The following is a 72,089-nucleotide window of genomic DNA, read 5'->3' on the forward strand; positions in this document are numbered from 1 at the left end:
CCCAGGGACACTGCTGGTGAGGAGACGGAGCAGCTCTCCTGCACTCATGCCCTCCACCAGGGCCAGCTCTACAATGTTACATCGATGTGGAGAGGTGTGAAGCAGCTCTCCCAAGTGCTGCAGCTGGTGGGCTGGTGGAGGTGGGGATCAGGTCTCTCACACTGCTCAGGTGAGGGACAGAGCCAGCTCTGTTTAGCTCTCCGACATGTCCATGACTCCAGGAATCAATCCAGACCAGGGCTGACAGCCTGGACTTCAGTGGAAAGATAGACCATTGACTTGGACATGGGCCCAAACATGGCCTTCAACAAGGACGTCCACATGGCCCTAGTTTGCAGTGCAGGCAACTCATATCAGGCTATTCCCCACTCCCCTGGCATCTCCAGTTCCACCTCTCTTTATAGCTCACAAAGCACTTGAATTCTCTTAGCTGTCAATCTCTACAGCACCTATTTGCACACTTTTTTCTCTCCCCTCACTCTATCACCTACTTGTGTGTTTCCTGCCAGTGATGTCTGCGCTTGGCCCACGGTATTGTCTCAGTGCTTTCTGGCAAATGGTTGCTGAGGGACTAAGCGTGGCCCCTTGATAATATTCTTAACTACATAACACGTTAATGAACTAGTAGCATCATGAATCCAAATATAAGGTTTGTTTTTTTTTCCCAAAGTCACTTCTTTCAAGACAAAATCAAAACAAAATCCAGACTTTGCATTTCTTTCTGGATTTGCCATCCCAAGAAATCTTGGATCTTAATTAGGCTGTCTGGGAAATCATCCCCACATCAGCTTCTTAAACATGTACACACACACACACACATGCATGTATATGCACACACACACACATGCATGTATATGCACACACACACACACACACACACATACACACACACACACACACACACACACACACCCATGAACTCCATGATCACACAAAGGCAAAACCATCATCAAGTCCTGGAACTAATGTTTAGCTAGAAACACTATAATTTTTCCAACATGAGGATCAAAGGTAAGTTCTGCATGATCTGAACTTCCTTTTCAAATTTCAGGTCCCCACTGTTGTGTGACAGGACCTTCCCTGGGTAGATAAAATACACACATCTATTCACACCAGATATGGAGCCTATGACACAAGTCCAATAAGTTTTATTGAGGTAAATAACAAGAATATGGGTGAGGCGCTACTTACAGAAGCAGAAATGACTCAAGGACAGCTACATCACCAAAGCCACTGTAGCCACTCTCTTCCTCAATGTCGCAGTTATAATGACATGTTTTTATGTGGCACAAGATTTTGAGAGAACTAGAAATAATTCTTAGGTGGGAAGAACTTTTAAAATGAACATGATAAAACATTGAAGAAACTGAAGAACACCCTAGCAACAAAAAAACCTCTTACGTTCATGGGTAAGAAGAATTAATACTATGAAAATGACCATATTCCATATTGCTGAAAGAAATCTACAGAGTGACATAAAAACTCTAATGACATTCTTCAAGGAGCTAGGAAAAAAACCCTAGGAATTCATAAGATTCTCCAAATATCTCAAACATCCAAAGTAATTCTCTAAGAAAAAAAATTACAATAGCTGATTTCAATTTTTTACTAGAGAGCAATTGGGGTAGAAGGGGGATGGGACACAGCATAGTCCTGGCACAAAACATAGAAAGCAAAGAAATACAATAGATGACCCAGAAATAAACCCACACAATTATATTAACCAATTTCTGACAAAAATACCAAAATTTACAATGGTGAAAAACACTCTCTTGAAGGAGTAGTGTTAAAACTCCTTAGTAAGACAGCATTTGAGGCACTGCCTACAGGATACCTGATAAAAGAGAAGTGTCAAGTTTAAAAAAATAAATACCCTTTATTGCAGATAGAAGCCACAGAAAGCGATGAGAGGAGTGACAGATGTCAGGCAACTCAGAGAAACAGCAGGGAAAAGCCGTGAAAAGTCAAAGCAAATAGCTCCAGCCACATAGTTCCCTGGCCAGGTGAGGGAAACAGACAGCTCATACTAAAGGACAGCCAGACAGTACTGATGAAAGAGACTGGCGGTCCTCCCCACAGGGCAAGCACACAGGTGTCACAATGACTCACACTTCATTGCAAGTGTTACTGAGATACTGACTTCTCCAGTGACATGAGTGAGCAGTGGAAAGCGGTTCCTATAGATCTGGGTGGGGGCGTGCTATGGCCAGGCACCATACTGAGAGGAAATTTACTGTTCAAAACGTGAGATACCCTTGAAGCAAGGGAACAGAGAAGAGTTTTAAGCCAGGACTCCCAAATTCAACCTGCTGCAGGCCCAGTGTGGGAGACAGCCCAGAGAGATGAGTTGTCGATGACAGGAGAGCCGGACAAGCTATAAAGGACAGGTGGCAGGAGGCTTAACTCAGACAATGAAACACATATGGACTGGCAATGCCACCAGTCTCTGTGAGAAGACCAGTCCCTCGGAACATGGAACCTAAGGTCACTTGATGTATAACCTCTGAAGCCATTAACCTGTCATGAGGCTCATCGCCAGAGTCCAAGAGCTCAGAGGTGCAGTGGACTACTTGGCATGTACATCACCTATTTCTAGCTGAGCGATTAGTGCTTTAGCAGGTATGGAATACACAAAGATAGGCCTGTTCGCTTCTCAGTGCCATGCTTGCTCCCCCTCCCCAACCCAAACCCCTTCGATGCACTTGGCAGACCCTCTCCAGCTGAATATTAGCAACTGGAGATGTCATGGGAGGATGAGTGAATCCACCTGGCGATGAACAGCGGGGCTAAATGTGGCCCAAACCAAAAAACAAAGTGCTCCTTTGTACACAAAGAAAGCTAGGAGAGAAGGAGAGAGTGAAGAAAGCAGGAATCCACAAGCTCAACTCCCTACTCCCCTGCACACACCTGGATGTCTCCAACTTCCAAGGTGCACCAACAGCTTTCCCCCTTGTTTGTTTTACTATTGTTTGCCTTATATTTTCTCTTTTTCCTATGTTTTTGTAATATTTTCACATACCAAAGATGATGCTCCAATGTTATAAAGAGTGTTGGGTAACTGTTCAGGCAGTAAACTGTCTCAGTCATTTTTTTTTTCATCTTGGAAGCTGCTAACCTGTGCTTCTGGTTCACTCAGGTATTTAAGTTTTATTCCTTCTCAAGTCTCTGATGGAGCTGAAGACCAGATTGTTTAGTCTCTCAATTAAGCTTAGTTGGTTATGGGATAAGATATGTTTAGATCAAGATAGATGATTTAAATTAATAGTGGTGAGATATGATAGATATTGATTTTCATTCAGAAATTTAGAGCCAAAAAGATAGGAAAGATGTTTACTTGTTTACTGCAAGTTTGACAAACACAAGTAGCCAAATCACTATGAATGTAACAGTTATATATCTCATGATTGTCTCATGGTTCTTCCTCCTTATGTAGTTTGTTTTAATATAAATGTATATGTCAAAAAAACCCATAATTTTTAAAAACTCCTTTTTTTGTTTTTAGAGCCATTACCACAAAAATAAGTTTTGTGTATGCATCTTTTTTTGAGGCAATCTTTGTTTTTTGAGGTTTATTTCTTTTCCTGTTCTTTCCTTCCTTTTCTGACTCAACTTGTTTTCTATATCTACTATATTTTAGTAGTGTTTTGATCTGATCAGTTTGACAATTGTAACTATGAACAGAGCATTGGTGCTCCCTACTCATAAAACACACACGTATGCACATAAAGAGCCCAATTATTTCTAAAATGAGAACAATTGGTGACATCTATACACATTCTCATCTTTAGATAGGCAATCCAAACTAAAATTCAACAAAGAATTCAGAGATTAAAGTAGACCATAAATCAGATGAGCTTAAAGAACTTTGATAAAACATTTCCTATAATAGCTCTGAAACACACACTCTTGTCTACAGAGCAAGCACTCTAAACAGATTATTTTGTAGGTCTCAGACCAAATCTTAAACATTAAAATACTTGCAATAATGTCTTTATGTTACCAAATTACAGTGTAACAAAACTGGAAATCACTGGAAAGAAATCAGAGGCATTATAAAGGTGCTGAAAGACTGAAGAGGACACACCTGATGGAACAGTGTCTTATTGTCGAAATGAGGGAAACAAATGTTCTAAGAGTCAAATAAAGATTAAAGCACAACTTACCAGAGTCACTGAGATCTAACTGAGGGTGTACTAACAGGAAACTTCACAGGCGACATCTCAAATTACACCTCTACATATGGCTCTACAGTGTACGTTACAAAAACACAATGAAAGGCATCAAGCAGATGGAAATTGTAGGTAAATATCCCGTCATACTTTTCTAGAGAATGCGGTTTAAAAGATTTGAAATGAACCAGCATGCCAAGTATACTTACTCTTTCTTGGTTAAAACCTAAATGAAGAGATAGGCTGCAGACATCTAGCATGATGGGTCCTGCATGAAAACAACGGCTGGTGGGGCCTGGACCTACGATACCCCCTGTGCTGCCACAGTCAAACCGGCCACCCAGAAACTAAAGGAACTGAAAGACAACTGTTGAAGACACCCCTAGCCTGCAATAAAAGGATTGATTTATGGAAAAAATATCGTCAGAAGATCTCAAATAAATAACTTCATGATGCACCTCCAGGTGCAGGAATGGAAATTATACCAGCCTTGGAAATCAATATCAGTCTTCCTCAAACCCAAAATCGAATCACTGATGGCGCAGCTCTACACCACTGTGTGTGAACCTGAGGCCACCCAAGCAGCCTGCTATCCAGAAGCCTAGACAAACATCCTGACTGAGACCCTATTAAGACTAGGAGAGTCATGGAATCAGACTCAGTGCTTGTCAAAGATGGAATAGATAAAGAAAATGTGATTTTGTATGTATTTACATATTATTTTATTTTTAATTAATTAAAATTATTATATAATGTATATTATATAACATATTACACACATATAATGCAATATATATAACATGTATTTTGCAATATAATTCAGCCATTAAGAAAAATTCATTCCTTACGCTGGAAATTGGTGGAACTAGAAATCACCATTCCAAATAATATAAACAATCTTTAAAATAAAAAATATCACATTTTGTCTCATATGGAAAACATTTTTAAAATGACTTGAAAATGAATAGAGGTGATTTAAGAGATAACAAAGAGACAAGCAGGAAGAAGAAGGAGGAAATAAGTGAGGCTTATGTGGATAGAGTTCAATCCAAATATCTTGCACATATGGGTGAAAATGCCATAATGAAACCCATTATTCACATAATTGCTACTAACTACTCAAAATAACCTTAAATTATAGAGTGCCAAAATTTATGTATCCTAAATGAAATAAAGTTTACAGAAATATCAGTAGAGAGAAAAGATGCCATAGTAATAGTAAGAATGCCCTAAACAATACTTTAATAGAGTATGAAAGGCCAACATGATGGCTCAGTTGGTTAAAAGTACTTGTTGCTAAGTCCGAGGACCTACATTAAATCCCAGAGGCTCACAAAGCGGAAGGGAAGAGCCAACTCTTTTGAGTTGTCCACAGGCCTCCACAACTAATTACTTTGGACCTCAAAATTTAAGACCATTCCTCTTTTCAAGCTGGATCATGTTTTAAATTTTACACCCATAAACATGAAAACCACAGAAATTCTGAGGCTGAAAGATGTCACAGTTAGCCCTCATAAACACACTTCTGAGGAATCTGAGATGCTGAGTCCTGTGCAAGTACCTGCTGAGGGCAGGTATCACCACCAGTTTGAGGTCCTCATCTCTATAGCTGGCAAGGCACATTTGTTGATGATGGTAAAGGGGCTGTCCTCCATCCGTTTTCTTCCTCTTCCCAGAAGAATCAGTGAATATGCCATCAACTACTTCTTTAGTTCTCTCTCTCTCTCTCTCTCTCTCTCTCTCTCTCTCTCTCTCTCTCTCTCTCTCTCTCTCTCACGCAAACATACACACACACACACACACACACACACACACACACACACCTCACTCATTTGTTTGGCTTACCAGGGTAAGCCAAATATTATTGGTAATTTTATGAATTTATATTTTTACCCAACCTTCCAAATAAATCTCTGCTTATCCCTGATAGGTTTTGAATTTTTCAGGTAGGGTGATGGTGAGCACCTCTCACTCAGTCCACATCCTATGCAGGACTCTTAGATCTTGCTGCTGCTTCACCTCAAGCTCTCCATCTCTCTAGAAATCACTCAATCCACGGTAACTGTGATCTTCCCTTTTCCACCTGATGCACAGTGATCCATCTCACTTCCCTCAACTCCCATTATGCCTTAGGCAGCTGCTTTATTAAACTCTTAATTATTTGCCCATAATTTCATATCTTAATTTTTGTCTCTTCACCATATGGGAATACACATGTCTTCTCAATTTAATGAACTGCCATACATATTAATTTTAAACAACAGATTGAATAATAAAAAATTGACAAATAATTTGATGAATTTTAGCATGTTTATTCCTTATTACAGAGCATAGACTGTCTCTAAAATGATGCAAGGCCACATTGAAAAAGGCTCGAAAAGTTTTATTTTGTTCATTGTACTTTTTTTTCCATTTTTCTCTCATGATGGAATAAGAAATGGCAACACAATGTCATACATCTTGAGATCCGTACAAGTGTTATAAAAATCATCTTTCAAAGAGGGAGGAGTTTTTCTCTCCATGATATATGCTCTACCCTCCCTCCTGTCACCCTCTTCATTGAATACTCCTACTCTGATTCCCCCTGACTAAATATCTACATATGAAAGAAAGTATGCACGGGGGCCATGCCAATCTTTTCTGTATTTGTGCTGTTGAAGTGATAAGGATGGAGTGGAGAGTGAGGGAATGTGTAACTGATGATGTCTGACCCAACCTGGGAACCACTCCATGGGAGACAAACAACTCCTGACACCATTAACGATACTCTGATATACTTACAGACAGGAGCCTAGCATAACCATCCTCTAAGAAGCCCTACCCAGCAGCTGATCAAATCAGATGCTGAGACTTAAAGTCAAGCACTAATTAGGTGGAGTTCAGGGAGTCCAGCTGAAGAATGGAGGAACTGGAGGATAGAAGGACCTGGAATGGACAAGAAAGTCACAAGAAGACCAACAGAGTCAACTAACCCAGACCTGTTTGGGCTTACACAGACAGAAGCAGCAAACAAAGAGCATGCACGGACTGGACCTAGACCCCCTCCTATACATATGTAACGGATGGGCAGTTTGATATTCCTGTGGGTCCCCTAGTTAGCAGAGCAGGTGCAGTCTATGACATGGAATCTGTTGCCAGCTTTCGACCACTTCTTCCTAACTGGGCTGCCCTGGCCTGGCCTCAGTAAATGAAGAATGAGCTCAGGCCTGATGAGACTTGATGTGCTGGTGTGGGTTGGGGAGGGCTTCCCTTTACTCAAGAGAAGGGGAGGAAGGATGAGGAAGGGAGTGGAAGGGAAGGAACAGGAGGAGAGGAGGGAAGGGTGGGCAATTGGGATGTAAAGTGAAATTATAAATAAAATAAATAAATAAAAAGAAAGAAAGCATGCAATGTTTTGTTCTGGGTCTGATTCCTCTCACTCAGAGTGATCATTTCTATCTTACCGTGTATCTGTAAATTTAATCATTTCATTTTCCTTAATAGCTGAATATATTTTGTGGTCTAAATACCACATTTTCATTATTCATTCATCAGTGGATGGCCATCTAGGCTGTTTCCAATTTTTGTTTATTAGGAATAGAATAGCAATAAACATTGATGAGAAAACTTATTTGTGGCAAGATATAGAGTGTTCTGGATATATACTCAAGATTTCTGTTGTTAGATCTTGAAATAGAGCTACTTTCAGCTTTTTAAAAAATATACTTTATTAATTTATTCATATTACATCTAAATTGTTAGCCCATCCCTTGTATCCTCCCATTCCTCCCTCCCTCCCATTTCCCATTACTCCCCTTCCCTATGACTGTTCCTGAGGGGGATTACCTCCCCCTGTATATATTCATAGGGTATCAAGTCTCTTTTTGGTAGCCTGCTATCCTTCCACTGAGTGCCACCAGGCCTCTGTTTCCAGTGGACATGGTGTAATATGGAGCACCAGAGTTCATGTGAAAGTCAGTCCCCACTCTCCACTCCTGTGAAGAATGATCCTGTCCATTGGCTAGATCTGGGTAGGGGTTCAAAGTTTACTGCATGTATTGTACTTGGCTGGTGCCATAGTTTCAGCAGGACCCCTGGGCCCAGATCCATCCATCATAATGTTCTTCTTGTAGGTTTCTAGGACCTCTGGATCCTTCTATTTCCCCATTCTCCCATGCTTCTCTCACCTAAAGTCCCAATAGGATGTCCTCCCCTCTGTCCCACTTTCCTGGTATGTGAAGACTTTCATGGGACATGCCCCTTGGGCTAGTGTCCAGATATAAATAAGTGTCTATCATTTGACTCTGTTTCTGGGTTAACTCACTCATTATGATCATTTCTAGTTTAAACCATTTGTCCACGAATTTCGGGAATTCCTTGTTTTTGATAGCTGAATATAATTGCAGCTTTTTGAGAAATGTCCACCATTATTTCCGTAGTAGATGTATCAGTTTGCATCCCCACTAGCAAGAAATATGTATCCACTTTCCCCAAATCCATGCCAGCATCTGTTTCATATGTTTTTTTTTTTAACCTTGGGCATTTTGACTGGGATAATATGAAATCTCAAAGCAGTTTTATTTTGCATGCCTCTGACATCTAAGAAAGACTAGTAGAAAACCTGCTATAATTTCTCCACTTAATGAAAGTGGCAATGAAATGACTCCTAAGACATATTGCTATACCTAGAAATCACTGTATCACTCAACCTTCATCAGAGAAGCTTCTTCAGTAGATACTAATTAACATAGATACCCACAATTGGACGATGGGGAGAGATTTGCAGTCCCCTGCCCCAAATAAGATGTTTTTCATACTCCTCCCCTGAAGGCTCATAGATCTACACTGAAGAGAAGACAGCAAGAATGTGAGAGCCTGAGGTAGTGAACAATGCCAAGGAAACAGAATTTCCAGGCACAATAAGACTGATGCACCTATGAACACACAGAGTCTCTGGAAGCACACACACAACCTGTACAAGTTTAAGACAGACAAAAGTCCCAGGGGAAGGGAGGGGAAGTGGATACAAAGTCCCACCCCCACCTCTAGCCAAGAAGCTGTTTACAACTGATACCCGCCGAGAGAGTGAAAAATCAGTTTTCTTCAGTGGAGTGACACTGGTTACATCAATGACATCCCAGGACAGTCTTTATATTCAGGTGTATTTAGTCAACAGAAATCAGTCTCTCTCTGTGTGTGTGTGTGTGTGTGTGTGTGTGTGTGTGTGTGTGTGTGTGTGTGTGCATGCACGGCTGCCTATTGTTTCGTTTTTAGAATGAGAAAGCATATGAAGTTGCATGGATAGCAAAGGGAATCACAGGGGAATTGGGGAATGACAAAGAATACGATCAAACTATATTGTATGAAATTCTCAAATAAGAGTGAGAACAGGTGGAGAGAGAAGAGTCACATATACAGTGAAAAACAAATGGGAGACTAGGGCAGCACGGCTGTTTGTAGTCTTACTTTGGGGGTAAATGACTGTTTGCAACTAGGGTTCCTGAAGCTCAATCTCACAGCCACCAGCCACATGGAGGACGACACGCTCTGTGTGTAAGAAGCTGGACTGCTGTAGATTGGTGAATACCAGCACCTGTTAAACCTCGGTCCCCCGAGAAGTTCCTGTTTCAGTTAAAATTTTAATTTGGTGAAACTTTATTCCTTGTACTAAGTGAAGTTTGTTTCCATATATAAAGCTATCTAGATATTAATCAAGTAAAAGCCATGGACAGCTCAGTTTATTTTTGTTTTATGGAAACTAGGCTTCTTGAATTCCTGACAACTTGAATGCCAGGTTGTTCACTGGTCTCTAATCTTATGAAAGACTGCATGAAGTCCTAATACATTTTAATGTCATTATAATCCATTTTTTATTAAATCAGCTATAAGAATAACTGATCTGTGTCTGACATGACACAGATATTCAAAAATAAAGAGATTCATAAATGTAGTGTGGATCTGAAAATATCTGGCACTTGAATTAATGGAAACGTGGTATATATAGCTGGTCTTTTCTTTTTAACAATAAAATTTTTCTGCATGATGATGCCCTATAAAAACAGTGTGTGTGTGTGTGTGTGCGTGTGTGTGTGTATGTGTGTGTGTTCTCTTCAATCAGATGAGATAAAAACAAGGGGAAAAATGAGGAGAGCAAGTGGGAGAGGGAAAAATTGATGAATATGGGCAGAGGTGATGATAATTTTATAAACCAAATAATATATTTCCAGATAAAGTGCTTCCAGGCAATTTGCAAAGCTAACTAGATATTTTCCTAGTTCCACTGCAGTGTAGCAAAATGTTCCATCAAAATGCCTGCAGCATTTTTAGAATTGTTTTTCCTTTATGCTGAGAACCAAGCACATGAGTGAATTATATTGACTAGGACTTCTTTACATAATGTGAAAACAACACCCAAGCTTTATGAAATGGGTAAATCTATATATAGTTTCTCTGGGACTCAGTTTCCTCATGTAAACAATAATTATCTCATCAAATAATTATGAGAATTAATGAGGAAAATATGTATATAAATGCTTACAATCTCTAAAGTACACAAATTTTTGGTTGTGCTATTACTTTAATTGGCTTTTCATATAACCAAAGAGTTTGTTTCTGACTCACTTATAAAAAGACTACATCCATATGTATACACACCTACACACAGCTGAGCAGAGGACTGCAGACAGGGTCTGCATATAGTACAGAACAGAGCTCCCGAAACTAGCAGAAGCTCCTAGTGTCTCTGTAATGAGGCACCAGTGTCCTCCAGATTTGGGGAGACATGATGTCTGAGTTCACAAAATGAAAGTAACAGAGTACAGTGAGAGGTACAGACAAATGAAAGCTGTGTTCCTCTTAAAGGACTATAAAGTTCCATTTTTAAGGTATTGCGCTGAGAAACACATGGAGTTCTTCCTCCACCAGTGTGTGCGCTGTCGTATGAAGAAAAGATAATGAAAGGCTTAGTACAATAGATGACTAAAATGCAATAGAATTTCAGTAAGGGAGACCTGAGAGGAAGTGGGAACATTCATAAATTCATGAATGAAAGTGCTTCACTCAAGGTTAAGTGAACTCAGGACAGAGAGAAGAGAGAGGCACACGCAGGGTGTGAGGTGAATGAAGTTTGCTGAAAGCTATCCTTTCTTCCCAAAGTGAAAAAGGGTTCAGGGTGAAGATCTAAAATAGTGAACGGACAGATCAGAAGTCTAAGAGAATAGAGCAATATCATTTTGAACCATGAATAGATTGTGTTAGGATTTAGAAGGCCATCATATATCTAGGAGAAATAGATTTTAGTAAGATAATTGTTACAATAACAGTTCAGCTAAATTTAAAAAATATAACCATATTAGTACAGTGGATCCAAAGCAACAAAGCAAAACTAAAAGGCCTCTCCCTTCAGAGCAGTTTATTTCAACTAAAAATCTACCACTAATTACCTTTCAAGTGTTGGTCAAATTTCAAGCTATAGTGAAGTGAGAAAGAAGGACCAGGAAGGTAAAACTTCTAGGCATCCTGTGTTAACTACCACATGCTGTGGGTTATGGCAATCTATACTGATTTGTGCGATTAATCTTTGAACTATGTTTATATGTCTGTAAATATTAGAAAGCTGATAACACATGAGCACATTTCCCACAAGAAGCACAAACAATTTTTTTTTCTAGTGGAAGGTATTTGATTTGGTTTCAAGGATGCATCATATCACATCTGAAATATTAAATGTAGCATTTGTGGTTGTCTAAGGTGTATAGGCTTTCTGTATTCCAGTGTTTTACTGGCTCCCTATTGCTTCCTAACCTTAATAAAATGTATCATATTTGCTGAGTAAAAAGAACAGAAATCCATTTTCTTCACTGTTCAAGAAACAAGAATTTTGAAATGAAGGTATCAGCAGTGTCATGTTCCCCTACAAATCTGGGGATCAAACGCGTCTTTGTTTTTAGCAAAGAATCCATCCTGTATTTCCACCATTGCTTGGCTTCCCTTAGTTTGTAGATACATCACTCCAGTCTATCCTGAAATCAAATTTCTCCATTTTTGTACCATTGTGGGTCTTAATATGGGCTTATAACATGTACACCAACCATCATAACACTTGCCACTTCTCCCCGCAAAACAAAACAAAACAAAACAAAAACATTTAATTAGGAGTTTGCTAATAGCTTTGTAGAATTAGTCCATGATCACCAGTGCAGGAAGTGTGCTAGCAGCCAGACCACTGGAACAATTAGCTCAGAGCTAACCTCTCTACCCACCAATGGAAGGCATGCACGAGAGAGACAGAGAGAAAGAGGCAGAGAGACAGAGAGAGAGACAGAGAGAGGGGGCAAAGGGGACAGACACAGACAGAGAGACAGACAGAGAGGGAGGGAGAGAGGGAGAGAGGCAGAGGGAGAGACAAGACAGACACAGACAGAGACACAGACACAGAGACTGGGCCTAGCATGCTTTATGAAGCCTCAAATTCTACTATTGCCCTACACACACACACCACAACTCCACCAACAAGGGCGGAGTTCTACCAGCGGAGGACCAAACATGGAAATACATGAGCCTATAGAGAACATTCTCATTTACAACATCACAATCCCCTCCCTGGGCCCCACGGGTGTGTATTCATATCTTAATGCAAAATGCAGTCCAACTTCAAAAGTCCCCATAATTCTTCACAGTATCAGTATTGCTTAAAAGTCCAAAAACTCTTCTAAGATTCAAGGAAATTTCTTACTTGTAACTATAAAATCAAAATCAAACCATATACTTCCAATACACAATGGCATCGAATATATATTACCATTCCAAATGGGAGGAAAGGAGGAAAATTTTGAGTGGGCAATGGTGAAGAAAGATTGGACCAAAGCCAAACTGAAACCTAGCAGGGCAAACTCCAAGTCCTGACTTAGATGGCTCTTTGGATCTCCATCCATTTTTCTCTCTTGGGCTGGTTATACACCTATCTTGCATGTCTCCTTGGTAGGTACCCCATGGCTCTGGAATCCCCAACATCTTGGGAACTCTAATTCAGTACAGGAGTCACATTCACAGCTTCACACAATGGCCCCTCCAAGTCTCCATGCAGAGAGCAGGGACTCCTCTGCCACATTCTTGGCCTCCATGGATTTCCTTAACCATGAGGAAGATTCCACAATTCCTTTACTCCAATATATTTGACTTCAAAGCCAAAATGACGTGGCTGAACCTGTCAAGCTCTTCTGCTTGCTTGAACTGCAGGAACCTGTCAAGCTCTCTCTGCAGGAATCACATTTGCATAAGCTTTGATTGACTTATTGATGGCACATCCATCACTGTTCATCTCTGAAACACTGTCCACTATGCATTTGGAAGCTTAGCTCCTGTGTTGTTTTGCCCTGAGGGCATCACTCTCTTTATTCCATTTTCAACCAGGCCTTCACTTAAACTTTTTTCTCTTCAACGAGTGGAGTTGTAGGTTCTCCTTTTCACCTCCAACTGAACATTTTGTATTTCTCTTTGCTTTGCTTGCTCCTTTTCACTGCAGATCTGCATAGGAACTACCCATATGACAAATCAACATGACGTTATCTTGAAATCTCTTCTGCTAATAACATCAATCCAAAATTCTTCAATTTAGCCTCCAGCAGTTTTGGTTTTGGTTTTGGTTTTGGTTTTGGTTTTGGTTTTTTTTTTTTTTTCTTTTTTGACAAGGACATAAAGCAGTCACATTCTTTGCCAAAATATCACAAAAATGGTCTATAATATTCTTCCCCTCTGAAGCCTCTTGGGCTGGGCTGTCACAGGCCATATGGCTCTCCACACTACTGTCTTCCAAGCTCCTACTAGGAGGGCCTCTTAAGCCCTACTTACAGAGTTCAACCACTCTTCTAGTCCAAAGTCCCAAACGTATCTACATTCCTCCCCAAAACAGCATAGTAAGGCCTGGTACAGTAATAGATCAGACCCTAGTGCCAACTTGTGTCATCCCAACTTTCTTTTTTCTTTTTAATTTCTTTTTATTTTCTTTACATCCTGGTCATAGCACCCTTCCTTCTTTCCCCCATTCCTACCCTCTCTCTCTGTTTGCCCCATCCCTCCTCCTCTACTGCCCAGAGAAGGGGAACCTTCCTACTTGCCCATCACAGTGTAAAAAGTTGCAATAAGGCTGAGGACATCCCCCTACCCTCTGACCCAGCTCGGCAGCCCCACCCGGGGAAAGTAACAAAAAAGCAGGCAGCAGAGTTCATGTCAGAGGCAGCCCCCGTTTCCCTCACTAGGGTACTCATATTATGACCGAGCTGCTCACTGGCTACATCTATGCAGAGGGCCCAGGTCCAATCCATGCATGGTCCCTGGCTGGAGCCCCAGTCTCCACAGGCCCCACTGGGCCCTGCTTAGTTGGTTCTGTCGGACCTCCTATGGAGCACATGTCCCCTCTGAGTCCTCCATCCTTTCTCCCACTCTTCCCCCAAGACACCCCACGATCCACCCGATGTTTGGTTGTGGATCTTCACATGTGCTTCTATAAGATGCTGAGTAGAGCCACTCAGGACAGTCATGCTAGGTTCCCATCCTCAAGCACAGCATAGTATCATCAATAGGGCCAGGGACTGGCTGTTTCCTATGGGTGGGTCTCAAGTTGGGCCATGCATCAGCTGGACATTGCTTCAATCTCTGCTGCATCCTTATCATGGCACATCTTGTAAAAGAGGCAATTTCTGGGTTGAAGTTTTTGTGGGTGAATTGATTGTTCTTTTCCTTCCACTAGGAGTCATGTATAGTTAGAGGGTGTCCTCTTTAGTCTCCATGATCACTGCTACTTGGAGTCTAAATATAAATTCTTATGACATAAAACTCAAGTTGCATATTTCCAAATATAATGGCACAGAGGTAAATATTCTTATTCTAAAATAAAAAGAATCTGGAAATATTAAAAGGTGATTAGATCTGAGAAAAAAAAAAACCACAATCAAACAAGACAAACACCAAATCCTGGAGGTAGCTCTCGGTCCAGCATTTGAAGCATATAGCATAATCAACTGGGATCTTAAAGTCTTTGATGGCTCAATTCCTTCATTCCTGCAGCCTGCGGTACAAATAGCTTTTCTCTTAGGTTGGAACCATTCCGTAACAATAGCCTTCCTTAGTAGATGGCTTCATGGTCCTGTCATCTCCAATATTCTGGGGCCCGCAGTGCAAATTAGAGTCTACTTTTACACCTTCATGAAATGGTTTTTCAAGGTAAATTTGCAGGAACTCAAATCTGCCCATACAATGCTGACCTACCCTTAGGCACTATTTGAGACTCCCTTAGTCTTGTGTCTTCCAACCTACTAAATCAGTACCACATGACAATAGTGTCAAGCTCTGTTGCTTTTCTAAGATGTAGCCTCATCCACTTGGTCCGCTCCATATTAGTCTCTATGTGCTTACTCTAGTGAAATACTTTCCTAAGTGGTAGCTTCCTAGAAGCAGAGAATGGCTTCTGCTTTGGGTTTCTGGTTCTAAAAGACCTGAATTGTCAGAGGATATATTCCCCAAGAGGTGGGATTTGCTCTCAGGATACTCTTCCTGTTTTCCCAGTGTCTCACATGAGATTAAAGTTGAACTGAGTCAGAGAACTCAGCCAGTGTCCCCTAGCAAACTGTCAGTATGAAGAGAAATAGCTCCATAAAGGACTTTGTGTAAGTACTATGTGCAGATAAGGAAGGACCTTGTTTTTGTTTTGCTAGCAATAATAAACCCAACTTGTAAGACCAAAGGCAATTAAAGGTCATTTTTCTCCATCTTAGATATATCTAAGACCCAAGGCTATTAGATTCATATCTCTTCATTTTCTGATATATTCAGAAAAGTAGCTAACTCACATACCCAAGTGGGTGAAAGATGGGGTGCATTGACAATAAGAACAACCATATTTGGCAAACCTTATTTCTTTCCCCATGAACATATATTTGAGTCTTGCTATATTAATATAGCCTATCACATCCTCTTCTCAATTCAACTACTACTGACACTTCTCTAAGAAGTTTAATTTCCAATTGTATTTTAAATATTTATCCTTATACCCACAGAAAAGTATAGCTCTCAACCCTCATCAAGGATAGTGAGTAAGGGCTGGAACCTGGGGATAAAAGAAAGCGCCAACTGGACATCTCTCATTCCCAACTGAAGCTTCCAGGGTTATGTCTAATTAAGTTGTTGGCAAAAGGGATTCAATGGGAACCCCTAAACAACAGAGGCTATTTCCAAGGCTATTGGTTTCTCTCGACAAAATGACAGTAAGGCCCTGCTACTGAAGACAACACCTACAAGTCATTGAACACATAGAAGTCAAGATGATACCTAACTAGAGCCTTCACTCCTGTGCCATAACGTTCATGGTACTTAAGGTACCTTGCACACTACCAAAGGAGAAGAGCAAACACCAAGCTGACTACAATATCTTTGATCTACAGTGATGACCAGCCTGCAAAATACACTGGTGTAATAATGGAACAAAGCATTTTATTTGACTTAAGACCTATTACATGAGATGGAACCTATGCCTGACACTACTTGAGTAGGCTGGAACCTGAGCCTGGGTAGTTCAGGGACCTAACAGAAAAACAAATATTACTATTCTGCTCAAGGAACATAGCAATAAAATGACTCCTGATGACATTCTGGTATACTCATAGATCAGTATATTGCTCAGCCAGCATCAGAGAAACTTCCTCCTGAAGCAGATGGGAACAAATACAGAGAGCTCCACAGCCAGACAATGTGAAGAAACTGAGAGACCATTAAATGCTCATCCTTAAATGAGGTGTCTCCATTAAATTCCTCCCTTCAGGACATAGGAGACTACATGTGTAAGAGCCAGGGTGGGTGGAAGACACCAAGGCCTTCTAAACACAACAGGGGGGAAAAAAAGCACATATGAACTCACAGAGACTACCACAGCATGCACAGGGCATGTATGGGTCTGCCCAGATGGAATCTTAGAACCCAGAGGAGAAGTGAACACAAGTCCTCATCCCTAACCTAAAATGTAGCTCCAATTGATGACCACTTGCACATAAAAATTGAGTTTTGTCCAAGGACGTCTCACTGGGAGGCAAACCAATCTTAAGGGTAGGTCCCATGCCTAGCAGAAGATGGCCAATGCAAAATGAACTCAATGCCAGTGTGTTTCTCAGGCCTTTTCTTTCACTCTTTTCCTATTGCTTGCTTGTTTTATCTTATTTCAATTTGTTTGCTTTTGTTTTATCTTCTTTTATTATTATTTCTTTGATGATTATTTGTTTACTAACGAGAGACAGAAATGAATCAGGATGGGAGGGGAGCTGGTAAGGAACTGGGAGGAGTTCAAAGAGGAGAAATCATAATCATTGTATTAATATATTGTATAAAAATCTAGTTTTAATAAAAGAAAAATGAATAAATGGAAAATCTGGACAATGAACTAATATAGGGTTATGTCCTTCCAAGCCCCACAGACTCGAATATAGTATACACCATTGAAATCTATGTTTATGTCTCAGTATAACTACTATACATTGTTTAGAAGAGGGCTTGTGCATTAGGCATGGCTGGACACATCCGTGATCTTGGGAATGGTGAAGCATAGGCAAGGAGGATTAAGATTTTGAAAGGTCTTAGACACCAACCTGGATTTTTTACTTAAACTATGTAATATGATCTTGCTCTTTTTTTTTTTCTTTTGTTTTGGTTTGGTTTGGTTTGGTTTGGTTGGTTTGCTTCCTACATGACAAAGTTCAATTAAGTTCTTAATCAAACCAAATCAAACCCTGTCTCAAAAAACAAATAAACAAACAAACCATCAATGCATATAATGATTATTGTACTATTATTAGTTTATACTGTGGGCCAAAGATGAAACACAAACTCTAATGACTTCAAAACTTTGCCTCAACACTGGATCCATTCATCTTCATCAAACATTAGCCTGATTGCCACCTGCCACTCGGCCCTAAAAGTGAGCCTATGCTAGTTTTGTTCAAGAAAATAAACACTTCCAAACAGTGAAGCTGTCCACTCACTCTTCAATCTTATATTGCCAGTCATTTTCTAAGGCTGCCCACTGACCTGCTTTCTGTAGTCACCATTTACCCCTTTCTACTCAGCTGCGGCTCTTTCCTCTTCCTTTTGCTTCCCATGGTCTCCTTCACTCCCTTTGTTCTCCCTAGGACTGGAAGCTTCTAGCCTCTGTACAATCTGCAACTCCTGCAAACCCAGACCTTAACGGCTTCAGCTTATACCCTATGCCTGCTAACCTAGGCCTAGAATGTTTTCAGCCTCTGAGACTTACTGCTGAATAACCTCATCCTTTCTAGTTCTTTCTGCATTCTGGCTGGGTAGATCAACTCAGCTGTTCTGGCTTAAAACTCCCCTCCAAGCTGGCTGATTTAAACTAGCTTCTCTCAGCCTTTCACTAAATGGTTCTGCTTCAGAACACTGCCTCTGAACTCCACAAACTCAACTGCATGAAGTCAACTGCACTCAACTAAGCTGTACTGCACTGCACCCGCTTGTACAATACTCCCAAACTACTGTACTGTCTCCATGAACTCTCAGCACTGCTCTTAAATTGGCTCTCTTTGCTGTCTGTTCTTGTGAGAGTCGGGTGTATCCTGTCTCTGGCTCATTCTGTCAAATCTTTTTCTGATTAATCACTTTTTCTCTCCTTCAATTAGACACCTTTGCTTGTGATTAAAGGTATGTACTAAATTACAGCTAGAGGATTAAAAGGTGTGTCCTGCCTAGGTTCCAGCCAGAGGGATTAACGTTGTGTACTAAGGGCATGTCTATATTCCACCTGGATCACACAGATCTAAGGTTTCTAGATTAAAATTCCTCTACAGGTTGCCTAAATAGTCCCTGAAAAGTGATAGCCCCAATTAACATACCAACATGCAGAGGGGAATTCTCAAATGACCTCAACCCTAGATGAAGAGCCATTGGCAATAATGATTGCTGAGAGAGAAGCAGTATTCTCCAAGTATCATCTCCTTGACAGATTATCCAGTCCCAAGAAGTCAGCTCTGGACAAACATGAGCAACATTAAATAAAGCCAACAGGTTGTATTTGTGTGTGTGTGTGTGTGTGTGTGTGTGTGTGTGTGTGTGTGTGAGAGAGAGAGAGAGAGAGAGAGAGAGAGAGAGAGAGAGAGAGAGAGAGAGGGAGGGAGGGAATTAAATAATAACATCATGTTTTGAGGGGTAGAAAGGACATGGGAGGAGTTGGAGGGAGAAAAGGAGGGGGAAAAAGATGTAAATATAGTACTTATAAATGAAATTCTCTAAAAGTAAATAAATGAATAAATGTTATGGGGAAAAGAGAGCACTAGAAGTAGCCAATAACGCCTACATGAATTGTCATGTTGTGTTAATACATATTTTTCTCTCTGGAGTGACTTTATCCATGGTGATATCTATACTATACTCATTTTGGGAGGAAAAAAACCTCTCCCATTTAAAATAAAAACAACAAAATCAAATCCAATTCATCTTACTCATATGCTCCTGAGTGTGTGACCATCCACTGGAGCATGTTAATCAACCTGAAGTCACACACTCTCCCTTTCCTGACATCGAACAATTGCCAATAGCCACTCACCTAATAATGGTGGGACTTTATAGCCCCAGCCCACCTCCCATCTCCATGCATGAATTTTCACATTCTTGCGGGATCCCAGGTCTTGTGCGTGCTATCCCAGCTCTTATGAATTATGTGAAGCTGCCCTTCTGTGTTCAGAAAACACTTTTTCTTGTCATCCTCTGCTTCTGGCTCCTATAATCTTTCTGTTCCCTATTCTGTGATGATCTCTGAGCCTCAGAAAGGAAGGGGTGTGATAAAGTTGTCTCATTTTAACCTACAAATTCCCCTAGACCCTATTCTCCAACACAGCACAAATATTAACTCCAAATAAACCAAGTATCTCAACATAAGCCTTGATACCATGAGTCTCATAGAATAGAAAGCAGAGATTATATTTGAGTTTATAGGCCCAAGAAAGAATCCTCTAAAGAGGACCACAGTAGCCCAGGAATTATGAAAAACAGTTGATAAATGAGACCTTGTGAAAATTAGTAGGTTTGTACAGCAAAGGGCACAACAATTGAAATGAAGAAACAGCCTATAGAGTTGGATAAATCATTTATCAACTATGTATTAATAAGGGGGAAAGTATATAGACTACACAAAAAATCTTCTTAAGCAAGAAAGCAAATAATAAAAATTTTAAAGGAACATGAAATTAAACAGAGATTTCTCAAATATTAGCATGTGTAGGGGAAAAGGGGGGATACTTATTCATTGCTAGTGAGAGTGCAAACTGGTTCACCTCCTGTGGAAATCACTGTGGATACTTCTCTAAAACCTAGAGACAGACCTCTCACATAATCCATCTGTATAACTTCTGGTCCTAGACCCAAGGAACTGCCCACCACAGAGATGCTGGCTTATCTATGTTCATTGCTGCACTATTCACAATAGCCAGGAAATGCAACCAGCAAAGGTATGAATGGCAAAGGTGCTATTTTCAATAAACCCTTCAGAATATTCCTGTCTCTCAGCTAAGATAAAGAGGGAAACATAATCTGATATAGGCAATCGTTATCTGCAAAGAACCCAGCACATAGCCAGTCCTCCCTCTGAGATAGCAGACTGCACGTAGCTCTTGACAGTGTCATCTTATTACATATATCCAGTGCAATATGAGATTCACCCCATGCAGTTTGGGGTCATTCTTTTATAGTGCCATATAGGAAGGATAAAAGAAAGAGAAATCAGGGAACATTTCATATGCAATTGGAATTGTTGACGATTGTATAAATCTCTATAATGAACTCTTCACTGTTTATCTGCATAAATACCTAAAAAGCTATCTGCAATTTCTAGCTCAGCTGAAGGAAGACATAAATCTCTGGTTATGGAGAGTAACACCATTTCCCTCAAATGCACATATAGATCAGGATAGATGTTGTACAGACAGCAATCAATTGTAAACAAAGAAGTTTTTCTTTGAGGAAAGATAACTTCAATAGTTTATAAAAACTAGTCTGAACCTTTAAAAACTTTTCATAAATATATTCATCATAGTTTTATTTTAGTTACTTTATTGAAAACCAAGTTGAAAGAGTAAAACAACATGAATTTTCTGTTAAAAGCAATCATGCTAGTTGCAGTGGTACAGGCCCATAATCCCAGGACTCAGGGAGGCAGACGCAGTCAGGTCTCTATGAATTTGAGGCCAGCCTGGTCTACAAATCAAGTCCAGGACAGCCAAGGCTACGCAGAGAAACCCTGTCTCATAAAACTCAAAACCCAAAAACAAAAACAAAAAAAGAAAAAGGAAAAAGAAAGCAATCATAAAAAATGTCAAATTTTAGTAGCTACTAAAAAAGAAAAAAGTCAGAAAGTGTAAGGTATAGCGATCTGTAGAGACACTTTTCTATTTGGAAACTTCTGCTGAGGAGAAAAGAATTCAGAAGGGAAGCAGGGCTCCAAAAGAAACAGATGGCGTCAGAGGAATGTGGTTTTACATAGCCTATTTTGGACCTGAAAGAGAGAGGGAGGGAGGGGGGCTTAATTTTCAATAATCTTCAAGATGAAAGAATTCTGCCCCCCCCCAGAGAAACTCTCAACTCTCAATTGAGATATAAATAAATAAATAAATAAATAAGAAGAAAGAAAGAAAGAAAGAAAGGCAGGAACAAATGGACCCAATTATGTGATGTGTAGAATCTAAATCCTAGACAAAAATAAAAGTGAAATATGAAACATGGTATTAGTTTGGGAACCACTGTGTGTACAAATTAATAAGACATAATGATAAAAAACCCATTTCCTGGAATCCAACCATAGGAATTTAAAATATATCTCCCTCAATTTCTAGTCATGCATTTGCTTTCCCTATCTACAGCCTAGAGATAATAATAGCATTCATTTTATGACTCTTTATGATGATCAAAATAACATACATGCACATACACACAAACAGTAGAATGGAAAGAATTTGACACATGAATAATAGATGGATGTTAATTATGTTTGATCAAGTTAATAAGTATTATTTTTATTTTATTTTTTTATTAATTTATTCTTGTTACATCTCAATGGTTATCCCATCCCTTGTATCCTCCCATTCTTCCCTTCCTCCCATTTTCCCTTTATTCCCCTCCCCTATGACTGTTCCTGAGGGGGATTACCTCCCCTTGTATATGCTCATAGGGTATCAAGTCTCTTCTTGGTAGCCTGCTATCCTTCCTCTGAGTGCCACCAGGTCTCCTTTAAAAGAAAGTAAACATACCTCATAATATAAAACTAAATTATCTATTGTCAGCATAAAATACTAAATGGCCATTCAATTTTTAACTCCTAAGAAAGGATGAACACAACAAGCCAGTTAATTGTCAGTCTTATATCACTCATATACAATGAAAAATCTCAGCCACTTACAAATGTTTCTGGACCGCTGAGGAGGGGGTTGTGATGTTAATGTGAACTGTCAACTTAATAGGATCTGGAGTTAGCTAGCAGAGAGCGTCCATGCACACCTGTGAGAGGATTGTTTAGCTTCTAGGCATGCCTGTGAAAGATCTCACCTAGTTAATTGAGGAGGGAAGACTCAAACACAAAGCATATGACACCATGTCCTGGTTTGGGGCCTTGAACTCTGTAAAAAGAAGAAATCTAACTGAGCACAAGTACTCACTCATAACTCTTCATCACTTTGGTTCATAATGATGGAAACAACATGACCGGAGGCTTCAGTGTCCCGCAGCCTTGACCTCACTGCCTTGGCAGACTAGCCCCTTGAACTGCGAGACCAAATAACCTTTTCTTCCTTAAGTTGCATTTTAAAAAATCATAACAACAGGAAAATAGATCAAGACAAGGATACACCAAAGTGTTTGCAGATACTCATGAGAGTGCATTGTTGCATTGGTGGGTGATATCATTAGGTGAAGAAATTACTTATATATCATTCATCATAAACTCTAGGCAAATACGAACCATAAATCTTCACATGGCTGTGATTGGTTATAAATGATAAAAGAGAAAACTGACTCTTTCGGGAAAGCAGAATTTGGATTTTTTTCAGGGGTCATGACATGTCATAGGAAGACTGAAAGATTCACAGTTTTGAGCTTTCTAGAGTTGATCCTGATGTTATGAACATGTCACCAAATTAAATGTGAGGTCTAAGACAGTCAGCAAGATGGCCGAAGGTTTTCCAGTGGATGTTTCTATTGTCAAGAAGGTGGGAGGTGGGCAACATGCAGGGAGACTAGGCTACTGAGGACAAAGAAGGGTTAAATTTTTTTTTTCAATTTTTTAAGTGAGAGGATAGGGAACACATCTGTTAAGATAGTCTTTATGTTTTTAATGTCTTTTTATTCTGTACTGATCCCTCAAGTATAAGATTATGAACAGAAAAGAAAAGTTTTCTTTGCCCTGGAAAAATTAGAAACTCTTATATATTGTCTAGCCATTTATCTTTAGCTAACTGTATATCATTTAATATTTAGAGAGGCTATTAATGACATTAAACTGAGTAAAAATGATATAGACTTTCCATATAATCTCTCATAATTTGGAGAAAAATATGATCTGTCATCAGTATTAAAATACATGTAAAGTTGCAAGTGGTCACTCCATGCTGTTGCTTTGAGGCATTGCTGATGTACCTGCCTGACTCCTGTGTGCATGTTTAGGCTTTGAAATGAGACCACCTTCTATGTAAGCATTATTTACTGATCAGTTGCAGCAGATGCCAACGTTAGGAACCTCTTACTATCTTGGGAAACATCAGATATTTAGGCCATATGCAGCATTAGTTGAGAACAGCATCTGAGGTAGGTAGGGCCTGGGTGTCTGGACATTTTTAAAGTCCACTAAGAAATTCCAATATCTCGCCAAGTATGAGGACAATTCTCACATATTCCACTCAAACAAAATTTCACAGCTTTGAATTTTGTTCTTCACATAATTGGAACAGATGATCGACAGCTATCACAGTGTCCTATTTCAAAAACAGAAAAATTTTTTACTGAAAATTGATTAAAAAAAGAAAATTGATATACAGATTACTTCTAAGCATTCAAACTCTAGCATTCTCCTAGATAAGATTAATTTAATGCATGTTTCCTACTAGTATTCTTCCTATGTATGTGTAAACACACATATTAAAATAAATGAACCCTGTAGCTGGGGATTAAAAAGGCTATGAGCTACCTGATGTGGACAGTGGGAACTGAACTCACATCCTGTGAAAGAACAGCAAGTGCTCTTAAGCGATGATCCATCAGACTAGCCCATTAGCTCATTGTTTTTTACATTATGAATCTATTGATTCCTTTCTTGTCACTGTGATCAGATAAGAAGTAACTTAAGGGACATGGGGCTTATTTTGGCTCATTAGAATGAGAAGGTTCATCACAGCAGGGAAGACACATAGCAGGAGTGTGACACGTCTGGTCACATTACTGCCAGAAGCAGAAAGCAGAGAGCAGGTGGGGGCAGAGTCAGGCTCTAAAATATAATCCCATCCATCCCTAGTAGCCCACGTCCTCTGGCAAGACCCGCCTCCTCAAGGATTTGTAACTGTTGGAACTAGCATCAGCAGATGGATACTGAATGTTTAAATGCATGAGCCTATGGGAGACATCTCACTTTTGAGCTACAGTAATGGATTTAAATACTGCAATCACAAGGAAAGGTGTACTTCTCTATTACCTGGATGTTATGAAGTCAGTTTGTGGGCATAGCATATGCGGGTTTCATTGCTGGCTTCATCACAAAGCTTGGGAAACTCATTGCGTTTAAGATGGATGAACAATATTACCAAAATCACAAACCTGTGTCAGAGTTCAGTTACAAGTGAGGCCGTAGAATATCACCTTTCCCTACAGACTATTATCATTGTTTTTTTTGTGTGTGTAATTATAAGACAAGGGGAAGGTTTCCCTGTCCACTCTCATTCATAATGAATTAACAACCTAATTACCTCTTGCTTACTCTCCCGTAATGGGGAAGTCATTTTCATTAGCAGTAAGCACTACCTCACCCTCTTCGCACTTGTTGAGAGTCTTGCTGCGAACCCTTGTTACATTTTGTTCTTGAAAATGAACTTGCCACTGAAAACGAACCAAATAACTGCTCCTGATCAATTGTTCTGATCTGTGCTGACAGTGATCGGCCTGTGTGTCCCCCAGGCGCAGCATCTCAGCGGTTACCCTCTGTTCTTTGCAAGTGCAGCAGTAAGAAAGACAAGGTCTAACCCTGCAGCACAGGAGGAGTTTAGGGATGCGCTTCCACCTCCACCTTTTGGGAGGCCACCCACCAAGATCAGAACTCCAGGATCCAGGCCAGCAAGCATCCCTGCCTGTACATAAAGAAAGCTGCTGCTGGTTTGCAGGGAATAGGCTTCCAGCTTTCCATGGCGTTCATGGTACCTCCCCTCTCAGCTTCACACTAACATTTCTATCCTATCCTAACAAGGGCTTTCAATTTACTGGACACTGTATCACACGTATTTGGCAGCTCTCCTCTCCATGTCCCCCCCCCCCCCCCCGCTTTTCTTTTTCCCTAGGACACTCAGTTTAAAGGCTATAGACTTAACTTGACTGGCAGAATATTTTCCATGCATTTTCTTATCTCTCTACTGCAGCATATTTTTTGTTCAAGCCATTTATTTTCTTCATTCGCTATTTCTTTCCAAGCAGGCGGCTCCATTTCACCTCTGAGAGGCATGTCACTCAAAGATGGCTGAGGGCATTTACAAAGAGCATGTAAATTGGGTCTCAAAAACGGGATTTGATGGGCTGTCTCTATTTCCAAAACTGAGAGTAGCAATCAACATTCCAACAGAGAAGCAGCGAGGGTGAAGAGTCACAGAGCTGTGGTCAAGCTCTCGCAGCTGTCCTCACATCCTTGAACAGAAGTAAATGGGCGAGCAGGGAATCCAGGCTTCTATGGAGGGAAATGGGCAGTAAAGGATGACATTAGGACCGAAGACTTCAGCCACCAAAAACTGGTGGCTCCTGCCTCCTGGGTGTATCTACCGAAGGATATCTGATGTGGCAGCCTTTGTCCAGAAGGCCAAGGCTGGGTAGCCTGTGGAAAGCTTTGGCAGAAGCACACGGCTGCTCTTTTGCTGTTGGTCCAGCCAGAGGACTTTCCAAGTGGAAGTGGAGATTCCTATTACATGAAAACTGACCTGTTGGCATTGAGGAAACTTTTTGCACTTCATAAATACAGTGCCCAGGGGTAGACCGCACATTTGGGAAACACATCAGCCTTTACATGGAGCGAAGTATATTAATACGTCCAAGTAATATTAAACACTTCATGCAACGACCAGATTCCTTCATATGATACAGTGAGTGGCTTGAGTGGCTAGTACATTGAGTTGACTCATTCTGTAGTTATCCCCCTCCAAAAATCTATAAAAAACCTACAACTGGCAACTGTTCTTTGGAAATGCGCATTTTGTGCACTGTTTTTAGAAAAGCCTTAGTCCTATTGTCACAAATCAGGCATTCACCACCCCCAATTATAGTAGCCTTCCAAAGGCGTGGTCTGTATAAACAGCCCCGGTCACTGTATTTTCAGGCAAGTATAAGCGATACATACTTACACCAAGACAGAGCTCAGGGTTTTCTATGAGGCCCATAAATTTACTGCATAGGAAACTGGGGGGACTATCCAAGCAATTCGGTGGTTGAAAAATATTCTGAGCCATGTGAACTCGGAACCTTACTTTTCTAAACTCTAAATAACTTAAGAGGAAGCAGCTCCCTTTCAAGAATCTGCAAGGTTGAAATGGTAGAAGTAGACAAACTTTCTAGAATATATGGAGATGCTCAATAGAGCCAGTACATGTAACCCTGGCAACTTAAAGTCCTGTAACGATGATAAATGTGCTATATCACAGTTTGATCAAAGGAATTTAAGTCTATGACTATTTAGCATAACCACTCTAAGATTTTATGAAGCTTTCTGTTTTTAAATTATAATTTACTTACTGTGTGAATACCAATTTGTCAGTTGTCTTCTCACACAGTGTGCTCAGAAATTAGATCCACTGTATGTTTTTTCAAGTCCCAGTGTGAGCTAAGACACATATTTCCAAATGGAAGCGCCATTACAATGGTCATTATATTCCAACGCTTTTATTGCATGCAAGTCAGCAGGGAAAGCAATTTGAAAGCAGCATCAGGTGCCCTGGTTGGAAGCACAGCTGTGATGCTGAGCTCCATGGGGGAATTGCCTCTGGTTTCCAGTGTTCGTAATTACAGTTGAACAGAATTCTTTCTCCTGCACAGGTCATATGGATAATGAGTCTCCGTTAACAGATGCTAATGAAACAATGTCAATCAGCTGACAGTGGTGTGGCGCACAAAGCGGTGCCTGCAGACACAGCGTCTGTACTTCCTCTCCTCTCAATGCTATTGTGTGTTTCCTTCGCCAAATAGTAAATCAAAAAGAGTGCAGAGGCTGTGAGTTACTTTTGTCCTGCGTGAGCAGCAAGATCTCATCTATATCACAGGAAAACCAGGTCAGTGTCCCTTTTCCCTCTGACGAATTCTAAGGGGGACTCCCACCACACAAATCTAAAGTCACTGAGGTACAAAGTGCTTTCCAACTCTCCCGGGTAACCTCAAGACAGATACTTTGCAAATCAAAAGGTGTTTCATCTGAATAAGTTCATTCATCAGTCAGAGTGTAATGGGGAACAGAGCAGAGACTGTTGGAGGTTGGTCTGGTGCTCTACTTAGACAAATGCTAAATTCTGGGCCCTGAGATCTGGTTGCAGTCCAAAGACTTTGCTCCCCAATGTTATCTGATTGGTTAATTTTAAAAAGCTGGGCATCCTGTAGTTGGGCAGAAGAGAGATAGTCAGAGCTTCAGTTCCAGGGCTTAGGGTCTCAGGTATGGGCCAGGGCATGGGGAAGAGCAGAAGAAAGAAAAAGATGGAGATAAACGGCATGGCCTGATGGAGTAGATGCAGCCCAGACAGGACCAATATTGGCAAGTAACTTTGGGGCGTGTGGTTGGGAAGTAGCTAGGCTAGCTTAGAAAATTAATATAAATCATATCTGCCCAGTTATTGAGCTTATAGATTATTAATAAATATAAGAAGTCTCTGTGTCTCTCATTTGGGAGCTAGAATGGTTGTACAGAAAAGCCACCTGTATTAATAAATTATCTACAATAAGAAATGTTGCACCCTCACTAATCAGTTTTAACCCTATTCTTTACTTCTTTTATTCATTCATTTGGTTAGAGGAGGGGATAAGGCGATTTGATGCTTCTTTCTCAGCTTGTAGAGTGTTGCTTTAATCTATGCATTGTTGCTTACAGTACGTGATTTTTCCTTTGGTCTCCCCCTCACATATTAGGTCTGTCACCTCATATCATCCACACTGACCTATTTAATATACATTATCTCAAGCTATCTTGGGAAAATTTGTTTACTGATAAACATCATTGCCCGTAGTTAGGTACTCTAAGGATTAAAATTTATATAAAATAATTACTTGTTTTTTTTTTCTTTCAGCATAGTGTGTTGCAGATCTTGAAGTGATAATATGCATTTCATACCTTCTGACCACTGTTCAGTATTACACGTATAGAATATATATGTCCCATGTTTATTAATTATCATCATGTACTTGATTATTTAACAAGTCGCTTATGATTATAATGCTAGACAGAGGTATGTTGAATCTGATTCCCCTGTGATTAAAGGTTGGGTAGATACTGAAACAGCTGAGTAAAGGACTAGTCTTTACACCAAAGGAAGAAGGAAGAGAAATGCCATTCAATTAGGACAACCCAGCTGAAATGGTGTTAGAGAACAAGATTTTTTCCTCACACTAAGTACAATCAAACCACTCCTTTGTGACTCAGGCATGTCCCTTCTGGCCTTTATCCCACTAATCTTCTCTATAAAGTCAGACCAAGAAGCACACACACACATACACACACACACACACACACACACACACACACACACACAGAGAGAGAGCACAGAAACCTTGTTGACCTCACTGATGATATTTCCACCTTCACTACCTCCAGTTTCCATTTTCCAACCCACCTGTATCCCATGAACCATGTTGCTCTGTCTTCTGCACATAGTTTAAAACATGCACTTTAAATGTGAGGTTTTTAACATGTTCCAACAAGGCTGAGAAACTTTAGGTGTATGATCCACACTCATCTTTTAGACAATTGCACTAAACTGTTTTAGGCCCAACCTCATTATTTCAAATTCAGGCTTTATAGACACTCCCCATAAACAATATTTTCATTGAATTTGCTGCACTGGAAGAAATAGAACATCACGATCAATTGAACAAACCCAGTAAGAATTAGCTGTCAGGGCTTGGGAAATATTAATAGTAAGAAACAATTCCCTGGCCAAGAAAATCGAAGAGCACCACATTGCTTTCCAAAACTCTGATCAGTCTACTCTAATTGGACTGTCGTAAATCCACCGGGGATGTATAGTAATGCCCTATATTTTGCTGTATCCCACATGTTAGACATGTAGTTCATTGTCTTACATTTACAGTAATTCTCTAACTTTTTTTTGAAAATGAACTCAGTTTATTTTGTACTTTCACAAATGGATGTTCCTTTTCTCAGTTTTCAATAATGAGACAATACCTGCGCATAGGCAAGGTTGCAAGAATACAAGTAATCTGGTATAAAAGTAAAATTTAAGACTAAATTGGCTCATATGTAAAATTTATCTGAAATAAAGAGGAAGTATTTTAATTACTGCTTCATATATCCATACTTTATTTTGAATATAGATAATATAGCTGCAAGTTATATAGTGCTACTTAAATGGAATGTCTTCACAACATAAAACCTCTTGTGAATGATTATTATGATGGCTTTATCATTAAATAATATACAGTTTATTATAGCTATCAATTATTAAGTGATAATTTTAAGTGAAACAGTCATTCAATTACATGGATATTTTAAATACGTTTTGCTACATATAAAGAAAGAAAAAGTAAAAAGGCAATGAAAAGAGGACTTATGAAGGTAAGTTTTCTGAAAACTCTTTATGCTTGTTAGTATGTGACATGATCTATCCTAGGCATTAAACATTAGGTACTTATTCTAGTCTTGGGGCTCTAGCTTTTGCCTTCCACAACTTCTAAGCTGGCAGTTTAGTTCCTTTCAATCCATAGTCCCTTCTTTTACTTCATCATTCCATGGTGACATAGGTATAGGTTCGAAGGTGAGCACAATACCACATCACACAGAAACAAGAGTAAAGACAAGTGGTCATTTGTCAGGCCTGTGGATCAGTATACAAAGCACAAAAATGAAGGGTTTTAAAACAGCAAAACCACCTATAGATTGATATCAAAATCCACAATTTTTGGCAGGAATGTCCAAAGAAGGTGTTTTTTTTTTTCAAATAGTAGGACATAAAATCATTGATGAAAAGATTGAATTTTTCTTTCTTACCATTACTAAATGCATTTTAAGTTTAACATTAAAGCCTAATTTTATAGAAAACTAAGAGAGCATCATATGATGTTTCCTAATATATCACCTATCGATATTCCTTTTAAAAAAAAAAATAATACCAACTTGGAAAGCTATCTTTCTTAGACTCTGAGTCCAAATGAGATCCACGTCTTTATTAGCCATTCATGGCTAGTGCTGCTCCCAGTTCTGACAGAGCAAAGAACTAAAACTACTCAGTAGCAAGAAACTCAGAGGCAGGCAGGCAGAGTGTAGAAGAAGATGCTGGGGAGGCTGGCTGACGACAGTATCCTTCTTCAAGGTAGGTTCTAGGAAAGGAGGATTACAGCCACAAAAGACTTGGCGCCATCACAAAATCTGCCTGAGAGTTAAGAAGGAAGGAAGCAGAACAGAGAGACGAAGGAAAACAGCTGTCAAACACCTGACTTCTCACCATCTTCAGCCCACTCAGCTGCAGAACATCCAGCTGTGTCATCTACGGAGCAACCTGTTGGTCTGAAGCCAGACTTTAAAGTGGTTTAATCTTATAATCAAAAGTGGTCTTATGATTTTATATGGCAAATAGGAAGCATCATGTCAAAATCAAACTCTATCCCTAAGGATTGAGTGTAACTCAAGATGATTTAGCATTGAAAATGGGAAACATGTCCCCACTGTGGTACCGTTTTCACGTAGCAGGATGGGTGGACTGGAGAAACCATGGGATGGGGAATTGGTCTAACAGACAGCACAACCAGAAAGCAAAACAACTGACTTCATAAAATAACAGTTAACGATGAAGTCATGAGGGCAGCAAAAGCAGTTAGTCATGACTGGAGGGTGAAAACATGTTGTTCTCTGTGAGGAGTGTGGTTTTCCATGAAGCGAATCTGATTAGGATATAAAGAGGGAGTAAATGTCTTCAAGAAATCTGAGTACTTGGAAGGCGATGTTGGTTTTCTTACAAAGAACAGACACATGAAATGTATGGTTTAGGCAGGAAGGAGGTTGAAATGACTTTATTAGTATTGGCCAACTCTGCAGAGCCGTCGTTTTGAATCAAACACTCCTCATGCCCATGCCATGAAGCACATATAGAAGGTTTTTTTCTAAGCCCAACCTTGAGAGGTGCATGTCAGCTTTTCAGCCCTGGGAACTGATGGGTTCAGCCCGTGAACCCATGCATGATAGGCCAGCATTGTGCTGCAGAGCTACATCTCTCACTGTAAACGGAGACTTTAAACAACAAACTCAAAATTTGACAGTGCCTAGTAGAGAACGGGAGAAAACAGTGTTATGTAAAATGTTATTACATAATTATTTTAAATAACATCTTGTACTGTGAGAGTGAACATGTGGTATCTTCTAACCTAAGAAGGAATAACAATTTAGAGACAAAGTGGTGGAAGCTAATTGAGTTTTTAAAGGGGGGAGGGGCAGAGCGGGTTGCAAAGGAGACACAAAGCAACGGAAAGAAGAGAATAACACTAAGTCCCCAAGAAATCTGGCCCAAGCACAAAACTAGATGAAAAATATTCATTTTGCATAAAACTGGGGCTTGAATTACTGAAGACTAATACAAAAAGAAAAACAAGGAGAAAGGAGGAAAGGCACAAAGGATAGAGATAGGGAAGAATAGAAAAAAGAAGAGAGGAAAAAATTTGTAGTGCCTGGATATAAAACCCAACAAGTACCTGTACTTGAAAACCTTTTAGTGGGGGAGGACAAATTAAATGTGTTTCGCCTCTTTACGGCAATACTCTGTCACCAGTCACCTTGTCACCTTGTCACCCTGTCAACCTGTCACTAAGCAGAGCAGAAGCAGAGTGTTTGAAATCCTCACATTCACCACAATGCCTAATTCAGCAGCCTCTTAGAAGAACATGTAAGTGTGAATAAAAATAGACATTAGAAACCTCCTCCAGTAGGTGGAGCTCTGCAGTCCTCCTTGCAATCCCAAATTCATGCCCCAGGAACGTGAGATTGCATCACACTCTGCTCACTGTAGAACGCTGTGCACGATGAACGCTCGCTCATGCTCTTACTTGACGTTCTTCATTTCTTTCATTTCCACGTCTTTCCTTTCAAACCACTGTGATTCTTTCTGTTTAGATAGCAAACATACCTCATCCATGCATCATATAATACATACTGTCATCAACACATACCCCTGACAGCTACATGGCAGAGAAAAACAGAAAAGAGCTTGCATTACTGTGGGTGCCATTTCAGACTGGTGGCCGAGGACCAACGTCATAGATGGATCATTGAGAGGAGCAGTAGAACTTACAACCAACTAAAAAGTACTCGTTTGCACATTTCCTCAATTGTGTAATTGCATAAGTTACTTTTTAATATAAAGCTTGTACAATCTATGAAATAGTTCATTTAGTAATTCCAGCTTATTACATTGTAAGGTAAGAATTGGGTCAGCGTAATAGACATTTATCATAAGCTGGCCCTAGCTTTCTGTTTCCTCTTCAATACCAGGTGGGCTTCATTTTCTTAGCCTCAGGAGTCTGCAATCCTAGAAATCTACAATGTCCAGAATACACAAATACGCACTGGCTCAAAACTCATATTTTTCATGTAAGACACTGAGGATCAAATAAGTTGAGGAGCTCTCATGTCCTGCTAGTGATCAGGTGAGCCGTGCCCACTGACTAAGCTCTCTGGTATCCATTTTTTTCCCACAAGTAATATTTCACACCCAAATATGTGAACAAAGCATGTAGTATCTACCAAAAAAGAAAGGTAGTTAATGATAAAATTGGAAAATTAGAATGTTTATTCTCCTCTGAAGATAAGGTGTCTCAGTGATGCCCCGCCGCTGTTTTCTCTTCTTTCTGCCGGCCCTCTGCCCTCCTGCCCCTACTCTCCCCAAGTCTAATCTCCATCCTCATTTCTATCCATGCTCCCTCTCCTACCTTCTTCCTTCTCTTCAATCACTTCTGCTGTCTATTCTATTTCCTTTTCTGAGTGAAATTTAAGCAACCTCTTTGGGTCTTCCTTGTAACCCCTCTCTGGGTCTGTGACTTGTAGCATGGTTATCATGTAGTATATGGCTAAAATCTGCTTAGCAGTGAGTATCTACCACGTGTGTCTTTCTGGGTCTAGGTAACCTCACTCAGGATGACATTTTCTAGTCTTTTTTTTTTTAAGGGTTTATTTACTCCATTATTTTCAAGGAGTATAGCTTACTTCCGTTATGTTATATTTAAACCAATATAATTTTATGTATAAAGTTATACTTTTCATACTTTTGTAGTTTTCAAAAATCTGATGGCTACATAAAAAAAATTTCTTAGAAGGGAAGGAAAACTCATGACAGGAATAAATCACCGTTCTTATCCCAAAGTCTGTGGGTGGCAGGAAGGAAAATAAGTAGCTGACAAGCTCACACTCTAGATTGACAGAGCCTCTCTATTAGTTCTTGTTTTGCTGTTGTACCAGAACATCGGCCAAAAAACAACTTAAAGGAGAAAAGGATACTTTGGGCTCAAGATTCAAGAAGACTGTAATCCATTTACTGGGGAAATTATGGCAACTGGAGCAAGAGGCAGCTGGTCCTGTGCTATCCACTGTCAGAAAGTAATGAGTGTGGGTGTACACTCTGTCTGTCTGGATCCTCAGCATACAGAATAGCATTGCCCACATTTAAGGTGGCTCTTCCCACTTAACTCAGTTTTGACAGTCCCTCACAGACATAGGCAGATTAGTTCCTCTGGTAATTCTAAATTTCATCAAGCTGACAAACAAGATATATCAACACACTCCCCCATTGATGGACACAGCTAAGTATTCATAGCAGGAGTCACGGCATGGGAACACCGAGGCCATGGAGGCCCAGAGGGCATCACACATTAGTTACCGATGCAGCAAGTGAGTGCTGTAATCCAGGCTTGCCTTGGTTTAGTCTGACATAGAAAGTTTATTTTACTGGCAACGTTGCACTAGGAAAGATTTGGCTCCATTCAAAACTGCTGACAGCCCCTTCAGATATCAGCAGTGTATCTTCTGTAGTTCATTAGGCAACAGACGCTAATGTAAATGTGGGCAAAAATAAAATTCCAACTCAGACTCTTTGTGAGATGTGCAGCAGTTTTCTCGAGTCATGCAGTGTATTCGCCTTCAATCTGCATTTCCTTCCTATGTTTTAACCTTCACTTCTGAAGTCAAACTTCCAAAATCACAGGGCTTGCAAAAAAAAACAACTGACTGTAAGGATGAATCAGTTCTTCAGAATCTCGAATTAAACAGGAAATAGAATGCTAGGTTAAAATGGAAAATTATACCCATGGGCTGACTGTCACTCAAAAGGCATAATCAGGCTGAGGTTTTCCTCAGTCAACTCTGCCCAACAATATGGACAGAGACATCAAGAAAGAGACCCTGGGACCTCTGTCCCTGCATGTACTTTGCAGCTCATCCATTTGCCAGCTACTCAGGGTCACCGAGGGACATGCTGTTTTTTTTTTCCTACTCTTAACAGTTAGAAAATAACCTCCAATTTATTTTTACTTAATTTAATCTACATGCTAACTATCTAGGAATCCTCATTTTAGTTGATAGGGAATTGCTACTAAAACATAAATAAATTTAGGCTAAAATGTGAATGTAACTCTTTTAAAATATCAAATACATAGCTGGCAAATTTTTTTCTTGCATTTAGTCAATTGGTAATGAAGGCAACTAACAAACAGTAGATAAGGAAAGCCATGTCAAATAGGCCAGAGGAAGAAGAGGCTCTGGAATGTACTAGAAACTCATATGCAAGAAATGTATATAGTACCCACAGAGCCCTTTCGAATTATTCTGTATACATTTTCCCAATTTAATTAAAAACCCAAATTACTCTAGCTTCAGAAAGTAGGATACAAAATGTTTTGTTACATGCCTGAGAACACCTAGCAAATACAAAGAACACAACTTAAAATATACTTAAAGTTACCTAGGCGTTAATAAGAGAAAGAGAACCAAGAGACAGGAAAAGCTGAAGTGGTAGAGCCTGATTGAGGCCCTGTTCTCCCAGAATGGCCTTGAGTTCTAGCAGAATTGCCAAACAAAACAAAACAAAACAAAACAAAACAAAACAAAAACAAAAAGAAAAAACTAAATGAAACTTTTTCCACATCACAAAGCCAGAATGGGGTTTGTAGACTAGGGTCAAAGTGCTAAATGTCTGTCCCTAGAAAGAAGGACAGATGGTAAGAAGTGGACACACGGAGAAGTATTTTATTTTATTTTTTATAGGTTTTATAGATGTGCCTGTCTGGACCAAGTGCAGGCCTGGTGGCTTCAGAGGTCACAAGTAGGTGTCAGAGCCCCCTGGAAATGGAATTACATATAGTTGTGAGCCACCAGGGGGGTGCTGGAAACCAAATGCAAGTCCTCTGCAGGAGTAGCCAGTGTCTTAGACCTCTGCTGATAGGCACTTTAAATGACATCCCTGAATGAGTTCATCCATGAGAGCTGAGATTACCGGAGTCTTGGCTTTGGGCAAGAGGGAGAAATCACACAAGTAAACTACCTATTCTCTGCGCCGGCACTCAGCCCTATGCCTGTGGCTCTATCTCCTTCCTTCTCCTTATTTCTTTCACCTTCTGTGTTTGCCATGATGACTCCCAGTTGCTTTGTGTTGCAACTAGTCCATTTTTTACTCCATTTATTTATTTTTAGGTCTGAAAAGACCAACTTTTAAAATACTGTTCGGTCTTCTCTTAAATTTCTTACATTGTCAGTACTTTTTTAAATGCACATATAAATTTTTCATTAATGGATTCCATTACCTGGAGGCTTAGTGTATTTCTCTCTATTATTTATTGTTTTTCCTAATTTCTAAATATTATGAACAAAAATTGTAGAGCTGACTTAAGGTATAGGCTAGATAACCATATTTTCAAACTAAAGATTTAATAAGCATTATAAACTGAGCACAGCAAATACAGCCCAGGTATATTACAGAGTAAGACTAATTAAAACTAGTGAACATGAAAGGCTTATAGTCAGACAAAAACATATTAGCATTTTAACCTCAGGTAAATCTAATATAATCTCTGATGCAGCAAGAATTTGCAAGGCAAAGAAGGAGGCTTTATTGTGCCTCTGTTAATCATGGAGCCCAATGACACGGGTCAGTAGTCTTGAAGAGGAAATGAACAGAGCAATAAAATGAGATCTAATGGTGGTTGTTGTTGAATACCAGTCACTACAGACCTTTCATCCCTCTTTGCTAGGTGAATAAAAAAAGTGTGCCTCAAGAAACTCACTCACTACACTGCTCAGCTAAGGAATCGGGTAACTACAACCAAATTCAGATTCCCTGTTTTCACCTGCTACATGATCCTGTTTTCCATAGAAAAATGTCTGATAGTTACAGGGATGTGCATTCAGTCTTCCTGTGTCCACCTGAAATACAGGTATTTACCACCAGTGCCAGTTCTGGTGTTTGCTTTCTAAAGTAGAATGATTATCCCAATGTCCTGAGGACATCCTACTAGGACTCTAGGTAAGAGAAATATAAGAAATGGGGGAATAGAAGAACCCAGAGGGTCCTAGAAACCTACAAGAAGAACATTGTGATGGGTGGATTGGTGCCCCAGGGGAGTCTGCTCAAACTATTGCACTAACCAAGGACAATACAATAGTAAACATCGAACCCCTACTCTGATCTGCCCAATGGACCGGACAATTTCCACAGTTATGTAGAGAGCAGGGACTGATTCTGACATGAGCTCTAGTGCTCCATATTTGTCCACCTCTACTTGGTGGGGAGGCCTGATGACACTCAAAAAAAGAGTAAGATGAGACTTGATAGGCTGTGACCATATAGTGGGGAAGGAGGTTCCCCTCAGTCACAGACCTAGGGGAGGGGAATAGGGTGAAAGCAGGAGGGAGGGAGGAATGGGAGGATACAAGTGACAGGATCACAATTTATATGTAATCTGAATAAATTAATTAAATAATAATTAAAAATAAAAAATAAATAAAATTTAAAATAAATAAATAAAGTAGAATAAATAAATTCTTAAGAAAAATCTACAAAACAATTTTCTAATGATGAATACATTCAATAAGAAATGAGTTCTTTGAAAATTCTAATTGGAATTTTAATTTGAGCAGCATATATTTTATGAAACCTAAAACTGTAAACATTTGTGACTATATATAATATTCAATCTTCCTTATGGAGGCTTTTAGATATTGCTTCTGTGTTGGGTTTTTGTATATTTTTTAATGTTTAAGTATGGTGTTGAAATAGGAAGCTGTGTTTTAAAGCTGTTGGCTTATGTGGAAATTGGTAAAATTACATATGGAATGTAAAATTCATGCTGCAAATGAAGCTCTTTGCACTGTGATTATTTAAATTTTACTTATATTAATACTTTATTTATTTGAAGAAAAATATTTTTAATTACTTAAGTAATAGATTGGTATTGTGAAGGGCAAAAAAAAAAATGGCATTCTGTGAAATTACTCATTTTAAGAATGAGAATGCAGCCCTTGTCAGATATTTTTATTTCTTGGGAAATGAGAAGTCTAAGTTGTTTGATGTAACTATCTTTAATTTTCTAAAGCTGAGCAGATGCTCTCTGCATAGAATGGATATGTGTTTACATCATTCTTTCACTTACAAAAATAAACTTCTGGAAGGATCAGGAAACATGGGAAAAAGAAAAACCAAACAGACCTTGCCACTGTGGTCCTCATAAGCACAAGAACAGAACATTCTTAAGAAAAGGACATTTGCATTAATACAGATCTAGGTAGATCTGAGGTGAGCTCATTTCATAGTTTACTTACCCAAGTACTTTGGGATTTGATGCTTAGAAAGGTGTAAAGCCAGGCCTGTAGTGCAGGATTGACCCTGTCTCAAAAAAAGAAGGAGACAGAGAATGAAAATAACAGGGGCGGGGGGTGGCATTTATTTAAGGAAGATGGCCTTTGCTGTTGACATTGTTTGCTGTCATGACTGGAGAGCCTGAGATAATCATTGATATACCAAAGATAATGTCCTATTATTTTAAGCAAAATGACAAAAGATACAAGGTCAAGACTGTGAGCACTTTATTTTTTTTTTCACATCCCTATTTTGCCCCCAAGCATTGGTGATTTTCTGTAGATCACGTGCCTCTCATTCTTTGGTCTTTGTCCTCATCTGTGTCATTACTTCTTTTCATTTCACTGCCATCAGTGCCGCCCGTGGGACCCTTGCTAACTCTCCTTGCTTCCCTGTTGGTCCAATCTACGCAAAGAACAGTTAGGTTGGTTTTCCTCAAATATTCCTTTAAGTGAGTAAATTTGAGTCCCCCAAAACACACAATTCTGCTTTTAAAAAAATATGTTCTAAGTGGCTTACAATTCACAGTAGTATGTTTTCAAAATCGGTTCCTTATCTTCTTTGGAGAGTATCTTTAAGCCCCATAGCATTGTCACTCTTTAAGGACACTTGTCTTTTACAGGTCTCCCATCCCATAATTCCATCCTTCATCACTATTTACCACACATTCAGAGCTGCTTCAAACTTATAAAACGCTAACCGTCTGCATGATAACCAATCTCACTTTTCTCAGTTTTCGTTGGCCAGAACTTAATTTATTTTAGACATTTCTATATCTTATGAATTGTTTAAATGTCTCTTGCTGTCTGTCTTGCTTTTAGGTAAGTCTTTATAATTCTAATGGCACCGTTACTTTTTATAAAAATATATTGAATTATTCAGATAGATATAAATGACCTCTTATAAAATAGCAGTCAAAAGAATGTAAAATTTCTAGGTGAAATATTACCACATGAATCAAGTTAACTTTATATTTTTGCTTTCAGTAAATTGCCCAGAACACCTGTGTAATTCACCTTTAACAAGATGGCATTAGTATCATAAACAGGTTTTGACAGATATGCCAGACCAAACACTTTGTATAGTCACAAGCACATATGATGTTTTTGAATATGTCATTCCATCTGTATAGTCCATTTCAGATGACTAATTCAGAAAAATTAAGTCCATTTGGTATTTCCTTTAGTTCAGATGTAAATCACCAAACACGAAAGCATGAGTAGTATTATATATGTACTTTAAAATGAAAACCATGAATTTAATATTTAAATGACTGCTGTTTAAGTACTGTCTGTTCTAAACCCTGCCTGTCCCCCTGCCGTTAACTGAGAACTCTGGTAGCCATCTTTAGAAGCTCTTGTATTTCACCCATCTCTAAAGACTTTGGGTACCAGCTGGAAGAAAGGAAGATTGGCAAAACTGGTGGGAAAAATATGGCAGAAAATGCCCTTTTAAGACCATTATGCAGCTGTCTTAACCCTCTTTGGGACAAAGTAGAATGGAAATAAAGTTACCTTCATCTTCCCTTAGGGAAGAGATATGTGCTGATAAGTTGCTCATAATTTGGAAAGGTAGTGATTTTCTCTCGAGCTCTACTTTCCTTTCCTTATAAAAGCAGTTCACAGAACAACTTCCTCAGTAGCATACAGCATATAAGAAAACAAAAACAAAAGTCAGCAGGAAGGTAGAGAAGTGAAATGTCTCTCAGAAGGCCCTCTAATGCTCACACTCAATTGGTAAGGCTTTTTCTAACCTTTCACCAACCCTTTCTGATGCCATGAAATCAATTAGGTGCCTCTGTGTAACTTCAGCCCCACAGGGTGGTCTGTACTGGAATGGAGCCATACTAAAGTGTGGGCACTATTCTTTTCTTTCCTCTAGTTGTGTAATAATAAATCTGACTTCTCTTCTGATTTCTCAAGCTACAAGTGGAGAAAGATTTGTGTCTATGACTTAGAAGAGAAATTCCTTCCAGAGTACCTAGAAAGTGTCATTTGTGAAATGGAAATGATAATTACATCTACATTCAAACTTCATAATAAGGAATTTTGTTAATATTAGAGAAATAGTACCTTAGACTCCAAGTACCCAGCAGGAACCAAAATATCTATCTAGACAATAAAATCATATTAAATGACTCAATTTTTTTCTAGGCAATATTGAGAAAATAGAACTGAGGATGTTCTGGCAGCCACAGGGCTCAGTGTTTAGTGGAAAGAATATTCATCCACATTAGCATAGCACATCTTCTTTCTCTGGGATCCCTCATCTCATCTCAGATACTGACATTTCTCCTCACCTAAGCCTTGGGTCCCTTGGCTCATCCACTCTTTCTCTTACTCTGCTGTCTCATGTTTCTCTTGTCTGAACAATTAAGTGGCATTTGGGAAGTATTACATTCCATTTTGAGGTTATAGGTACCTGGAATTAAATTTAAAACTGAATGTAAATCAGCTTCTAATTACATGTACTCATCTTTGCTTGTGCTGTCATCAGAGCAGGGACATTTATCATGGGTTGTTTCACCTGTAGCAAGTTGCTATTTTGTTTTGTTTTGTCTTTTAATATTCTCTTTTTCAGTTTTGGGTGAAGCCCTCCTTTCTATGTTTTGTTGTTGTTGTTGTTGTTGTTTTCTGCTATTTTCCATTTTACTTTGACTATAGGTGCCTCTTCTTTTGCTCTGTCAGCCAAATCATCTAAGAGACAAAGAAACCTTACTTATAGGTTATGGTTAATATTTGCCTCTTGGTCCTTCTGCTTTAGTTAATTAAATAAAGGGCCCAAAGTGAAAACTTCACAGAAGTTGGGAAGTTTCACTCATGGTCTTTGCTCACAAACTTCTCAAGCTTCTATTTCTCTTCTGTAAATTATGGCACTGGGTTTCTGAGATGTCTCCAACACCCCGTAGAGCATATTCTTATTGGCAGTTATTAAGATTGTTTAATACAGAACAAATGTAGTGTTATTATGGATGAGGCCCCTTAGGGTATCTATGTCTCTGCAGCTGAGTTCTACCCAAGAACAGGGTCCTCATCATGGTCTTGCCCTACTCTCCTTATTCACTGAGCATGGTGCAGGTTCAATCAAGAGAGTCCTCCAGTCTGCTATCAGTGTTTACACTGGATTCCCACAATGATGCTCTAGAGTCAGCCTGTCTTTTTTCTTCAGCAGTTTTAATACCACTGTGTCTCCTATGTCAAGTAGGACAAGGGAAAAGACACAGATCATCTGCTTTCATCTGCAGCTTCCCACAACTACCATGTTTAACCTTGCAAATATTTAGGAAAGACTGAACAAAATGTCCTTTAGGTCTTTTGTTGAATTACAATGAAGGAAAAAGAAAATTCATGAGATTTTAGTGCAGCATTTTTTTTTGAAGTAGAGCATTTTCTCAGCTTCAGTTCCAAAGTTCACAGCAACTAATTTTCCTGCATTAAACTTATATACATTAAAGAGTTTTTGCAGAGCAACAATTAATTGCAGATGTTCAGAAAAGAAATGGGCTAGCAAGAGGATAGAGGCACCTATTGCCAAGTCTGATGACCTGAATTTGATTCCCCATGATCCATTTGATGGAGTAAGAGAACTAACTCCTTCAAGTTGTCCCCTGTGCTGCATGTGCACAGAGAGAGAGACAGAGACACACACAGAGACACACACAGAGACACAGAGACACAGAGAGAGCAGAGAGACAGAGACAGAGAGAGATAAAGACAGACAGACAGACAGACACTCAGGCAGGAAGGCAGTCAGGCAGACAGACAGAAGTAATTTTAAATTAAAAATATTAAGAACATAAGAAAATGTGAAATTGAGGCAAAAGGTAAAGCCTGAGGTTATTTAGAGATGTTGAAAACACAACTTTAGCTTTCAGAAGAACAACGGTATAATTGTGGGGAGTAGAATATTCACTCCTGAATTTCAGGCTTTAACTTATCACACATTTATATTCAAGAAGCTATCAAGGAGAAAAAGCCTGAGGTTTATGTACATTTCATTTTAGATTGCACAAAAATTTATCCATTTTTATGAGGTGTGCTTCATAAAGTTTATGTTTTCATAACACTTGAATCTCTCAATATAACTGCTCCCTGATTCATATACAGATAATAAAGTTATACTTAAAGATATCACCTCTTAATCCTTTCAGAAACCATGCTGACCAAGGAAACAAGGCGTTTTACAAACTATCCCGGGGAATATGTTAAGATCAGAATGTAAGACACACGAGGAACTGTGGCATATCAATGGAGAGGAAACAAGTGTTTCTCCTCATCATTTCTGCAGAACATCCTAAGCAACATTCACATAGTAACGCCCATCTATAGGTTCCAGTTACAATAACCTTTCACAAATTGCTTAAAATTAGTAGGTATATTTAATTATTCTGTCTCTCCTCATATGAGCAAAACAACTTACCAAAAGGAAAGAAAAAGCCAAGGTTTTGTTTTCTGAGGTTTTAAGTAATACTGAAATTTAGAAAAGCGTAACTAAGAACCTACAATGAAAGATGTCAAGGCAAAGATTTTTAAAATTTTAATATTTTAAATAGTTTTTTAAAGTCATGAAACCACTTATGAAGTAATGAGAGAACTTCCAGTTTTACTTGAAACCACCATTTGATTAGAGAACACTTTTCCAAGATACCACTATTCAACTGTGGCCAAACAGATGAGGACATTATCTTTTCTGGCAGTGTTCTTCACTTTTCATTATATCTCCTTTTTATTATGCCCACCAATATTTTTTGTTAACGTCAATGTATTAGAGCATAGAGCATAATATTAAACCTGAGGTCATTCTATTCAATGTGCTGAGTTTTTATGAACCAAGTAAGAAAGAAAGCATCTTAATTCTTGAATAATGAGAGAAAGAAGAATAAGAAGAGGAAAAAGAGTGTGAAACCTAATACTGTACTAGGTCACTTTAAATGCTTCTCATCTGGGCTCAGTTTTTTTTTAACTTCCAAGGAAGAAATGAACAAAGTGCTAGCTGATGTAGCACACACACACACACACACACACACACACACACACACACACACACACACACACAAAAAAAAAACCATAAAAAAAATCAATTTTACCTGGGTCTGGCTTAGTGGGCCATTTAGTTTACTCAGGTTACCTATAGATGTGTGGGTGAGCATTTCTTAATAGGAATATGGTGGCTCAAAAGCATCACCAAAAAGCCCACCCCAGCATGGGTGATGGTTCATGGATGCTTTATCTCTGAGCTCTGGGAATAACTTGCAGAAGCTTGGCCAATTGGAGCGTTTTCTTTCCTCTGCAGCTGACACCAATCACAAAGCCCTGGGGAAAAGTCTTGGGATCTTGTTTCAGGAGTTTTGTGAGCTTTGAGAGCTTTATTTACTTCCTAAGTCCTATGAGCCTCCCTCCCCACTCCAGCAGGGAATATTCAGTTCAGAGGAAACAGATACACAATAGCCTTAGAAGGAAATAAATTAGGGTCGCCTTTATTATTCTTGCCCATGTAATTAAATGAAGACTCCTTTGTTACCATGTGGGTCTGTGGAGCTTGTGAGATAAAAAATAACAAGGCAGGAAAAGTCAGGAAATTCTTGGAAGCTAATCAAGATCTGACAAGAAAACAAATCAAATAAGGCAGAGCACTGATACAGTAACTCAGGCAATGCAAGCTCAGTTGGGAAGATGGTAAGTCTGAGGTCAGGCTGAAAAACACCTTAGGGCTGAGTCTCTTCTCAGAACCATAATTCTGGAGCTATCTCTAGTAACTAAGCAGGTGGGACGGCCCTGCTTGAGTCAGTTCAGACAACAGCAACATCTGACAACCCCAAAATGGCAGTCTGTCCCTGAGTATAAGTGAGTGGGCTTCCACCTACTTGCTAACTAAAGCATATCAAAAATATAGATTCTAGTCATAAAGGAGGCAGTCACAGAAAAAGTGAGATTTTTTTTCATTTTTTCATTAATTACTTGTAAGTCACCAATCTTAGGTATACAAAGGTTCTCATCTATTGCCCTACGCAAATACAAATCCTCGCCGTCGAACACGTTTATTAAATTCTTTAGATCAGTAGTTCTCAATATGTGGGTCATGACCCCTTTGGAGTTCAAACGACGCTTTCAGAGGGATGGCTTATGACCATCAGAAAACACAGATATTTACATTACAAATCATAACAGTAGCAAAATTCCAGTTATGAAATAGCAAAACTAATTTTATGGTTGGAGGTCAACACAACATGAGGGGCATATTAAGAGGTCACAGCATTAGGAAGGTTGAGAAATACTTACTGATTTAAACAATGATTATAGAAAATTTAGGAAACTCAAAAAGATAATAGATTGCTTTTGGCTTTTAGAAGACTTGGAAGTACGATATTTAGAACATTATAGTGCTGAGAAGGGCATCTTGCCACAGCTGTTTTTATCTCCCTGTATCTTATATCAGAAAGAAAAATCGTTCTCATATTGGTAGGTAATTTGCCAGCGCTTGCCCAGTAGTTGTCCAGGGAATTGGGAAAATCAAGCATCAAAATGACATCTTTTTATTCTTTCAATTTCTGTAAACATGTGGAGTGGCATCTGCTATTAAATATGCACAGGACACACACACTAACACTCTATAAATACCCTCCAGAGCTACATTAGCCTGCACTGCACTATGTGGAAGCATCTATCACACCCTGGCAATAACATGAACTTCCCAATAAGCTTCTCAAAATAAAAGTTCATTTTTAACAGTTGTAGGACTAGGCAGATTCCCCAAGCCTGTGGCCTCTGAAGAGAGAGGCCCTTCTGATGTCTCAAGTTTCCGGCATCTTCATTTGAATTCACGATGCCGAGGTCGTAGTAGCAGAATGGAGCAGGAAATGAATGCACTTCCTTCCTGGCATTTACTACCATATAGTTTCTCCAAGGATACCACAGTGGCTCTTTTGGGTTTCACGGGGAAATATCTAAAACTCCAGAAGAAATGGAAAGCAGGAAAAAAGTAAAAAAAGAAGTTTTTCACTCTCTTAGCATTATGCAGGACCCATGACATGGGGGACTGTATATCACTATATTTTTATTTTTGAGACTTTCATAAAGGACCATTTTTATTTCTTCCCCTCCCTTTCTGCCAGATCTGGTGTCCCAACTCTTGATTGGATTTTCTGTAGTTCTTCATCGAGTTGTGATACCTTATGAAATCCCACGTGCTTATCAGCATGTCGGCTGGTGTTATCATTATGCAGGTCTTGTGTAGGTAGCTATGGGGTTGAGATGTCTTGGTACAGAAAGCATTCCTGTCATGTCTAAAAGACACTACTGCAAACCAGACTTCCTGGCTCTCTGGCTCTTACACTCTTTCTGCCTCGTCTTCCACTGTTTTCCCTGAGCCTTAAGTCGGGGGTAAGGGAATTGTTGGGGTTGGGCAAAAACAGTCACTTTTTCTCTTCATTTTGATCATTGTGGGTTTCTGTGATAGTCTCTGTCTGCTGCCAAAAGAAGCTTCTCTGATGGAGCGTGAGAAATATATCTGTGAGTATAAGCATATATATTTAGAATATGGTTATAAAGTATATTGATTTAGGAAAGAGCTGGATCTCCTCTAGGGTCTATGTCTTTCCCAGACATGAGTAGCAAGCTCTGTGTAGTATCTAGCATGATTTACTTCCTATTTCTCAGGCCTTAAAGTCCTAATAGCTTTTAGTTACCCTCAAGAAGCACATGGATGGCTCAACTTCATTTAAAGTGTGTGTGTGTGTGTGTGTGTGTGTGCTTCCTATCATGAATGATTGTCCTCTTAGTCAAACAACCTCCATCTTGAGGATCTTGGATGCACCGTGCCCCTTGGCAGGAAGGTAGGCATTGCTTTCTGGTGAATTCTTGTATTATCCTATGCCAAATATATTGTCTGCAAACATGGATCATTTGACATCTTTTTCTATTTGTATCTCTTTAATTTCCTTCTCTTGTCTTATTTCTCTACCTCTTGATTCAAGCACTATATTGAATACAAGTAGAGATAGTCTTGCTTGTGATTTTAATAGGATTGATGCTACTAAAATGTTCTAGAAATGATCAACTCTTTTGCCAAACATCAATGCTTGGTCAGGCTATTAAAAACAACTTACAGATAATCAGTAAGCTTTTTCAACCAATATCCAACGTGCCAAGAAAGCAATCATGAAGCCACTCCAATTCACGGTAACCTAAATGAAATATGTAGAAAAAGCCTAAGCAAGGAACTAAAAGACCGGTACAATGCAATCTTTAAATCTCTGATGAAAGAAATTGGAGAAGATGCTATAAGACAGAGAGGCCAACCATGCCCATAGGTTGACAGAATTAATACTGTGAAAATGGTCATTCTACCAAAAGTAATTCACAGATTCGATATAATCCCAACCAAAATCCTTATGACATTCTTCACAAATAGAAAAGAGTTCTCAAATTCTTATGGAACCACAAAAGACTCCAAGTAGCCAAAGTGATTAGGAGCAAAAGAGCAACATTGGAGGAACTATCACACTAGATTCCAAGCTATATTACAGAACTATAGTAATAAGCACTGGGTTTTTTAATATTTTATTGATTTATTCATATTACATCTCAATTGTTAGCCCATCCCTTGTATCCTCCCATTTCTCCCTCACTCACGCTTTCCCCCTACTCCCCTCCCCTATGACTGTGACTGAGGGGGACCTCCTCCCCCTGTATATGCTCATAGGGTATCAAGTCTCTTCTTGGTAGGCTGCTATCCTTCCTCTGAGTGCCACCAGGCCTCCCCATAAGCACTGGTGTTTTAACAGTTAGAATTGTGGCTTTCAGGAATAAAGCCAAAATCCTTTAATATACTAATGAATTTTCTTGTTCCTAAATATTCTGAGTTGTGCCACAGTGGTATTTTTAGATAACATTACTAAATCAGTAATCAGTTATTTTTATTACATTCTTATGGTACCGTAAATAGATACACTGGTATTTGACATGTCCTACATAGGTCAGATCTTTTATAGCTGTTCTCTCAGCAGGATTCCTCTATAGCACACCTGTGCTAGCTTTGAAGGGCTCCTAAGTCCTGAAAATCCTTATCTGTAGGAGGCTAATATAGTGAGGAGATCCCCTTCTGTCACAGGTCTAGGGGACAGGAATAGGGCAGAAAAGAAAGGGAGGGTGGGAACGGGAAGATACAACCAGGGGATAACAATGGGGATGTGTAATCTGAATATGTAATCTGAATAAATTATAATAAATTTTAAAATTTTAATAAATTGAAGGTGGAAAAATTAAAAAATCACAATAAAAAGAGTCTAATATAGTAATTTATTTATTTAAAAAGAACAATGTTGTCCCCCAAACATGCCACTCTCTGGCTGATTGCAGTGCTCACGGGATAATGGTCCTATTATAATCTGTGCTCTGCAAATGGGAAGGAAGAAGCAATTTTTTTACCCCATGTTAAATAACAGGATGAAACTGAATGAGACTTAAAACTGTTACAATGTTAAGTATATTCTAATTACTTGAAAACAATAATATACCCATTAGGTGAATTTTTTAAAAATACATAAAATTTCTAATTTATACTTACACAGAAGTAAGTAATTTGATTAGAGCACGAATAATTACCACAAAATAGTTATCACTACCGCTTTTCAAATTATTTTTCTCATTTTGCCTTGAAATCTCCAGACTGTCATTATGCATGCAATCATTATATTTATTTAACTTTCTCTATCCTATTTTGCTAAGTCGGCAAACTTAAAATGCACTGGAGATAGAATCAGGTGCAATTTATCTGGACTTAAAGCAACTCCAATACCTTTTCTGTAAATCCCCAAAGAGAAAGATCTGTTTCCCTAATTCCAGAGGTTTTCCAGCAGTCCACCGAGGACTCTGAGGATAGACAACTGTGCAGGAGAGCACACAGGCTTATGGAGAGAGCAAGAATAATGTCAAGCATGTATTTAAGTTAATAAAGTTCCTGCCCAAACTCAAGGAAAAAAAAAACAAAACAATTTTACTGTTGGCCTGAATTCTAACATTGTCATCATCTCCACAAACAGACCCAATCCAATTTAGTAAAGAATCCTCAAAATAAGGAGAAAGGGACCAACCGGGAAAAGTTTAAATAGGTCACTTTTACTGTAATGACTGGAAAATACTGAGCTGAAAAAAAAAATCTGCCACTTCCTATTAGACACCAGGGTCTAGAAATAAGCAGAGGCTTCATGAGAGACAGAAAAGTCAGACTAAAGTTTCCTTGTACTTACCCAAGGGGCTGCCAAATCTACCATAGACACAGAAGCATCAGAAAACACCCAATAGATGTGGTAAGTGATTATTAACTCTCTACAAAGCGCTGACATCTGACACTGCCTGGATGCAGAGGCTGGATATCCCAGAGACCTAGGATAGACCCAAACTGGCCAAAAATAAATAAATAAATAAATAAGTCAATGAATGATGCCTAATGCTTCATTCAGCAGCCGATGGAAATAGATGCGGAGACCCACAGGCAAACATTAGGCAGAGCTTGGCGAATCCTGCAGAAGAGCGGGAAGAAGGATTGTAGGAGCCAGGGTGTTTTTATTTCCACCACTGATGCTTTACAGCTTCTTTTGAGGACTCTTCAAAAAGAATTCTGCCTTACTTCATTTTCTTTGCTTACACATCTTTTTTTTCCCCATAAAAACAAACAAGCAAACAAACAAAACCTCTCCCATCTTTTTTGCTGGTCTAACCTGACCTTCCTTTCAATTCAGATTTGTGAAAGATGCCTTCCAAACAATGCACCAATTTTCCTATCTTTCCTAAATACAATTTTATGGTTTTGCTGTCATTTTTTTTCCCTTAGAAGTTACCACCGCAGCTGATATATGGTGCTTACATTTTTTTTCTACATTGAACGTTTTTGCGTAAGTTTTCAGCCTGACGGAAGTGTGCCAGTTTCCCCTCTGGCAAAATAAGGATATTTCATGACATCTAACTTAGTGTTTGAGACAGAAACTGTCAATGGACATAATATATTTACAACCATATTTGACCATGATCAGTTCTAAATAGATCCTATATTCTACTGTCATTTATTCGAGCATAATTATTATTTCTTCACTAGCCCTTTTAGCCATTACTTCTGTACATTTTCACTAAAAATTTTGAGCATTGATTTCCTTGCACCCACTCTAACAGCTTTCTTCTGAGTGCCTTTTGTTCATGTAGCAATACCAAAGCCAAGGCTTTCAAACTTTCGTACAATTTACCACTCCCTTCTCACTGTCAGCACCTATCTCATGTAGACAAAGACTTTGGATGAGGAGCACAGGTGTCAGAAAGCAACTTCAATGTCCAGAAGGCTTACGTTTGAATCATCCCTACTTCCTCTATTTACAGCTGACTAAGGGTGGAGTTATGTCATTTCTCTATGGGTCAATTTATTCCTCCCTCTAGTCAACACAAAGCAATACTTGCCTCATAAGATCAGTAAAGGAGTAAGGAGGATGACATATTAACACATGAGACTATACAGGAGAAGTCAATACTCCTTACTCGAAGGTATATGTTCAGAGTGAAAAGGAGTAGTGATCACTTATGTCAAGTTGGCTTGCACATCCATGACACCAACATAATATACACTCCTTTACAAAGCACAAGATATGGAAAGGACATTTAGACTAGTACTTCTAAAGCCTCATTCAACAAACAAACAAAGGATCATATATAACAAATGGTCTGGAACGATCCATAATTGTCTGTATGAACTTCCGCTTAGCAATACTTGGCTAATGTTGACAAACTAATTCCATATAGAGATAGCACTAGCTTTTTGGTAAATCCCAAGTCTTAACTACTCTTAGGTAAGTGCTACTGTATTGGTGTCAATGAAAGATCATTCCCCTCAAAGAATGCTAACCCTTCAGTGGACCCTCGAATCAACATAGCCCATGGGGAAGTATAAATAGAGGGAAACATTAATAAACACTAGACCAGAAGTCTGGGCTCAAGACTAGATTTTTGTCACCCAAAGCCATCTTACCATATGTAACTTACTAGCACTTGTTTTTCCAATTTTTGTTAATCTGTAATTTAAAGTATATCGTAAATGGCAGGGCAGTGCATTTTGGAGTGTGTGTGTGTGTGTGTGTGTGTGTGTGTGTGTGTGTGTGTGTGTGTGATATGGCACACAAACAAGTAATCTGAACAATTCTGTGCACATAGTAGTCTCATATAAAGAAGAATGGTTTCAATGGTCTCACATCATGCTAAACTTTATTATTACTCAAATGTCACCACTCTAAGTAAAATTCAATTTTCTATCTTCCCACAGGTGCTATAAGGCCCTAGGAACCAGTGACTTTTTATTTCAATTCTTTTTAAAATGAAAGTCATTTACTTGGCTTTAGAGTCTTCAGACTATATGGCATTTCTCTAAATTTATAGTTAGCACCAGAAATGAAATTACTGCAAAGATAAAGAATCTTAAATTTATGTACTTTTCAACTTTATAAATGTTTCTAAAGATGTGGAAGAGTCAAGAATATGCTCACTATTTTTTAATTTCAAATTTTATACTTCTTTTTAAAGATATCATATATTACGTTTCACATTCTAAACTTTATGAAATTGTGCTTAAATAATACAAATACACCTGTATATCTGCATGTGAGTGGAGAGATAGAAAGAGCATGGGCCTGATCTCATTCATATTGAGAACATGGTAGTGCCATCATTCATGGTTTTAAAACCACTGGTATCATTTGCAGAAAATTCCCTCATCTAGGGCATAAGCCCAGAATTGTGTTTTGTTTACTATTTCTCTGCAGCTTATAAGTTGAGTGGAAATGTGCTTTGGTTCCAGGTGAATCCTAGCTTTCTGGTCTCCCTGCCTCCCCAAACCTGCTGTTTAGTTGCTGTTTTGGTTACCATGCTTTCATAATGATTTTGAAGCGCTCCCATTGGTAATCATTCCTGACAAAATTTTTACAAATCAGTACTTGACTCTGAAAGCAATAATGGCATTATACCCAAATAAGTGCAGGTATGCACACATACACACACACACACACACACATGCACATGCACAGCACACGCACACGCACACACAGAGACAGACAGACAGACAGACAGAGAGATGGGGAGTGGTTCCTCAATTTTCCACTGTCTTCCATTACATTCTGATATTCTGTAGAGAAATAGCAATCTACCTAAGACATTCCCACTTCTCCTTTTGACACAGATACTACAGAGATAATAAAGATATTTACCAGGAAACATTCCATGCATTTATATTGGAAAATCTGAGATTTCCTAGCGCACAAGCTTTTATGTCTGAAATTGGAGCTGCACCTGTTCCCTTCACACTTGCGTCAGGCTTTGGGGACCCAGAAGCAGATGGAAGCTGCCATCTTGTTGTGAGGTATTATTCTCTCCTGGCTACTGTTACTCAGATATTGTCGATCATGTCAACGAAACAATCTTGCATCTGCACAATTTGCTATGGGTAAATATCAGCTATTCCTTTCCTGTGAAGGGTTTTTGAAGGCTGTGAGTAGTTAGCTGCTGGCTCCTGCTCAGCTAGTGATGTACTTGGAGCCTACAGGCCTCATGAAGGAAGATTTTTACAGTTTAGTTTTTTAAAAAGATAAACAAAGAAAGGAAGGAAAGAAGGCAAGCAGACAGAAAGAGGAAGAGGAGAGAGAGAGAGAGAGAGAGAGAGAGAGAGAGAGAGAGAGAGAGAGAGAGAGAGAGAGAGGTTGTTTAATATAACATTGGATAGAGAAAAAATATCCCTATATTTTTCCCTGACCAGAAATTCCATTCTTCACTCTAACCTACCTGATGGCTTTCTGATGTGAAGCCAACCTGGACACCATCTGTCCTCATGGAGCCCTTCACTCTATTGAGCCAGATGTTGGCACACTCATTCTCCTAAGTTAAATAGACAGAAACCATGCCAACAACTATCTCACTATGTCACTAAATCAAACCATTGACTCTATGGTTTAATTTAAAGAATTGCCAGAAATGGATCTAATTCTTGAGTGTTCCTTTTTGTTAATAAAGGTAGACATTTGGCCACTGTTTTTCTCCAATTATTATTGTGCTTTGCTGACATATGTTGTTTTACAAATTGAAAGTTTAAAACAATACTTGTCAAGTAAGTCTGGTGTCCTTTTTCAACTAGTATGCTCTTACTCTCTATCCTTTGCGCACATTTTGGTGATTTTTTAAAAATATTTCAATTGCTTAAACAAAGTTTACACACACACACACACGTCAGAAAACTGATTCTATAACTGTAGTGTTTGTTGTCCTTTATACATGTCATTGCCCTTTCTCTCTCTCTCTCTCTCTCTCTATATATATATATATATATATATATATATATGTGTGTGTGTGTGTGTGTGTGTGTGTGTGTGTGTGTGTGTGTGTGCGCGTATCAGTCTGTCTTTCTCTGTCTCTCTGTCTGTCTGTCTGTCTCTGTGTGTGTTTCTCTCCCTGTCCTCCAGTTTCTGGGTTCTCAGAGACAAAGCAATGCATAGAAATTAAGAAGAGCTTATAAGCATTCAATAAACATGATGTGACCTTCCTATCTTCAATCAAAAAACAAAAATGAAGTGGGGTGGTGGTGGCACATGCCTTTAATGCAGTACTTAGGAGGCAGAGGCAGGAGCATCTCTGTAAGTTCAAGGCCAGCCTGTTCTACATAGTTCCAGGACAGGCAAGGCTACATAGAGAAACCTTGTCTTGAAAAAAAACATAAAACATAAAACACACCAAAATGGTAGAGCTCAATGGAGAAGGAGGAGGAGGAAGAAAAAGCAGGGGAGGAGAAGGAGGAGGAGGAGGAAGAAAGAAGAAGAAGGAGGAGGAGGAGGAGGAAGAAGAAGGAGAAGAAGAAGAAAAAGAAGAAGAAGAGAAAAGAAAAAGGAAAGGAAGGAAGAAGGGAGGGAGAGAGAGAGGGAGGGAGGGAGGAAGGAAGGAAGGAAGGAAGGAAGGAAGGAGGAAGGAAGGAAGGAAGGAAGGAAGGAAGGAAGGAAGGAAGGAAGGAAAATGGGAGAAAAGAAAATCTGTGTCTCATGCTTAGCCAATATACCGGGAAAGTTCTTGGAAGGGATTCAATGTTGTACTCTAGTGACTCTGTGGTAAAAAAGAAAATTACCATGACTGTGGAGAATATTTTAATGGTCTGTATTAAAAACCAAATCAGCCACACATTTCTTTAAACTGTAGGTTTATCCAGAGCAAAGGCCAGTGCAGATTTGTTCTGCGAAGGTTTAGAGAGGTGAGGCAGCCACAGAAGGAAAGGGTGATGCTGACAGTGGTTGGTCAGTGAGGTTTCTGAGAAGATGCTGTCTCCACAAGTGTAGAGTGAAGCAGTGAGCACTGACGTAGAAGCAGCTGTTACATCCAAAACTCAAGCTAAGAAAATAGATGGAAGGTACCACTACACCGCAGATGTTCTACACATCCATAGATGTCACCTAGGGTGTTTGTAACCTGAGGAGAGGAGCCAGTGCCTGGATGTAAAGTTTCAAAGAGCAGGAGGATGGTTTGTTAGGACAAGTACAGCCATTAGTTTGTGAACAGTGCCAATGATCATATTACTTTGGAGCCCTTAAGAATTATATTAAACATACTCTGCATGTGCTGCTAAATGGAACATTAAAGCCTGGCTGGACACATATCTGTTTAGAGCCTTAGAGAGATTCATCTGCCTCTGTCTCCCTGAGTGCTAGGATTACAGGTGTGCACCACTGTGCCCAGCTTCTGTGACTATAACACATATCTGTTATAGTCTTGATACTATAAGCCCAAGATTGAAACCTACTGTTAAGGAGAAAAAATATCCTTTAAAAATATTACCACTCACTGACAATACACTTGGTCACAGAAGTGCTCTGATGGAAATGCATGAGACTACTGTTGTCTTATGACTTCTAATAGCATCCATTCTCACTCATGGGTCAAAGAGCACATATGACTTTCATGTACTTTATCTAATTAACACATTTCATGAATACAGCTACAGAAGATGCTGATTCTCTGTCATAACGGCCAAAGCAAATTGAGCTCTGTGGAAAGAATTCACCACATCCATTTATTTATTTATTTATTTATTTATTTATTTATTTATATTTATCTATTTATGTGTTTGTTTTATGTGCAGGAGTGTGTTAGCTACATGTATGCCTGTGCACCATGAGCATAATATGCCTGTAGAGGCCAGAAGAGGACATCAGATGCCCTGGGACCAAGTTTTAGATGGGTGTGAGCTGCCATGTCTGTGCTTGGAAAGGAAAGTGAGTTGTCTAAAGGTACTGCTAACCACTGAGCTATCTCTCCAGACCCGGGTGAAGTGCTAAATGCTGTGAATAGCATCCTTGTAGCCTGGGATACAGCTCAGGTATAGACAACATGCCGAGAATGAATAAAGCCCTGCCTTTAATTCTCAGTAAAGCTGGAAGGTGTAGAAAGAATGAGCATTTATGGTTCACTAAAGGAGATGAATGCATCAGCATAAACAGGATTTTGGAAGACGTTGACTCTAATGGTGTGAGGTTGGCAGGAGTTATTTACCCGCAGAAGAACTGACTTCAGGAGTTGTGGAAACAGCAAGAGAGCCTGAATCGCAAGATGGGGCCAAATTGCACAATATGATGACAAAACTTCAATAAGTAAAAAGTTGGTTGTTAAAATTGAGGAAGGAAGCTGGGCACAGTGGTGCACACCTGTAATCCTAGCACTCAGGGAGACAGAGGCAGATGAATCTCTCTAAGTTTGAGGCCAGCCTGGTATACAAAGTGAGTCCGTGACAGATAAAGCTATGCATAGAAACTATGTCTTGAAAGAAACAAATGAAAGCAACAAAAATGAATTTGAATGTCATATAAATTTATCTGATTAGGCACCAGCAAGGTTTAAAAGGATTGGCTCAATTTGGAAAAAACATATCTATCTGTGTAACATGTAGCCACAGAGCATCACACCCTATATAGAAACCTTTGGTAAAACAAAGTCAACTGATGCAGCACGTTTCATTGTTTTATTCCAAGAAACTGGCACAACCATACCAAACCACAGTTTGCTTGACAACAGCCTCCACCAGGGCAAAATGCTTAACTAGCTGAGGGCTCCAAGGTCTCAGCAGACAGAGGACTAGCATGAATAGACCTCTCTGACTGGATGAATCGCACAACTCACAGGACTGGTTACTGTCACACTTGATTTATTTCTGTTTTAAAACTGAATAATATCTCCAAACTTACCCGTCACCATGCTGACGGCAAACTTCACATATCAACTTGTTAAGGCCAAGGGACAAACACATATTTGATCAAGTGCTGCATTCAGCAAGTCTATGGGAGTGTTTCTACATAAGCTAGAGTTGGTCTCCAGCCTAGGCAAGGCAGACCACTCTCCCTACAATAGCTGGACCTCACTTATTCAGTTTCAGCTTAAACTGAATAGAGAAAAAATGTGGACACCCTCCACCCAGTAAGACTCCTTCTTTAGTGGTCAATGTACTTGGCAAGCAGTACTTGACTTAAATTTTTTTTAGAATTATGTATATATATATATATGTATATATAATGAAATATTTATGCCCCACTTCCCCTCCAACGCTCCCATATCCCTCTCAACTTCATATCTCTTTTTTTCCTAACACGCACCAATTAGTGCTGCCCATATATACATGCCTATATGGACATGGAAGGAGCATGGGAAACCTTCAAGGAGCCACTTCCTCAATAAGGAATGATTCTCTTTCCCATAAACTGTCCACTGCCGATATCTCAGTATGGAATGGAGCCTGGAGACTATCTACTCCACCTATGATAGGATCTTCACTAGTTTGATCTTGGGTAGATCTTATGCTTTCAACTCACGCTATAACACTGTCCCTTTCTCAGTCTCAAATCTGTTATTTGAGCAAAACCAGCACCATCATTTCTCATGTTTGTCCATAGATCCCAGCCTGATCATTAAAATGTGCATGGTGTACCATGATGACCATTTCTTATGCATTCATGGAGCTACAAAAAAATACCAAACTTGTAATCATTTTCAATTGTTAGATATTAGTCTTATTAGAGAGAAACCGTGCTCTGCACAGAGACAACATACATCAACCCATGGGCCATAGTCTTGGGCTGAATAAAAAGGAGAAAATTTGCCACACGCCAGCACTTATATCTTCTTAGACATTGAAACATGACAAACTGCTTCAAACTCCTGACACACAGAGCAAGATATAGATCAATGAGGATAGTAGAATGTCTCTAGAATTCATTTTATTTCTACATTCCCTTAGCAGAAGAGTGATATTTACTTTACCCCTAGGTCCCTGGGCTATGTAGTCTCAGATTCTTGGTCACCTAAGTAGAGCTAAGTATGGGTTTCATCTCATGGAGTGGCACTTAAATCAGATTTTGCTTGTTTCCTCCCACAAGCTTTGTGCCATTACTGCACTAGCACATCTTGCAGCTATGTCAATCTTGTAGATCATAAGGTTTATAGCTGGATTGGTGTTTACCTTTCTTCTTTGCTAGCATACAGAGTACTATCAAGTAAAGGCTATAGGTAAGTATCAACTAGACTTCCACTAGTTCAATAAGTTGTGTATGTGTTGTCTTCGGCAACATGGTTTTGCCTTAAGTTTTTAGAGAGTAACCAATAGCTTTGACAATAGCCTGGGGTGTCTGAGGGTTCCCATGATCTTTTAGAAGTAGATTAGGTGTAATCCCTTTTGTTTTATGTTGAAAGCTTCATTTGGTGATGAAATATGTCCATCTGAGGCTCTCTATCTCCCATTCTTTGGTGATTTCATTTGGAACACCATGTATGAAGTGTGTGTGTGTGTGCGCATGCGTGTGCGTGTGTGTAGTTTGTACTGCATTAAGCAGTTGCATACAAATGCCTCAAATGGCTCTTGGTTTTAGCTGACCCTCTCTCTATTTTCTTCCTTCCCTTCTTCCCTCCCCATTCCTGTTTTATCTTCACATTTTAGCCCTTCCACTTCCTATCCATCCAAAACTATCTACTCTATTTTTCCTTCCTAGGGAGATCTATCTCTCTCCTAGTCCCTTACTGTCTAACTTCATTGGTTACATAGATTGTAGGTTATCATCAATGATTTATCAACTAACATCCACATTGTCTTTCTGAATCTGAATTACTTCACTCAGGGTGATTTTTCTGGTTCCAGCCATTTACCTGTAAATTTCACTACTCCATTTTTTTTAACCACTGAGTCACACTTTATAAATTTACCACCTTTTCTTTATCCATTCATTTGTTGACAGACATCTAGGTTTTCCAACTTCACCTATCATGAATAGGGCAGCCGTGAACATGGTTGAACAAGTGACTGTGTAGTAGGATGAAATGTCATTTGGGCATACATATGTCAAGAGTAGTAGAGCTAGATCTTGAGGTAGATTAATTCTCATCTTTCTGATGAACCACTGAACTGATTTTCTGTGACTTTAAAAAGTTTATACCCCCACCAGCAATGGATGAGTATCTCTCTTACTCCACATCCATGCCAGCATGAGCTGCCATGTGTTTCATTGGTCTTGGCCATTCTGTTTGGTACAAGATAAAATCTCAAAACAATTTCTATTTGCATCTCCATGATGACGAAGGGTGTTGAACATTTATTTAAGGATTTCATTGCCATTTGACCTTCTGCTTTTGAGAATTCTGTTTAGATCTGTATCCTATTTTTAAACTAATTTGTTTATTTTCTTGCTGTCTAGTTGTTTTAGAAGAATTCTTTATTTTTTTTTAGAAAAAAGAAATATTTATTAATAATAAATTTATGACCATAGCTAGTGGTTTCCATCAACAATGCCAACATTTGGGAGACTGAGGCAGAAAGACCAAAAATTTAGGCTACAAAATAAAGTCTTATACACAACAAAAGCATAAACTGCTCTACACTGTAAAGAATGATGTTTCTAAGAATTTTAGTAGGCCTTTGTTTCTTCACTTTTCGGGCTTTTTCATGCTGTCTGTCCTTGTACCTGCTGATTTCTTTCCTTTTAAAAATATATTTATTTATTTATTTTAAGTATTTTTTGTTTTTAACATATGTATCTATATTATTACACACATATACAATAAACTACCTATAGCAAGAATAACCATGACACAGTCAGGAATTATATAAATGTTACATTCTTAGTGTTTTGGCTATTTGTATTTGGCAGCCTTGAAGAAAACATCTTTCCTATCTTGGTCCATCTAAAGCTCTGAATGTAAATAAATATCTATCATAGCTCATGATTATCAACTTTAAACATCTGTGTAGACCTAAAAACACCTTAACGCCTAGAAAACTAAGCTTAATTGTAAAACGAAACTATCTTGTCTTCAACCCCATCAGAGATTTGAGAAAGAATAAAATTGATCCCTTGAGTATACCAGGAGTCCAGGGTAGTAGCTTTCCAAATGAGAAGATGACAGAGACAGTTTTCTACTTAAACAGTCACCCAAAACTTTCTATAACATTGCTGCAGCATCTTTAGCCTTCTGGCTGAATATGTCTGACAGACATATCTGTGAGGCAGAAACTATTGAGGACTTGTTTACCTTGTCTTTGCAGAATTTGGCCATTGACTCTGCCTGCAGCCATGCTTCCTGCCACACCCCCCTTTTTTTTTGGTCAAGGTAAAAGCCTTTTATTCTTATATGTATATATATGTATATATTTACATATAAATATTTATTAAAAAATATATTTTTTCATAGACGATTATTTTATTGCACATGCATAAAACAAACTACATATAGCAGGGAGAACCATGTGACAATTATGAGTTCTATAAATGTTACATTCATAGAGATTTGGATATTTATATTTGTCAAACTTGAAGTAATCATCTTTCCTGACTTGTTGGTTCTAAATTTCTTAATGAAATTCAATGTCTATCATATCTCATTTCTGCTAACTCCTTTATCTTGATGTAAAAAGATCTTATCCATGCTTGCCCTTTTTTATGCAGAATTCTATCTGTGGTAGAAATAAAGACATTTGCCCCGTGGCTGGCTTGCCACATTTGAAGCCATCTCCATAAAGAGGTTCTTTTATGCTCATCATCCTCATCCTCTTTGAGGTAGGCTGGGTATTGCCAGGAATTAACCTGTCCCATTATCAGTGAATCTTTAAACTAATAAAAGCATTTTTAAATGCCATATTCTGTATGTCTCTGAAGTTTTTGAGGACCTTACCTAACTATTTTACCTTATCTTTTTATAGAATAATATCTATCTGTTGCACCTAAGATTTATATTCTTGTGGTAAAAATAGACTAGTAATTGATATGACCATGATTTGATCAATCAACAATTAACTTGTATATCTTATTTATCCTAAATAGCCTGCAATCGTACTTTTAAAGTATTGGAAGTGAACCCTGTATAATTGAGTTATAAGGGTACTATGGGTATTCTTTATATAATTTGGATCTTGATCCTTTATCAGATGTGCAGTTGGTAAAAGTATTTTTCCATTCTACAGCCTGCTGACTTATCTAAATGATTATATCCTTTGTTGTGGAGAAGTTTTTAGGTTCCGTGAGGTCCTATTTGTGCAGGCTTGTTGTTAGTTCTTGTGCTAATGGTTTTCTGTTTGGAAAGCCTTTTCTTGTGCCAATGAGTTTAAGACAATTCCCCACTTTCTCTTCTACTGGGTTCAATATATTTGCTTTTATGTTGATGTCTTTGATCCACTCGGAGTTCTGTAAACATATATCTATTTAGATACTTCTACACACAACCATCCAGTTCAACCAGCACCATTTATTGAGGATGCTGTCTTTTTTCCAGAGTATATGTCTGGTTTATTCATAAAAACATCTGGTGTCAATAGGTATGTGGATTCAATGTCTGGGTCTTCAATCAGTTTCACTGATCAACATGTCTGTCTTTGTGCCAATACAGTGCAGCAGTTCCTCTATCATTCAGGAGTGTTTTTAGCTACTCTGGGCTTTCTGTGTTTTCACATGAAACTGAAGAGTGTTTTTCAAGATATGCGAAGACTTTTATGGGAATTTTGATGAGGATTGCATTGGATGTGTAGATTACTTTTGATAGAGTGGCCATTTCTATACTAATCTTACCAATCTATGAGCATAGAAGAATCTTTCCAACTTCTGGAATTTTCTTCAATGTCTTAAGTTTTAATTATATAAATCTTTCAATTCTTGGTTATTTACCCCCAAGACTGAGAAAGTTATTGAGAAAGGTGTTGCTTCCTTGATTTCTTTCACAAATCTATTTGTCATTTGTAAATAGGAAGGTTCCTGATTTTTGTCTGTTAATATTGTATCCTGATATTTTCCTAAAAGTGTTTGCCAGCTCTTGGAGTTTCCAGGACAAGTCTTATTAGCCAATTCCAACCATTGGTTGTACACTACTTTGTACAGGTTCTGAAACAGCCCTATCTCTTGCTTTGAGGTTGATGGCACAATTCAGTTCATATAAGTAAGAGGACACAACCCTTTTTTTTTCTTATTAGCTGTCTTATGGAAACCATTCTTAGCATCTAGAAGTATCTACTGCTTTAACTCTTTTTATGCTTTCATTTATTTTTTACTACAAACAATTATTTTGATCACATCAAGAAAACTGAGAACGTCCTTATCCTGACAGGTCATTAACAGCTTCAACTGAATCTGTAACCTTGGTCCTCACTTGGATGTATCACTGCATCTTCATGGCCATTAGTCTCATATTTAAAGGTTGTCAGGACCAAAACCCTGCTTCTTATAATGAAGGAGAGCAATCTCAGCAGGCTTACCAGATATGTTCATGGAGAGTTGCATCTTTACAAAGGAAGTTCACACATTATGATTCTTTTGGCAAAAAAAAAAAAAAGTTTCAGTGGATGAAACTGTCTCAGCCAATTTCATCTGAGAAATGTTTTATAAACTGAATTCTTAAGTTGTTTAATGCTCATTAGGCAATCTTCCAACAGGGAAACTTTCTGTGGTTTTTGCATACTGTGTAAGAATTTGCTGACCCTAATGCACTAAACTTCCTCTCTAGTCTTGTCTAATTCCCTGTGAATTAATATGCTTTCACACATCTAGATGCACTAGGCCAGTTGCTGAGAGAGAGAGAGAGAGAGAGAGAGAGAGAGAGAGAGAGAGAGAGAGAGAGAGAGAGAGAGAGAGAGAGAGAAAGGATTACTGTGATGACTAATGGGACGCGAGCTGCAGTGGATGCAAGGCTTAGCAGCCCCCAACCCCAGAGCAGTAGCTTCTATGTCTATAGCCGCACAGAACATTCCAGCTGCTCATGTGGCTGCTCCACTACAGTCTCTAGCCACTTTTCTTTGGTAGAAAGTAGTCTTCCGTCCAGAGTACCACCTGGAAGCTTGGCACAACTGCAACTCTACTCCAGACTGACTGATCCATGAGCATAACCCAAGTGATCTTTCGCAAGATAACAATCAAGAGACACTGCTTAAAAGCAGAAGTTGTTCAAAGACAAGTATTAACATTTGGGGACGTCTTCAGAACTATTAGGATCTCCAGTGAAGATGTTTTCAATGAGCATTTTCTAAATGTGGCCTAGCAAACTGTTTGGAACAAGGGATTCTAAGAATAAGGGATTCTAAAATCTGTTGCACACTAGGGTTATTTTGATTTTTAAAACTTCCTGAGAGCCATATTACCTCTCACCAATTAAACATGGGTGGGAAATGGATGCGATTACTTTTAGGACATTCTAGATGTTTCTAACTGTCAATTCTGGCAGAATACCTGGATATATTCTACAGATTGGAATCATCTGGTTGATATTAGCATTCCTTTGTCAGACTTAGTGGTTGGAAAATCCTGAGAAGCAAGATTGCTTTTAATTTCCAAAATCTCACTCTTTTGGGTTTAATTGTTTATCCCAATCACCTGACACACAATGCATAGCAGCTGTGCCTCCTCCCAATTTACCTGTATGATTACAGGCTTTTCTAGTGGCTGTTAGCATGATGGCATCCCACTGACTTCCTTGAGTTATAAGCATATATAGGTTTTTAGCTTAAATAAAAGAAATAAAAAAACACAAAAGAAAGGATAAAGGAATGGTAAGAAGAACACATTTACATATTAGTTATTTATTACTGTGACAAAATATCTGATAAAAGCAACTTAACAAACAAAGGGTTTAATCTGGCACAAAGCAAACGAGTACAGTCCATCACAGTATGTGGTGAGCCAAGGAAGTCCTGACAGAATGTATGTTATTGACAAGCACCAATGTCTCAGACCCAAGAAAATTGCCAAGGCCTTCCTCTGGCGAATGCTGACATGGTGGAAAGAGAAGTTAAGCCCCACCTTTCTCCTCACAGGTGTGGATAGCCCGAGGTGGCTCTCTATTGAAACCTGTCACTAAGATTATTAACTAAAGCCACCTTCTGCTGTACCTGAGAAACGTACTGATGTTCTGTGTTGTTGAAGAGTTAAGGCCGCTCTGTCAGAATGAACATGGACCATCTGAACCAAGCTTTTCTGTACATGTGTCTATCCTTTCTTTAACCCCGCGCCCTTGCTCCAGTCAGGTTTCTAGTACTAGAAGATGCCCGACACAGGAATGATGGAAAAATGTATGGTGACAGGAGTGAAAGGTGATGTCCATGTCATATCCACCTTCAGGAAGCAAAAAGAGATGGATGCTTGTATGTGGTTCACTTTCTCATTTTTATTCAGTTCAAGAACTCGCCCATAGGGTGGTCCCATTCATATTTAGGATAGGGCCTCTCTCTTCAGTTAACCTAATCCAGACAATCCTTCTCCGACATGCTTTTCTCTTTAGCAATCCAAACCCTGTTGAGCTGACAGTTAGTATTAACCATTACAAGTCCACTTTTATCAATTTAAAAACTAAAAATATCAATTTTAAGCCATATCTTTTATGCTATCCCCATAGTCCCATGGCTATCTCATAATACAAATCCAACTTTAAAAGTCCTCATAATCTCTAACCATTACAACATTGTTTGCAAGGCCAGAGTTTCTTCTGAGACTCAGGCTATCTTTTAATTGTAAGCCTCTGCCAGATTGAAGACCAAGTTACATTCTTCCAACATACACTGTCACATTCCAAAATGAAAGGAATGACACCATGGCAAAGGAAAGTCAGCCAAAGCAAACCCAAAATTCATAAAGGAAAACATCAAATCCTAGGAGGATCTTAAGTTAAGCATCTAGGACTCATAATGACATCACCGTGGCTCCAAAAGGCCTGGGTAACTCCAATCTTCCAGCTCTTCTGCATGCAGAATGCTGTATGCATAGCATCAGTCTTAGGATGACTTCACTTTGTGCCTGCATCTTCCCTCTCTAGACATCCTATTGTTTTATCATCTCCAACATGCTGGGCTCTCCCTTGTAACTTAGGTTTCACCTTCACAGTTTTATGCAGTAGTCTCTCTGGACCTCTCTAAGGGAATACTGACTCTGCTATAATTTAGAAAAAAAAAAGCCTGTAGAACCATGATGTAAAACTGTATGACTCCCTCAATCTTGCATCATTTATATTTGCAGATCTGGCACCATGTGGATGATACTGTCAAGTTCTGATGCCAGCTTGGACCACAACTGCAGTATCCTCTGTGTGCAGACCCTGAGGAAACATTTCCATCAATTGATTTCAACAAGTAAGCAATTTTTCAGCAGCATCCTCAGTCTAGGCTCTCTCATTTCAGATGAATTTGAATTCTCACAAGTTGGAAACTTTAACGGATGAGATGTTGCCCTCAGGACAGCCTTCCTACTGTCCTGTGCTGAGCAGGATGTTTCACTCTAACAATTGCTTCATCTTTTTCAGAACATGCAAGAGGCTGAAAGTTGCACAAACTCTTAGGTTTTTTTTAAGCATACAGTTTTTCTTTTAATCTTTTGCCTGTTTGTTCCTTTTCATGGGAGACCTGAATAAAAGTGATGAGCAATAATACGTCCCAGTATGGATTCTTTTCTGTTTCAAATTTTTACCTATAAAACACATTAACCTATCTCTTTTAATTTTATCCTTATTCAAGTCCTGAGTGTATAGATAGGAGGTTTCCAGATGCTCTGTTCAAACACCACACAAATATAAGGTCAAGCTCATTTCTTGATAATTCCTTGTTCCTTTCTGAAGCCCCATGTACTGAGCTTCCACTGCTCTCATATGATTCTGTTAAACTCCCATCAGAATGGCCCATTAAGCTCTATTTGCAATGTTCAAAAAAATCAGCAAAATTACCATTTAAAATTTTCTAATGTATTTTCACATAATAGAGTGTTCAAATATTTTTAAAATGTGAAGTGAAGAGGGCAAAAGAAAAAGGTAATATAATTTTATATATACATCTGATTAATTGAGGTATATATGACTTTTCCAAATCAAAACTGTGCTAAAAATAGGACAATTGTAAAGCATTACTAACATCTTCTTATTGTAAATCTACTGAAAAACGTTAATCACAACTTTTACTACTGAAAGAAAAAATTCAGACTCAATAAAGTAATAATTTCAGACATTCTTCAAATCATTGCATATGATGACTCAGACAATCTCCAACATTTGTGGGTTTTTTTCCTTTAAAAATAGAGACATGTTACACAATATTTGACAGAAAATAATTCTGATAATTTTGGTAAAATCCCCTTTTCTTTCTTCTGCCTTAACTTCTATTACTGTTAATACTTCCTAATGTACTAAAATTCTCAGGTTTCAGAAATCTCCTTCCTTTCCAAATTTAAAGTTATATTTAATGTGAACTGGAAGAACACAGTGTTCTCCCAGATGCCAACACAATGATCTAGAAAATTCTAGAAGCACTTGAGAAGAATTCAGAGTGGATAGCATTAGCTCTGAATGCTTAGTTCATTTTATTTCTGCTGGTAGCCCTCTTCTATCTAACACAATGAGGGATATGAGGAAAAAGAAAAATTGGCACTATATCCACTAATTTACATGTAATTGATGTATCTTCCTGGAAACATTCAAAAGTAAGATTTAACTTCCAATTTTATATCCAGTATGCTTACTGATGCATTGACAGTCTTGTATATTATAGATGCCCATGCAATTATGCATATGTGCAACATATTTATAAACAAAGAAAAGCAATAAATTCTAAAATATGTTTTGTTTAGTAGCAGTCTCTGGAAATTTCATCTTATCCTGCCCATCTACCTATATACTTTCCAAGTTATAAGTTCAGTAATTGATGTAAACATAATCATGGCCAAGTTAATTTCAGGAGTCACTCAAGTTTGAGCATAAGATAGCTTTCCAAATTAACAAGCAAAACACTATCTAAAGTACTTCAGTTAAAACAGCACCTTTAGTAGTTTTATGTTTGAACTGAACCAACTGCCAGAGAATGTGGGAGCCACTGAACCAATACAGGAGTATTACCAATTAGCACTTTCACAATCTGTGAGCAATTTGGAAGCAGGCCTCCTAATGTAGAAGGAACACTAAAGACGCTTAAGAAAATGCTGTTTAACAAACCCCTGAGTGCAAACTCTTCAGGTGGGGTTTATCACCGCTGCTCAGTAACTCTAGGTCACCTAGTCCACAGAAGGTTGGCGACCTTGCCTGTGAAAACCCTCCTCACATTTTATTTCATTTTAGCAAATATTTGACTAGTTTATATTACAAATATTGGTTAAGCAAGAATAAACATAAAATATTTAGAGAGTGGACTGTCATGGTTGCAGATCCTTTCCTTTCATCATGTAATCTAACTATGGTTGGCCTACTGCACCCCAGAGGTCCGGAGTCTATCCGAGTCCCCAGAACTCCACAGAAGCACGGGTAGAAAGACAACACAATCTAGCTTTCAACTGGTAGGTTCATGTCTGTTCCAAGTTTTGTCAGAGAACGAAAGAAGAGGAAGATTATAAATGAATTAAGTTTTGGAAAAAGACAGTGAGAATAGATGGAATGAGGCTCAGTAACTCACAGACAACAGCCACTGTGAGCCTCTTCCTTATGCTATACCCATTACTTGAAGTAGCTTTGAAAGGAAGTTTTGTTGCACTAATTTCCCAGATGATGTCTCTTTGTTTTGTCTTACATTAGTTTACCAGCACACATATAGAACATGCTGCAATCCAGATGACATTAATATAATTAAACTTTCTAAAGACTATTTTAATTTAATTTGTACTGAAGTTTATGGAACTTATACTGTGAAAGGCTCTATCTCATTTTTAAGCTGTTGCCCAATAGAATAGCAACTGATGCTGATATCCAGAGACAAAAATCATATTCTTATTTGCCCCCTATTACACATATCTCATGGCTGAAGGTGTTGTGTGCAATAGTCATATTTTCCCGTTGATAACAATTTGGGATGTGGGGGACAAATTGTCATGACACTCTGCCCACTTTAATTGCTCTCTTTTTCCTACAACTTAAAGGGCCTTTTATCCTTTCAAAATAAATGTGCCTTTTCTTTGTCTGGAAATGCTAAGCTATAAACCAGAAGTCCAGAAAATGTTATGGTTCAGAAAGGAAAGTGTAGAAGAACAGCCTAAATGGACACTGTGTATTTTCTTTGCATGCAAAAATGGAAATGTCATGTTGACCCACAGACTCTCAAATCCCAGGCCAATACAATCTTGAAACCTCCTCTGTTTTTGTTGGTTTTTGTCCTTGGTTGACCTCAAAGCTACTAAAAAACCTCACCAGTTTATAACAGGAGACATTACATATAATGTATGGAGCTAGGAAACATCCTCAGTAAGATTTTTAAAAGTCTCCCTGCAAGCTGTTCAGCAATGTATCAAATGAAATGCTTGGAGACCACCCAGCCATTGCAAAAGTCCGTCTTAATCCTAGAAAATTTTCCAAGCGTTTTGAGGAGGCAGACGCTGAAGCTGAAGCTCACTGGAAATGAGAGGCACCAGTTTCCTTCCAAAGACTCCAGAAATGTTTCCAAGTTTTCAGTATTTGGAATTCAACAATTAATCAAGACTCAATTGGCTGTTTTGGTTCTCTAGAGCTGTATAAACAGATCAAAATAGTTGCAAAGAAATAATACAAGATACTTCCCGAAGTCCAATTCTGCCTTTCACATATAACTAGCAATGGTATTTGTTAAATATCTCAAAATAGAATCATTAACAGCATTACTTTATGCATTCTAAATATTTGCCACATCTGAAGTTATTATGTGAAAACACCATAGCCTAAAATACTTTGTTTACAAAAATATAGCATATTTAGATAGATCACAGTATGACAAATTCTATTTTGACTTCCACTGTCAAAATAAGCAAATATCCTAGGTCATAAATGAAGTATAGTGTAATCTTTATAGTTTCATATCATGGCATTCGTTTTTACAGTTAAAAATATTTTAAATAAGTTACCAGATTTAGCATATCATTGTGCAAGAAATGAAGACTCTAAATATACCCACAGTAAAATATACGGTGCATTTCTTATTCCTAAAAAAGTCTTACTTGTTGATTTGTAAACAACATATGCAATGTTTCTTATAAAACTTAATGAACTTGCCAAGTGCAGTGGCACACGCCTTTAACTCCAGCACTCAGACGGCAGAGGTAGGTGGATCTCTATGAATTTAAGAGCACTCATGTCTACATAGTGAGTTCTAGGTTAGGCAAGGCTGCATAAAGAGACCCGATTAGATGCAGCATCTATTCAGTTATGTCTGTCTTTTGAGTCTTTCTGTGTAGTATTCATTATCTTACAGTCTTGAGGTTCAGAGACTGAGAGTAATACAGCAAAATCCTACTTCTTCTTAACCTCTTTCATAAAACATCCTCTTACCTTTCTACTATGTCTCTGACATGGGAATCTCAAAAGATTGCATTATGGCCTGTATGAAAATTATTTTCTTTTACAAGTGGTTTTGTAATTTAAAAATATTATAACCTTAAAAAAATCAATTAACTTCATTTGTGGGCCCAGCTCACACTGGGATATTGTACAGATTGTGTGTCCCAAGTGCACATAGGCATGACTCAATACCACTGTGCTGAAAGCTGCATGGCTCCTTCTCACACTAAACCACAGCGGCAATGAATACAGAATGCCTTGTGCTTGGCACTAAAGAGCAGAAGTTTTGCTTTCTCTTTTTCCTCTGAAAACATCTAATACAATCCTATTCCTGAGGGCTAATATTCTAATAGTTCCAGGAAGTCTCAGCAAAACAGGCAAGTGCGGCATTCTACTTGACAATAGAATAAAGCTGGATATCAATAACAATAAAAACTACAGAAAGCATACAAACTCCTGGAAGCAAAAGTAACACACTGATGAACAATAATCAGGTCAAGGAGGAAATCAAGAAGGAAAAGGTAAGATTACTAGAATTAAATAAAAATGAAAGTACAACATACCCAAAATCTATAGGACACAACGAAGTTTGTCTCAAGAGGAAAAGTATGGACTGGGTACCTGCATCAAAGTTATTGTGATTTCAAAATAATAATTTAAGGGTGCTCCTAAAGACCTTTGAAAGACAAGAATAAACAAACCCCGAAAACAATGGGATAGGAAGACATAACCAAAACACGGGCTGAAATTGAGGAACTAGAAACAAACAACAGCTCACAGAGAATCAATGAAATAAAAAGTTGGTTCTTTGCAATGGTTAACAATATTGACAAAACTTTAGCCAAACTAGACAAAAGGAAAAGAAAGAGACTACACAAATTAGTTAAATTTGAGGGGGAGGGGGAAAGGAGAGAAATTAAAACAGATACAGAAAAAATTTAGATAGTCATAAGAATAAACTTTTGAAATGTATACTCCATCAACTGAGAAATTTGTCAAATACATTTTGATTATCTTCACCACTATTCTTTCCACCTCCCGCAGATGTGTTCCCTTAAAGTAAATCAACTCCTCCTCTCCCAGAAGCGATCAATTGTTAATAGTTCCTCCTCAGCTAGTGTGGGGGGAGGACATCCTATTGGGACTTTAGGTGAGAGAAGCATGGGAGAATGGAGAAATAGAGGGTCCTAGAAACATACAAGAAGAACATTATGACACTTGGGATCTGGGTCCAGGGGTCCTGCTCAAACTATGGCACCAGCCAAGGACAATATAGGCAGTAAACTTCGAACCCCCACCCAGATCTAGCTGAGGGACAGAACATTCTCCACCATTGAGTGAGAGTGGAGTCTGACTTTCACATGAACTCTGGTGCCCCATTTTTGTCCAGTCCCCTGGATGGGGAGGCCTGGTGGCACTCAGAGGAAGGATAGCAGGTTACCAAGAAGAGATTTGATACCTTATGAACATATACAGGGGCAAGAGGCCCCCGCTCAGTCACAGACATAGGGGACGGGAGTAGGGGGAAAGTGGGAGGGAGGGAGGAATGGGAGGATACAAGGTATCGGATAACAATTGCGATGCAATATGAATAAATTAATAAAATATTTTTTAAAAATAAAAATAAAAGTTGAATATTCCATTGTGTAAATGTACCAAAGTTTTATTATACATTCATCAGTTGATTGACATCTGAGCTGTATCATTTACTGGATACTGTGAATATAACATCAGAAACATGGATAAGCAGGTGTCTCCAGAATAAGATATTGAGTCCACTTGGTATACACCCATGAGTTGTATGGCTGGGCCCTGTGATTGATTTTGCTCAAAGATATACACAGAAATATCAGTGCTGGGCACAAATGTCTATTTGGTTTTAGTATACCACTCCCAGCATACTCAGGTAATCAACTTTCCACAGAAGTCTTATCTGTTTATATTTTTTGCCAATGATGTAGAACCATTCCAAATATTTGCTATTATCACCAATATAAATTTTATTAATAGTTTCAGTTGGAACAATTCCATTGGGTACATTTTGTGATATTGTATTGTGAATAAATTTGATATTTTACTGAAAAATAATTGTGGTGAACACATTTCTTGTAGGTTTGTTTGTCTGACGCTTTGATGTTTTCCTGTGTTATGTGTTTATTCAAATGCTTGAATTTTAATCTTAGGTTCTGAGAAAGTTTTTTTTTCCCTCAGCATGTGTTAAGCCCTGTGTTCAATCCCTAACAAACAATGAAAATGTAAAAGCTGCTAACACATACTGTGTAAAATACTTTGTAAAATTTGTCTGTTGGAAATGTCTTTTTATGTAGCTCCTTTGATTACTGTTAATGTTGGTTATTAATGAACAGAACAGAACCACTTCTAAGAAATAAAATCCAGCTCATAAATCCCTGCCTAGTGCTTTTGGAAGCAATGTTGGGGTATTTTATCTACCTGAAGACTCTGAATACATTCTTATGTACTTTAGTTTGGTATTGTTTCATCTTTAGGACTGAAATTAAAAATATAATTTTCAAAACAATTGTACGTATATAGTAGTTACGATGTATCTGATATCAATTGGTGTAACATAATATACTGGAAAGCCTATTATTTCACTTACATAATGTACTTATAATGTTATTTAACACAGTCTCTGGGCTAATGGCTGTTTGTTTTCAGGAATCTGTGCTGTTGCGTTGGTTAGCTTGTCAACACTTGCCCAGCAGAGCTCTGTATTCATTACTCTAGCTGAAATGTTCTCAATGCCTTCTATTTTTGAAGTATTTTTATCAAAGAGTTTTCCCATAAAATCAATATTTTGACCATGGTTTCTCTTCCTCCAACACCCTCCCCCGTATACTCTCTGCTTCTCCTTTTATCCAAACCCACACCCTTTATTTCAACTCTCTTATAAGAAAACAAGTATTTAAAAAAGCAAACAAATCAAGATAGAACAAAAACAACAATAACAAGGAAATGAGGGAAAAAAGAGGCAAAGAAAAAGTGCAAGAAATACATGAAGATATAGATATACACTCACACACATAGAAATCCCATAAGAAGCACAAAATACAAAACTATAACATATAAATAAAAAGATATAGAAGGTAAAAAAAATGCCTTGACAGAACATTATGAGACAGAAAAAAAAAACCCTTCCAAAATGCCATTGAGTTCATTTTCAGTGCCTATTTTTAAAGTGTTCTTGTGAAACTGTAGGTCTTTTTCATGTCTGGAATCCACTTTGTGTCAATAACAGGGCTCAGTCGATAAAAGGTCTTACACACAAACCTAGGAACCTTAATTCTATCACTATAACCCATGTATAGCACTTAGCTTGGTGACATGCATCTGTAATACCCATCCTTCTGTGGAAGCTGAGGAAACAGAGACTGAAGAAGCACCTACAAGCTCAGAGCCAAACTACCTTGAACCAACTGCAACAGAAGCAAAAAGGACCCTGCCTCAACAGGTGGAAGGAGAGAACTGAGTCCCAAGAGTGCTACTCTATCCCGCCACCATGTGTACCTTGGCACATGTATGCCAGCATTTACACACATAGCACACACACACACACACACACACACACACACACACACACACAGAGAGAGAGAGAGAGAGAGAGAGAGAGAGAGAGAGAGAGAGAGAGATGAAATCATCCCCATCATCAAATAAATAGGTAAAACTTAAAAGTAGTTTGTCATTAAAATGATGGGAATTTGATCAAGGTTACGAGGAATCTGTAAAAAAAAAAAAAAGGGTACAGAACTGACACTTTGACAAAGTGACTTTTCAATGACTTCTTATTGAAAGTTGTTAAGTAATAAATT

The sequence above is a fragment of the Acomys minous genome (genome assembly GCF_964271855.1).
Source record: "Acomys minous genome assembly, chromosome: 13".
In the NCBI taxonomy this organism is placed as follows: Eukaryota; Metazoa; Chordata; class Mammalia; order Rodentia; family Muridae; genus Acomys; species Acomys minous.